Source organism: Salminus brasiliensis, chromosome 1 (genome assembly GCF_030463535.1).
Source record: "Salminus brasiliensis chromosome 1, fSalBra1.hap2, whole genome shotgun sequence".
NCBI lineage: Eukaryota > Metazoa > Chordata > Actinopteri > Characiformes > Bryconidae > Salminus > Salminus brasiliensis.
Window position 1 is genome coordinate 59,427,046 of NC_132878.1, and position 71,559 is coordinate 59,498,604.

Here is a 71,559-nt window from a genome sequence, read left to right on the forward strand (position 1 = left end):
GTAGCTCTCAAAGGACAGGCAGTCTCAGCTCATCCCTGTTTAACAACACCCCCAAAATAGTACTCAAGTATAAATGTCAGCCAATCCATTTCATTCTTCCTAGTTCTTTATACCGCTAGTTTGAAAAAACAGTGCTGACAAAAATGCTGACAAAAATTGCTTCAAGAGAACAACGTTTTTCATTTGGCATTTTTATTAAGGTTAAATACAGTGGGGAAAAAAAGTATTTAGTCAGTCATCAATTGTGCAAGTTCTCCCACTTAAAAAATTAAAGAGGCCTGTAATTGACATCATAGGTAGACCTCAACTATGAGAGACAAAATGAGAAAACAAAATTCTGAAAATCACATTGTCAGATTTTAAAAGAATTTATTTGCAAATAATGGTGGAAAATAAGTATTTGGTCACCTACAAACAAGCAATATTTCTGGCTGTCAGAGACCTGTAACTTCTTCTTTAAGAGGCTTCTCTGTCCTCCACTCATTACCTGTATTAATGGCACCTATTTGAACTCGTTAACAGTGTAAAAGACACCTGCCCACAACCTCAAACAGTCACACTCCAAACTCCACTATGGTGAAGACCAAAGACCTGTCGAAGGACACCAGAAACAAAATTGTAGACCTGCACCAGGCTGGGAAGACTGAATCTGCAATAGGCAAGCAGCTTGGTGTGAAGAAATCTACTTTGGGAGCAATAATCAGAAAATGGGAGACCTACAAGACCACTGCTAATCTCCCTCGATCAGGGGCTCAATCAAGATCTCAGCCTGTGGAGTCAAAATGATCACAAGAACGGTGAGCAAAAATCCCAGAACCACACGGGGGGACCTAGTGTGCTTTGGGGCTGTTTCTCTGCAAAGGGACTAGGACGACTGGTCCATGTACATGAAAGAATGAATGGGACCATGTATTGTGAGATTTTGAGTGCAAACCTCCTTCCATCAGCAAGGGCACTGAAGATGAAACGTGGCTGGGTCTTTCAGCATGACAATGATCCCAAGCACACTGCCAGGGCAACAAAGGAGTGGCTTCGTAAGAAGCATTTCAAGGTCCTGGAGTGGCCTAGCCAGTCTCCAGATCTCAACCCCATAGAAAACCTTTGGAGGGAGTTGAAAGTCTGTGTTGCCCACCGACAGCCCCAAAATATCACTGCTCTAGAGGAGATCTGCATGGAGGAATGGGCCAACATACCAGCAACGGTGTGTGCCAACCTTGTGAAGACTTACAGAAAACGTTTGACCTCTGTCATTGCCAACAAAGGATATATAACAAAGTATCGAGATGAACTTTTGTTATTGACCAAATACTTATTTTCCACCATTATTTGCAAATAAATTCTTTAAAAATCAGACAAGCTAATCTTGTATCATGATGAAAAATGTCAAGTTTTAAAAATGCAGTGGTTAGAGAATGCTAGGTTTTTACTTTGCAATATTATCAATGGACATTTCCCATGCTTTGCTAAAGCTCTTTGCTCTTCTACAAGCTTTACAAAGTAAAAATACTCATCCTTTGATTCCATAGCATTCTTGGAACACTCAGATAAGACAGTGGTGTCATATCGGTAGTCATGTTCTTTGTAGTGTTTCTAAATGGACGAAATGCACAGGCTATGTTTTTTTTTTTTTGGTGCTTATGCTCTTCAGTTTAGTTGTGCCAATAAAGTGCCATAATGGTGTATCAATTTATTAATAATGAGTTTTAAAAAATGTTAGTGGAACCCTAATTTTTGATTGACAAACACAAACAGCCATCAACAACAACAAACTTTTAATACTAAATATAAAAACCCACCCTACATCATGTAGAGTGTATTAGCTTAATGAGGGGCATTTCTGCACTGGAAATGCTTCCTGTTTGAAGATTGTTCCACAGTAATCCAAGATTGGACATTTGATATTCATTAGATTTTGATCACATGCCATCACAGCTTGTGTTAACCCACCGATTATTGACTTTTATTTATCTGAGGAAGACCCACATTAGGCAGTGTTTCACATCGGAGCATTAATTACTTATGGCAAATATAAAATATTCATTCAAATATTAAACATTCATTAAATGCATAATGCATCATTTAAAAATGTATCAAGTAGCAGTTCATCACAAATATTCTAAGTAAATATATTTCTAAAGTTGCTAATGGTTCCCAAAGGTGTCAGAGAGAATGGCCATGGCCGGTTTATGGCAAAAATATATTCTTTCCACTTCCGGATTATGGCCCAACAGTAGAAATTCTTCTGTAACCAATGCCATCAGTATATTTTGCAACAATTAGGTTGTGAAGGTCTTGAGAGAGCTCACTGATTTTACCCTTCATGATGTTCTTATGTGACACCTTGGTAATGAGAAATCTTTTATAGGCCATCAGTTGAAGCAGCTGATATTAATTTGCACTAAGTGGCAGGATTGCTTTCCAATTACTGATGAATTTCCGCTGGTGTCATGATTTTCCATGTTTTTTTGCACCTCTCTTTCTTCATGTGTTCAATCATTTTTCCCTGTGTCATTCCTCATTATTACACATAACTTTATTTATGGACATCTATGGTCTGATTTTTTTTGCATGTGTGGATTGAATGAGTTGTTACATCTGGTGAGAATATTGTCAATAGCACCTTTAGAAATATGTTTACATAGAAAAATGGTGATGTGTTCAATACTTCAATCACCCGCTGTAAACACACACACACACACACACACACACACACACACACACACACACAGTGTGTGTGTGTCCTAGCAATTTACTAGGATACTATTTTTTCTATCAACCATTACCAAGAGAAATACAAAAAATAAGCATTAATTAACATTAAAGAGCATTAATTGTGAAATCAATATAATAGTAATTGACTATTATAAAAATTTAAATGCATCAAATGAGTATGAAAGTAGAATGCAACTGACTTTATTCATCTTTATTTTTTTAGTATAAAGATTCTTCTGTACAATGACATTTTTTGTTATTGTTTTTATTTATTTACACAAATTAATTCCAAAATCTGGAATAAATGTTTTTCCATTAAAAAAAAAAAGAAAGTGGTTCCAGTGAAGTGTTTGGACAAAAAAACAAACAAACAAAAAAAACACACAAAAAAAAGCACCTGAATGCATTAGTGGAACTCCACAACCAGGACTCAGAACCACTGCACTGCTGCAGTTGCAGTTCACTGTAAGCACGCATAAGCACAGTATGGTACTGTGACATACAAGATTTAATCACAGGAGAATCCAGTCTAGTGAGTTCGTACTTGTACATGCAACACCCTTGTTTGTGTTCCTAGAACTGCTCAGCAGAAAGACATGCGTTTCCGGTACTGTTCCACTAGCGGCACTAGGCAACGTGGTGAGCCACTCTGTAGCAAGAAAGGGTGCTTAAGCAGGTCACTGGCACTCGCTCTCTGCAAGGGGTCCCTGGTCAACATGGAGTCCAAAAAGTCTCTCAACACTGGTGAGATCTGTTCAGGAGAGGAAAGAATGTAAGAATGTGTGAAGTAAAACCAAATTAGGCCACAGTGTTACATGTCTGAAACTGTGTTCTGAGTCTTAAAAACACTTTGAAAACAGAGAGCGGTGATGAGAAAAAATCATTCAAAGAAATTATATATATATATATATATATATATATATATATATATATATATATATATATATATATATATAAATACTGTACTGTGTATGTTGGAAAAATGGTGTATCTTTTTTTGTTCTAGTAAACCTGATTATTTCATTGGCTGTTTAGCTGATTATGATTAATCATGAGCCAATTCTTTGTTTCTGCAGTTTTTAAAATGTGCCATGGTGTTAATATTCCATGCGTCTTAGACTATTTGAGATTATGAAAGATCATTTTGGGAGGTTGCAGATTGGTCTTCACATTTTGTGTTGTAAATTTTCACACTTATTTGCAGCAATTTACAGACAAGAAGAAATACAGACAGAGAAAATGCCATTAGACAATAAATTCAATAAATAAACTGAATATGTAGCAGAAATACACACTTGATAATACAGCTTGTTTTCTATGTTTTAACATCAGCATCTAAAGCATTAGATTTTGATCTATGAATCTACTCAATGTAGATTCTTGCCTAATTGTAGCTGTTTTTACTCCTACAAGACCACCTTTAAGTGTGCTTATTGTGTGTTTTCCAGTCTTGCCTTGCTTGTGTTCCTGACAGAAGGGGCTGGTTCATCTCTCAAGCGTTTCATAGCAGCTACTGGTGTGTCACTGAAAAATGGAGGCTCCCCATCCACCATCTCCACCACCATAATTCCCAGAGACCATACATCCACCTGTGAACACAACTGCATTAATTAATTGATGCTACAGGTTCTACCATTGTTTGTTCTACCGCATAGCATGCGCTTTAAGACTATTCAAAATTTGCAAGCTAAAGTATGCTAAGAAGAATTTATATGAAAGGGGAGTCACTAGCAAGTTCCAATGCACTCTCTTCTACTTTCTGTCCTCAAGCAAGGTCAGAAAATAACTCTGGAGATAAGAGATAAGCATTATCTGTGGGTGTCAAAACACAGTGTCCAGGCTTTGATTTAATTATAGTCATGTGTTGCTAAGGACCAAGACGAAAGTGTCCTGTCTCAAAAAGTTTATTCAAAGCTGTTAATACACAGATACAAGGCATGCCCACATAATTTCTGAAATAAAGTGTATTAAAAGAAACATTTTTTCTACTCAACCATTCCAGTGCTACACAACCCATATAAGTGTTTTTTTTTTAATAATAAGTATTTTAAGTAAGTATAAGTAGAGCTGGGCAATATGACGATATTTCAATATTTTATTGTATCGTGACAAATTGTGTTATTGTGATAATATGTTTTTCTAAATATATTAAGCATATTATTAGTGCTTAATAAACACTGATCAGCTGCATGTTTCATTACAATCAGTGTAATTAGACTGGTTTAATTAGATGAAGAGCAGCAGATGTTGAGTATAAATCACTGTATTCAGTACAGGAGAGGATCTGAAAAGTAGTTTTTAAGAATCTGATGCAACTGATGTATTTAGTATTTATCACACATATCGTGATAAATATTGTGCATTATGACATTTTTTTTTTTAAATATAGTGATATAGGATTTTTTTTTACCCTATCGCCCAGACCTAAGTATTACGTTTAAGGTAAGTTCTCTACCTCTGTGCCATATGGAGTTTTGGAGATGACCTCTGGAGCCATCCAATAAGGAGTTCCAACCAATGACTTCCTCTTCGGGATGTCTTTGCTGATCTGAGCACAGAATCCAAAGTCTGACAGCTTGATCTGGAAAGAAGAGAATATGTTCTTGTTCTCCTGTGATGTTGAATAGCTTTCTTTAACATGAACCTCCAAGTACATTAAATATACAGTATGTAATATGACCAAACAGATTCAGCATTTATGAAGGAAGTGACTAAGTGTCATTTGATAACTATGCACTGGACAAGTACCATATTAAGTATTAGGTGGTGGTGATTAGGTGATTTCTTATTAACCAGAGTTTGTAAGACAACTAAGACAGCTTTAAATGTGCTTTTGTCTCCTAAGGCATTTTAAGACCAGACAGAATGTTTGTAAAATACTCAGCACTGTCAGTGATGTTTTTGCTGCATTTACTGCTGAAGATTAACCCTATCATATCACACACGACACACTGCTTTATTGTTGTCTACAATTCACTGAATTTAGAATTCTACTCAATATGCCTCTCACCACATTTTCCACAATATAAGAAATAAATATTACATTATTGTGTTGGCTTGTTTGTTTGGGAGCTCATTCAACATAATAAATAGATTAAATAATTAAACACAATATTTGTCTTTTATTAAATAAAAAAAAATTATCAATGTGGCCTGTGTAATGGTTTGGGCACAGGCCGACTCATGACTTGTAAACACTTCATTTGGCAAATATCAAAGCTATAAAACTCCTAGTAGCTAACCAGTTTCAGTTTAGTAGTTTGAGTTTTCCAATGTTTAGCAGAAGGCCTCTGGTTCTGAGATATGTGGGGTCATCTTGTTGCACAGCTTGTTTAAGGTCTGTCCACAAATTGTCTCTGGTATAGTGGTCAGGAGATGGCTATTCGAAAAGCTTCAATTAGTTTTTCTTCAGGCAGTCCATGGTGGATTTTAAGGCATGTTTTCCATCATTATCTGTACTTCAGTTAGGGTTAGGTTTTTAGAAAATTATGCACTGTAGAAACCTCAAGCTGAAAACCATTGGCAATCTTCTTACAGCCCAGACCTTACTTGTGACCATCAATTACTTTTATTGTTTTCATCTCTTCAGAGACTTCCTTAGTAGAATAATTTGATTTAGCTGACAGTTCTCAATTATTAATTATGAAATTGTTATCTCAGTTCTACATTATTAACAATGTTATGAGAGACAGAAATATAAACTGTGTAGCTATTAGATTAGCTACAAAAGTCTCATTTGTCCAAAGGTGCCCAAACCTTTGCATACAACTGTATGAATATATTAGAACTGTTCCCATACAATATTTGAGGGGAAAACTGTGCCTTATATGTGCCTCGATCTACCACTCTACCCATAAGCTAATCTGTCCCAGGTAAACACACTTACCACAAGCTAACCTTCTAGTCCCACTACAATGACTCTATAACACGATACGCTGTCTTGTTAAATACCTAGAAAATAAATAAAGGGTTGTTTCCATCCCTATGTTGGGTTTTTATCAGCTGCACTTACTCCCAGTACATGTGTAAGATATCGTTGGTCCACTGAGCCACGTTCTTGCTCTCTACAGTTTTTATCTGCTGTAATCTCACTTTACAAATAGGGCCTGTGGCTAGCAACGAGAGACTGTACATGGGTGGTCCTGTTGTGTGTGTCAGTATTTATAGCAGCAAGCCACTTACGGCATCTGGGAATTCCTCAGACAGGAAGTAGTATAGCTTCTTTAGCCTTCACTCCTAAGCTTTCTAATGAGCAGAACACTCTGAAACCCTAGAATAGCAGCCTAACAGCAAACGGCTGATGTGTTGCACTGAAACTAGCTAAGCTAGGACTCAATTAACACTCGGTTATATCAGTGTACAACATCTTTGTCCTGCAACAACCATTCTTGTTGATTTTGACTTTTCAACATAATACAAATCTGGTTGTTCTTTACATTGTGTGAAGGGTTCATGATGAATTGACCAAAATAAATGCTCCAGTTAAGTGTGAAAGTGTAAAAGTGAAAGTTAAGATGTGTTTTTCCTTCTCCTGTAAAGTTAGCCTTTTTTTTTAGATACAAGGTTTTTGTTTGACCATGACCATACGTTGATACAAGACTGTGTCTTAAATAATTTTTGTTTCTTTTATTTTGTTTCTTTTACAATCAGTGCAGAATTCTGTCAAAACACTGTAAACACTATAGAAATAAAAGAATAGAAATAAATGAATTATTTTAAATACATTATTTTTATTCTAGAATAGAAAAGGCTACACTTACTCTGCCATCCAGGGTCAGCAAAATGGAATCACTCTTGATGTCTCTGTGGATGACACCCTGTGCATGGAGATAGGCTAGAGCCTGTAACACAGCTTCACAGACTGTAGCTATCTGCTCTTCTGTCAGCCTGCATGAGAGCAGACACACACAGGCATACAGTGGTCAACAAATGGCTAGAGTGTTAGTTCCCTGCACAGAACAGTCCACTAAATCTCTTTTTAGAAATGTTTGGTCTTTCAGAGAAAACATACAAATATGAAGAGTACTGGAACTGCAACCACCCAGGACAGCTAAATGACAGGTGATTACGTGTGTTTCACAGTTACACGCTTGAAACTACTGTCATGTATAGAATGTCCCTTCATATTGTCTTAAAGTATGTTGCTCACTTCAGTCATCCATCATGTGAAGATGAATGGGAGTGAGGGGCTAAACTGATTCTGAGCAGAGGATTTCTGTGTACACGTGAATCTTGCTTTTCTGCTTAGTCCAGTTTTGCTAACCAAACCTTTCAAATGGAAGTCTTTGTACACTTTGCTTGGGGCAGGGCCATCCCACTGACAATCCACGACCTCCATTTTGCGTAGTCTTAAATAGTGAGGACGTTCAAGTTGCTATCTGATATTGTGAGAAAGAACAACTACATTCAATGTCATCTGCAAAGATTCTGTTTACAAATGATGTACTAATGAGGGCATGGAAGCAGGAAAATTAGATGTCTCAGAAGTGTTTTTAAGAATACCTAACAAGCTATTTTCTACAATTCAGCTATGAAATGAGAAGGACATATATCAGCCATAACATTAGCACCACTGTCAGATAAAGTGAAGAACAATGAGTATTTTCATCTACAGAGGCATCGGTCAATGGGTGGATATATTAGGCAGCAAGGGAACAGTAAGTTTTTGAAGGTTAAAAGCAGGACAAAGGGCTAGATGACAAAGCATCTCAAAGCATCTCCAAAACATCAGGCAGGCCTTGCGGGGTGTTCCCAAAATGCAGTGGTCACAAATGTTCCAAGAAAGGACAACTGGTGAATCGGTGACGGGTCTTTGTTAATGTTGATGTGATGTCCTGTATGCTGTATCTCACAACTTCCAGGACTTATAGAATCTGCTGCTAATATATTGGTGCCAGATGCTACAGGACAATTTCAGACGTTTTGGGAAATCCATGCCTTGAATGATCGGAACTGTTGTAGTGGCACAAGTGACTCAACATTAGACACTAGTTACTAATTTATACTAATATATATTAATATATATATACTAATGTTATGGCTAATCAGTGTATTTGGTCTTAAAACATCATGTGTTATATTTAGGCCTCTCACCTGGTTTCAGACACTATGTTGGTTAAGGCGCCACCCTGCAGGTACTCCATTATGACCCAGAGCTCCTCCTCCACCAGGGCACTCTTATACATCTCCACCACGTTCTTGTGCCTGTAGTCCCGCATAATGACCACCTAAGATGTTTAAGAATTTGGAAATTGTAAGCTATAAAATGCAGTGGGGAGTCTTAAGGCTTGTATAATTTATTCAAAACAGTACTAGTCTATTTGTCTATTGTTATGTTTTGGATGGAAACAAGAGTTACATAACTGTCTAATTATGATCAATTATCTGTGGTACCTAGGCAGACGCAGTCTAGCAAGCTCTCTTATCGGTTTGGGATTTCATAAGCAGCACTAATAGCCTAATCCAAGAAGAAATCAACTAATCATGTTTTATGCACAGTGGGTGGAACCAATTTCATCAGAAGAATCAATCTGCGTTTTCTGGGAGTTCCGAATATGCATCACTGGGTGTACGTGTGAGTGGTAACTTAACCAGGATTGTGTTTTTTTTTTTTTAATTAAAAGTGTAAATAAATGGAACCCAACAGTTTTGTACCAGTACTCTTTGCTTAAAGCTACCAGTCCTCTGAAATGTGAATAACAAATATATATATATATATATATATATATATATATATATATACAATTAATTGACAGAAATAAATTAAATAAAAGTCTTTAGACTCTGGAAGAGGTGAATGAGTTGGTTTTGAGGTGTTGGCTGGCTGGAAAGCCAACACTAGCCAAAACTGATTTTGATTTTGAAGTGTTGACATATTGGAGCATATTTGGTATTTCAGCCAATCAGATCTGTTTGCTGTGGTGACATTCCCAACCAGGAGTTTGGGTGGTTAAGAAAGCAGGAGAGAGACTCCAGCTCTTATTCAATGAGACTCTGGCAGCTGTGCCTCAACTATAGACACATATATCTGATAGAGAGCTGTCACAACTGTTCTAAAGACAGATAATATTTAAATAGTTTCATCGTATATATGCCATGCATGGTGATAGGGAAGATAGTCTATGGATAGTGTAGTGCACAACAGTACTCTATGGATTAATTCATATGTTGTTTTGCTGACGTTTACAAAAGTTTACAAAATGTTTGAATAGAATCCCAGCTTCGGTTAAACTATTAATGTAAAATTATGTGTCAGTCTGTTACACGCTTCCAGTAAAACATATACCACTTTTTAAATTTATTACAGGCTTCAATGTCTGTGTTTGATCTAGAATGGCCAGAAAAATGTCCAAATAATAATGGATCAAATTTATTATTTATTAATTTGCTAAAAGCCTTACTTCATTAAAGAGCAGCTCTCGTCTTTGCTGTTTCCTCAGATCCATCATCTTCACTGCTACCTGCTTCCCGTTGTGCTTCTCCCGTGCGATGCAGACGACACCTGTTGAGCCCTCTCCGATCTTCACAAAGTTCTCCAAGTACATGCGAGGGTCTCCTTTATCTACCACCATTTGCAGAGCAGCCTTGAACTGTGCATGAGTGATCTTGGGTTGCTCACAGATGATGGTGGCAGGCTGAGAAGCTCTCAGGCAGGGAGAGGAGGCTCCAGACAGATTGGTGGCGGGAGAACCAGTAGGGGAGGGCCGGGGCTGAGAGGGACTATTCTGTATAGGTGGTACAGAGGCTTTGATGGGAGAGACACCTATTGTACAGCTGGAGGAGCTCTGTAGGGTTGAGTGGGAGTGGGTGCCATGTCCTATTTTTGGGCTGCTGGTGCCATTGGGTTTTGACATGGCTGGAAAACCAAATAAGTTTGTCTGTAATACAAAAGACAACATGACAAGTTTAACCTCTAGCAAAGAGAAACGCAGCAGACATGTAGCTGTGACGATTAACAGAAAATCAAGCAAATAAAGAATGTTTTCTTTCCATTCTTCATCTGATTTCACAATCAAAGGACTGTAGAAACAACCCAATGTGGGATAAATGCTAACCTGTAATTAAACAGGTTCAGGTAGAACAGGCTCTTGGTCATCCACTGGTAATTCCTATAGCCATATCATATCATAACTATAACTTTTTTATTACAGAGTTGTGTCTAAATTTACTTCTATACTCCCTGCTCCTATATTTTTGGAATCTCCTTCTTTGTAACTGTAATATGGCACCATTTTGAAGCAGATCACCAACTCACTGTGAGAACTAGCCAGACTAAAATACAGGGTGGGCTTAGTTAGGGTTTGCCGGAGTTTGTTTTAACACAGTGTTCGAACTACGACACCCAAATGATAGCAATACACACAGTCAATTTCTCTCCCCTATACTGACTTCATTTTATTTAGAAAATATTTGTCACACAGTAACAAGACATTTCAAGAAAACAAAATGTGTTATAGATCATGAGGAAATAGAATACATTTGAGGTTTATTATGCTGATATTCATTGTTCAACTACAATATAATTTTGCATAGATGTTTGTGACTCTCTAAATAAATCCTACACTTTCAGCAATTACATCTACTTTATGCATATAGGTTGATGTATTTAGTATTTGGTTTATACATTTTAAAAAGTGTATGATTTCAATTAACCTCCTAAAAAGCCCATAACCTAACTGTTATTATGTAATACACAGAGGACAAAACAGTACAGGTTTTAGGCACCTACAGCTAAAACCAGATTCACATTGTGTTGAAAAGTCAGAACCAACAAAACATACTTATATAAACACTTACTGCACTGATAGGGAGTGTTTATATATGTATTTTTTGTTGGTTCTGACTTTTCAACACAATATGAATCTGGTTTTAGCTGTAAGTGCCTAAAACATTTACACAGTACTGTTTGGTCCTCTGTGTGTGATTTCAATTAACCTCTTAAAATCCCATATCTTAATCCCATAAATAAGTATAACATTGATACAAAAAGAGTGATTTTGTTTTGATTATGTTTATTAAAACATCTCCTCATGAGAGAATATTAGTATTTATAATTATCATCCAACACCTTGTTTGATAAATTAGTGATTAATGATGCTAAATCAAGTAAGCTGATTATGGAATTTAACAAATCCATGCACTGGTTCGGGGTGTCCAACCTGGAACCAAGCCTTATTCTTCAAATTAGCTCACAAGATCTCAACTACTTTCTTTACAATGAGACAATCTGTTATGTTTTATTGTATTTATGGTTCACCTGCATCTGTTCTAATGTGATCTAGACTGAGCAAAAACTCTCTGATTGCTAAGATAAATGTGTAATTTGATGCCATGTGTACATACTGTATCTTATGCCATGTGTGCTCATTTTTCGTTGTTTCACTACGGGCCTGAAGGATGAGATTTTCTTCCAATGTTCTAAAGTTGACAACAAAATCAATTGACTGGACTTTCTGTCCAAATGTTTTAGCAGTGAGTCAGTTATTTTTATTTAACTGTGTAAAGGCAAGTCTGACACCTTCAGGCAAGATCTTGTGCAGGATATACAATGTGTGAAATCAGTGCTATCTAATTCCCTAGTGGACTTGCAGCTATATGAATTCAGTCAGTGTTCAGACCCAACCTTACGGCATTTATGACATGAGGCTGAGGTTCTTATCCATTTGAATCAAGTTATGGAGTTAAGCTAATGCAGTGTTGGGAGCCTTGCCCAAGGACTCTCATAAATTGAACATGGTGTGCTTGCCCTGTTGGGGAACTAAAGCCCAGTCTGCCACAGCAGGGGGGGGTTGTTGTTAACTCCATATACAGTGTAAATTGTCAGAAAAGTTCTTTGTTGAATGAATGACTGATCTCACCTTCATGTCATAGGTGGAGTATGGTCTTCTTGGGGTGTCCGTAGAGACTGTGGGAACACCTGAGCTGGAAGTTGGAACCCTTGGAGTTGGACTGACCTTTGACCCTTGGTGTAACGTAGGAGTATTGTAAATGCAGGACACTGGTCTGGGATTAGTCTTACTGTCTCTCTTAGCCAAACCAGGCTGGTAAAGTCTTACATTCTCGCTGTGAGCATACGGCTCTGTTTGATCTACATCGTGTAAGCTTAAGATGTCCCTTGGCATGAGCCGAGGCTGCTCTGTGGACGTCGTGCTGACTTCGATAATAGACTTGGCTCTTGGTGGCACCCCATTAGGCTGCAGAGTGGCACTCTTTTTGGCACCAGGCCACAGGCTTCCGCTCTCGCTATGCACTTGCCGTGTCCTTTTGTGCCAGTCTAGCACAGGCTGTCCATTCGTCGGTTTGTTCTTGGTTAGTTCCTGATATTGATATGTGTCCCCCTCAGCCAGCTCACCCAGGCGGCCCATGGACTGGGCTCGCTTCCGTAGCGATGGGCTGGTCCTCCTGAGCGAGTTGGAGCTGGTGACAGAGAGCCGGCTCATTTCGGCAATTGCTGCAGCGATGTAATCTCCATGCCCAATAAAACTCCCCCGCACAATACTCTGTGTGAAAAAACAAACAAACTGACAAATCCTGTTTGTTCATTTAAGGGAGGAAAAGTATGATACATTACAGAGATTCCAACAAGGTTTGTAGGACTACTGGGAAATCCAGTCAAAGAAAATCCAGAAAAAAATCATATTGATAGTGTATGGACAGCAGTAGTTCATTTAAATATTTTTTGAAATCCTCACGAAAGTATGAGAAAGCAGTGTGAGGTTCTTTAAGTTTAGATGACCTTATTAAATACTGTTAAACACTGCACTGTCAAAAAATAATTGTTTTTTTTATTTTTACTGAAAAAATAGGCTTTTAATGCCTGAGTTTCATCTTAATGAACCGTGTGGCATCTTCCATTGTCCAGTCGAAAGATCAGATAATAAAGATCAGAGATGTTAGGTATATGTATTTGACAGTAAGTATTCACATAAGTGAGTTTTATTAAGGAGTACAATAGTACAGGTGATGATAATGAGCGTAATTACACAGTTATTGTCAAATTAAGCAGATGACATAAATCCTAGCCCATTATTCACAGAAGCCACTACTTTGCCTTTTCTACGGTTGTTATGTGGAATATGGCTAAGCCTAGATCTAGTGCTGTGCATACTTTATAATTGCAGTACTTGCCCATAAGGTTTTCAGTGTAACAATGGAAACAGCATTTTATTTATGCGTTATACCTATGTATGTTCATGGCTTTATCTAGAAGTAGGTAACATTACGTAATTAATCAGGTTTGCTTAATGAAATTAGGTGAACGATTATTAGATTTATATTAGTTTGCCATTAAAAATGTACAATTACAAGCTAATGAAACTCAGTACTGAAATGGCATGATACATGTTTTGTTACACATTTTAGGTCTAAAACTAGATTGTGTATAGTATATTTTGGTCCAAACAGTAAATGAGGTTGATTTGTGCTTTTTTATTAATTACTAGTCATTTCAGACTCTTAACTCATTCTCTAAAATTCTGCATTTTAACTACACCACTGGCATCTGGAGGCATGAGCTTGTTCAGGAAATGCAACAGACAAAACAAAGCTATCTAATTTCCCAATGAATGTCAGCTATGTGTGTTCAGAACAGATTTCATTTAAGCAAGGAGAAAAGAGAACCTGTCTTTCAGGCTCCCACATTCATTCCATCTAAGAAAGACGGCATTCTGCATATGCATTTTCAGTCCTAACTGCACATTTCTCTAGATTAGTGAAATACATTATTCTAAATGGATTATTCAATGTGTCATTATACAGGTGTCCAGTTGCACGCTCACACACATCCTAAAATCTCCACAGAAAACCATTACGAATAGAATAGGGCATTTTGGAGCAGCCACACATGAGCCAAAGATCACCATGCTCAGTGATGGGGATCACAGCCCAATGCTGGGATGTAAAGCCCTAGCACTGAGCAGTGGAGCAGTGGAACTCCATCTAATATCTTTGAGTTGGGTAAGAGTGGTGTTTGTGATTGATAAGTAAGAACCTGACCTAGCTGATGATCAGCTTCTCACAACATCTAATGTAAAACCTTCCTAAACTAGTTGAGAGGTGCTACTATAGAAACGGGAGAACAGACATTCTTTTAACATCCATGATTTTGGAAGAAAAGTGGGATGAGCAGGTGTCTACAAACTTTTGGATATGTAGTATTTTTATATATAAAGTTGTATATGTAAATATATATATATATATATATATATATATATATATATATATATATATATATATATATAAAACCTAATTTAATTGTATTTAATTATATTTATATATTCAAACACGTCCACACAAAAATACAATCTTTTTTGTTTTTTTGCTGTACCTTTTCTGCCTTGAGTTGCACAGGTGTGACACTGGAAGCATCCACCACAGGCTTGGGTCTCCTCAGCGTATCTATGACACTTTGCCATTGCGGTGGTAGTCCTACATAGCATCCCCTCGCAAGGTCAAAAGACGTGTGCACCCGATGCTCAAAGTTCTTAGGCGCGGAGATCTCGATCTTCCTCTTCTTCTTCTTCCTCTGGAACATTCTGAGGGTCTGGGGGAAACAGCAGTGGAGTGTTTTATGGTGGGACACCTTCATCTTCTCCAACCAAGCCATGAGAATGGACTTAATGCATTAAAAATGTCAAAACACAACCCCTGAGGACTGACAACACAATCACCACTTCCTCTTAAAAGGAGGAGGAGGAGAAAAATCTGATGAGTTCAGTAGGCTGAACGCAAAACAAACCACACCACCCAGGTAAGTCTGAGTCCACATATTCTAGGGGGTGGGGAGAACTTTAGCACACAGTCAGCAAAAGACACACCCCTTCCAGCAAAGAAACAAAACTACTGTAGATTCGCTTGAGCACTTAACTTATCACCATGCTCATCTTGCCATGCTCTCTTCCCACAGTAAATGACATGTCCTCCAGATGTAGATGTTGCTTGGGATCTCCACTACTAAAATGTTATTCAAGCAACAATGTAAATCTGGGATGCATTCCTGCTCTAGACTGTGGGTAAAAGTAAACAGCTGACTGTTCATAGCAAAGCATTAATGGATATACCCTCCAGATCCATAGAGTTGAATAATTTCTATCACTAAATTCTAGCTACATACATTCAAGCTATACATAAAAGATGAACCAAATGGAATCAGGACACATTCGATCAGTTCAATGAGGCTAGCTTTATTGAACAGAGCAGGTCGAGTGAGCACAAGTTGCCTGCCCTCATTTCACTTACCGCTGGAACAGACTGTCACTGAATGGAACAATTAGACCTGCCATGACCACAGATGGATGCCTACAAAGATAGGCATTGTCCTCTCTGTGGAAGTGTAGAATCAATCACCCACTACAGGACTGAGCTCAGTTGTAGTGCCAACCTATTTGTGCCCAAATTATTTGTTATTTTATTCACACTGGTGCACAACTAGAGCCCATTTAAACTGATTCAATTCTTATTTCCCCTGCATCTATAAAACTCCTGCATTCCTCCATTTGTGAAGCTTTAAAAAGCTGTAGAACAAATGAAACAAGTGGGGTATAAATGTTTTAATGTAGGTAAACAGGTTGAGGTAGACCATGCATTTACGTGATGGACTCGGGTAACAGATCGGATTATACTTTTTTTCTTCCAATATCCAATCTAGTTTGGCCAGTATCTGACCATTACTGATCAGATCAGCACCCCCTACAAAATATTGCATTTATTCCTCTTGAACACAGTAAGTGACAGACCTAATCAGGTACTGAGAGATGTTCAGAAAGATGTTCTCATAATGGTCCACATTATTTATCAAATCATTTGTAAAATAGCTTTACTCTGCGTGTGCACAATTGAACATGATAAGTTTAACGAGTGAACCTGCTGCTATGTAAAACCTATCAATGCTTATTTATGCTCTTATTGATCTCTCTCCTAAACAGATCATTCTCATAAACACCTAAAGAAATATCACACTATTGTTTTAGACTGGTTTACACTGGGAGCTTATGATAGACTGGGAACAACTTAAATACAAAATTTACAAAAAACATTAAATACAAAAAACAACAATAATACTTATCTAGTTTTAGAATATAGTAAACAGGAGTTTGTGTAGAATTTGTAAACAGTGCAACCTCATCTAAAATAATGCCAATCATCTGACAGCGGGAATAACATGGTGATACACTGTGTCCATATATGACTAACATCTCTAGGCTATATCCTGGTTTAAGTAGGTCAATCAATATTTACTCACAAGTGAACTTTAAACAGTGAGAAATGGACATTTGCAATAGAACTGCTATTAAGATAAGAGATTATAACAGTATAACACAAGATATTAGTTTAATGCAATTGTAGAAACAGAGAGATGTAGTTACAATGTCTTATCATAACAGAGACCATAAAACTATATGTAGTTTTCTACATATAGTTCCTTTGCAACTTTAGATGTTTGAAGTATTAAAGTGCTGCCAATTCACATGTCAGTGGTTCAACTGCATTATTGGGCTTTAGGCATTGAACAGTTCCTAAAATACAGTGTAACTGTCTAGCCATAACTACATTTGTAACCTGAATTTGCTAACTGTTTAGTAATGAGCATTATTGTCCAACATGCCATGGTAACACGGCTGCACAATATAGGCCTATTATTTTAGTATTACCATTGCAATGTGTGCATGCACAACAGTCAAATCGCAGGACATGCAATGTCAGGTGCAATGTTAAATTATATCAAACACATCATGCTTCATTTTTGCTGCTTATACTCATTTCCCATGACATATTCACCAGAGGCAGGTTATATCTGCTAATATCATTTATTTTATACAGAGTTCATTATTAATATCACAACATGTTGGATCATTGACTTCTGGTAGAGTCTAGTGAATATTCCTGCATTTTGTATATGGCAATATATATTGAAGAAAAAAGATTGCGATGCCATTGATTCCTAGATATCTTACAAAATGACATGGTAATAACAGGATGTTTGAAAAAAGTAAATTCATACAAAATTAATTTAAAAAGATCATTTTTTCATAAGCAATTGAAAAAAAAGGAAAGTTAATAGTAATATTTAAAACATTTTTATTTGAGTGATTATAGAAACACGCTCCATTCTGCAACGCATATAATGGGACCACTACACATCAATATGACATTCATGTGGCAGCAATTACTTTATAGCAATTATTTTATAGTTTCATGTAAAATCATTGACATCTAAACTGGTTTCATTTTTAAAACAATATAATTGTGTGACTTCCCACATGTTTTTCAAAATTTCCTCTTAATATATATATATATTAAATACTGAACTATAAACACACTTCTTGAGCCAGAAGCCACGCAATGTGATAAAGTGTGAAAAAAAAAAAAACATAGTAAAGGTAGTAAAAGTAAACTGACTGCAGTATAGAAAATCCAGGCCAATACATACTGCCACATGGCACCATGCAGTAAAAGCTTGAGTCACAACGAGTGACAACGAATGATGTCACAACGCTTTACCTGTGTATTTCTGTTTGGTCCCAGTTGAAATTTGAAGGGTGGACGTCCCTCACAGTGTCCCCATCATCCAGCCTTTATGTCCATTTCAATGCAACCTGATGAGAAGAGTCCACCAGATAGAGGTGTAAGGGGGAGAACTGCATGTCTGCACACTTTCTGTCATCTCTGTCTCTGACACTCTTTTCCAATGTTTAATTAAAGGGAGTGGTGGAGCGTAGCATGCACAAACAGTAGGATTTAGTGGCCCTCATCTTGGAGGATGTGCACACAGTCCATGCTAAAAGAAGGCCAAGACCTTTTTGGATAAGTTGAACAATGAAAGTTTGGTACATTGAAGTAATGTACCTAGAGCCTCAAACACTGCTGTCCGTTCACTAAAATGGAAATCAGACAGTATTAAAACAGGGATGTAAAACAGGCCAATTCCAAAACTCCAAAATAGTTACAGAACAGACTCAGACTCATTACTGGCTTATCAGTATTTACACACCTAAAATTGACATGCTATAAAAAAGCCCTGCTTGTCCTAGTCAAAGCTGCGACATTAAAAAACACAATGGCTACTTTAGGAGAATATGGTGTTGTGGATCACTGTAGACATTTTTTTGAGACCATGGCTTAATTGCCATACTCTACTAGTCCCTTATATTCATAACCATAGCTTCGCCTATACCCAGTATCCATAAAAGAGCAGCCCATCTGGACGAGTTAGGAAGCTTAAGCTGGAAAAGATAGCAGGTGCTAGGCTAAAAGCTAACTTAGCTTGGAGAGACGCTGTTCGGAGAAGCCCAGCCATGGAAAGCAACCCATTTATGGAGCCTAGCCGACAGATGGAAAAAACACTGCTCAGGGGGGTGTAGCCGATAGCCGGGTAATGCACAATTGGGCATCTCTTCATCACTCACCACACTGAGAGGACAGCTACACTAATTACAATTCTTGTTACAGGTCTAAAAACAATGCTAGGTTAGGCTATGCTATGCAGCTACTCTGTGGGCTGTCATGATGGTGTAAACCAATCAATCTAAGCAGCGTTTCTCATTTTTCACAGTTTGGTTTGTCCTTGATCAAATTTAGCTCTTTAGCTTTTCCTCAGGCTTCACTGAACAGTATATAGTACGCTCTAACACATGCTGTGACTTGACGTGTGCTGCCTCGACTGGGGGTTAGTAGGCAGATGCAAAACTCATGAATGACGCCTGACATGATCATTACTCTGACTACTTCTTCTAATGTCTCAGAGTTCAATTACTGCTTGATGCTCTCTCTGGTTGAACCGTTGTGACAAGGAGAGGTGAGCTTGCAGACAGTGCTGACACGTAATCTAGTGAAACACCCTTGCTTCAAGACCTGTCTTCTTGAAGAATTCACAACCTTGTAGCAGCCAAACAGGTTCTGTATTACATTATCTGGGCCATCTCCATCTCAGGCTTTGTTTTTTTTTGTTTTTTGTAACAGTTGTAATTCAAGTCCCATAGGACACTGAAAAGAGGGTTCTGTCCTCAAGGCCTTTAGATTATTTTTTTTGAAGACAAGTCAAGAAAACTAGGTGAGACCTGCAGGTTAGAACTTTCAAAAGAGCTCTCAACTCTGAATGATTCAGAATACGTTGCTGACATCTTATTGCACAAGGGGAAGACAAGTTATAACATAGCAGTGATGGTGAGAGCTACAAAGCAGCAAACTAAGTCTGCCTACACCAGAAGTGATGTTCTCTTAGCAAAGGAGTTTCACAAATTGAACCATTTTGATGTTATTTATAGAATCACATACAATTTCTATCATAGAGGAGAACCGTTTAACCAAAAAAAGCTCTATAACATTCCAGTGCTTGTTTTGAGTCATCATGAGTTCTATACACAATTAGCAAGATGGGCTCTAAAAAGCACTTCAGGGTTAGTACTATTTGACCTGTAACAACAGTGGAACCTATTTTTGGTAGAAACAGTTTTAAAGGTTCTATAAAGAACCACGTACAAACGATTTTCTATAACATAACCCCTTCAAGAATAAATGAATAAGGATGAATATAAGACCATGTTTACACCTGGTCCTTTATGTGTCTTGAGGATCAGGATTATATCTATATACCAGTGTAAAGATACCCAAGACTCTTTTACCCCAGTTCCAGATCCCATTACTCAAACCACTTCAGGAGATGGTATGGAGACTTGAGCCACTTGTTAAGGCAGTGTAAACGCATCTGTGTCTCCAAGATGCGTTCAACCACCTAAACACCTCCCAATACAACCAAAAATCAATAATTGTTGCCACACAACGAGCAAGTTTGCATATCCCGTCCCACACAACAATCGGATTCCAGTCTGGAATATACATGTGACAGTAAATGCATGTGGCTAAAATCTTCAGGATACATGAAGTGACCAGGTGTAAACGGTCTAAACAGTCTAAGTGTCTTTACTAAAAACCCTCAAAGAGCTCCTTTTCTAAAGGTGTAGTTCCACAGATGCTACATTATAACATGAACCTGAATCGGAATAGCTAAAATAAAGGTGCCTCGAAGGGTTTTTTGAGGGACGCCATAAAGGAACTGCATTGGATTCCCTAAAAAACACACAACCTTTTGAAAAATGACCTTCGGAATTTCACATAAAGGGTTAATAGTATAATCTTTGTAATATTTCAAGAATTTTATATTGTAATTGTAAAGTATCGAGAATTTCCCCACTGTGGGACTAATAAAGGATTATCTTATCTTATATGTGCACCCATAAATAAAAGGAGGTTCTTTATTAAATAAAAAACAAGATGTGCAATTCACATAGTGGCTTAAATGGTTAAATGGTTCTTCTCTAGGATGGGGAAACTGTTGTATATGGTTCTATGAAGCATCAAACATCAAACCTTTTGGAAGTACATAGAATGGAGAGAATGGAGGGTCTGAAATAAGAAAAAAAAAAGGTTCCTTGCACTCATACATCATGTTTCTTATAGAAACATGAACCCCTTTGCCCTCTTCCTATCAAAGACTGTAGGACCACTGTGTACAGCAGTTATTGTTAATGTAGGCTGGTACTGTCTACTACATTTACAAAAGTTCTACTCACAACCTGACTGTAGTAGTATTCTGCCTGCTTGACCAATCAAGACCTTTTGCTTCTTTAGATAACTGAACAGTACCTGTCACTAAGGATAATATGACCATGAAATCGGTCCAAACCCACAGAGGTTTACATCTTCTGCTGACTGCATCCCAACACACAAACAGTCCTTCACCTTCAGTTGCAAAAGCACTGTAGGGACTGTACATCTTGAGGTCTACTGATCCTAACGTGAGCTTGTTGAAAACAGAGTAAGTTGGAAAGTACGGCAGGCAACTTTGAATCAGGTCTAAATTAGATTTTAAACAGCAGTAGAGGAAATGTTTGTGCAAGATCATAAAACAAAGAAAGGATCATGTGCTGAGTCACTAACCTCCCCATATCTCCTGCTCTTCCTCTCGTTCTCTGCAGTCACATGGCCTTCTTGAAGCTTTCACCAGCCTACCTTTTGTCAGAGAGGTTTTTTTTGTTGTTGCTGTCAGTACCTTCCCCCCCCTCAAAGCTACCTTAACTTAACCACACACACACACAGAGAGAGAGAGAGAGAGAGAGAGAGAGAGAGAGAGAGAGAGAGAGAGAGAGAGGGGGGGGGGGGGGGGGGGGGGGTCTTACCTCTCTGTCAGGGCTGTGGGCAATCTTGGAGACCTGAAGATAAGACTCAGAAAAGGACGGCCACTTACTCACATCCAACTTCGCATTGTCTGTCTGCGTCTTGCACACTCACACACACACACACACACACACACACACACACACCACCGGTAGTTGCTTCAGTCAACATGCACTGCACAGGCCACCACATGTTCGGATGAGTTGGGCGCGTTCTTCCCTGGAGGGTGAGCTAGGGTGGTTGAAGCAGTCTCTGTTGGAGCTGATTTGCTATCAGAACAGACAGACCCCTCATGACTCTGCTGTAACCATGTCTAGTCTTAAATAGGAAAGATTTAAAGAAGGGTTTTTAGAAGCCTTGGAAGAGTCATTTTTTTAGTTTTAGTGTTTTTTAAGACCTTTCATTTGAAAGGTAGCAAAACTTGTACCTCTATGGTAACAGAAAGTCTTAAAGCATGCTAAAAGTCTGAGGTAAAGGTGACAGCACCAGAGCCTTAATGCTGTTTTACCATTACCTGATCCACCCTCACCTGCAAAAGCTTTAAAGAAACTAGGAGCAATATTACGGAGTATGATCTAGCAAACATTTTTATTACTTTTGCAAATGACTGGCTGCTTTTCTGACAGGACTTCGCTGATAATACTAATCTGCTTCTCTTCATTTAGAAACCAAAAACCCCATTTATTACTCTTAACAGTCCTTACATGAATAATCCCAAAAAATTCCAATAAGACATCTTTTTTTTCCATTTAAATCCACTGTGGCATTTATGACACACCCTGGAGCCACGTTCTGCTTGGCTTAAGCCAACGATCTGTACAGACATGTACACACACACGCACACACACACGGTACAGTCAGCATAGCAAGCCACACTACCTGAGCAGACACCGGAGAAGACCTTCCACAATAATTCACCTGAATATGTAAACCCAAGTTCAGCGTTCAGTTCACACGACCCACCTTTACATCAGACATTCACAACAATAAATAATAATAATAATAATAATAACAATAATTATTAGTATTATTATTAATCACTTACAAGTTTGATCCCAGATTCATACGGGAGCATTTCTGCTCCTCAGACTGTTGTTAGACATTCCCGAGATGGGACTTGATTTGAGGTGGGGTAAGGAGGAATGACTCCTCGGTCACACAGGGACCATATTCCACCTGCAGCTTCTCCTTGTCGCTGCTTTCGAGGGGAAACCTATTATTTAACTTGCAAATGAGGAGTGCAGGTATCAGCAAACATTAACTCGCTCAGCGTGAGATACAGCACCTGCACTAACAGCTGCCTCAAGGCTGACTGTAAAAAGTGTAGCTGCTTTCATACAGCATTTCTGGAAGAAGACACCCCACTGAAATTCTTCTTAAAACATAAAAAAAGTTTATCAAATAGGAATTTCATTAGATTTTTTAAAGGGTGATGAATAAATCAGAGATAAACACTCAGCGTTTTATTTTTCTTTGCAGGAACCTGGGGTCACAAAGTTTACGACAACAAGTATAGCCATTTTATGAACTCTCCAAAATCTTCCAGTGAAATTATATTCTAAAACTAGCATATTTGACTTGCAATGGCTGGCATTAGGGCGAAAAACAAAAATATATTGTTTCAGCGTAATTATCGCAATGTCATATAAGGCAAATGAAATTAAATGCATTATTAATATTGGTACATACTGGATCATTGACTTCTGATGAAATTTCTTGTATTTATTTTCATTTATTTCATATCTTTTCCCCCTATATGGTGGGTATTTTTATTTTTCCATTTTTTTTTTTTTTTTTAATTAAGCCCAAAACTATTTCTCATGTATCAGGCAATGCATTTATAACCATTTCATCCCATAACTTTGTATGGTAACTTCCAGAGGAATTAATTTTTCATCACTACCACTGTAAACAGAGTATTTCAAAATCACTCTGAACTGTGCAGGAATCTGGAAAATGTTCTTGACCTCCAATTACTAAATCTCACACAGCTTGAATATGGTCATGTTTTATAAATTCAGGCTTAATCATTAAAGGAATTTCATGAATTATTCTGACTTAACACATTTTGATTTCTCAAGAAACCGAGTTGATGAAAATGAGTTAATGAGAAACATTTAGCCCAGAAAGTTTCACTTACTAAATTTCCAAAGCAAGAAAACTTTCCTTTTTAATTATATCATGGTTTAATGAAGAATATTATCTTAATAAAACAAACAAACAGTCAACTTTCAACCAAAAGGCCTAAACATTAGTATAACTGTCTGGTATATATATATCTTTTTTTGCATCAAGTTTGCTAACTTACTATTAAGCATATAAATTAATACAAAAGAAACTTCTGTACTCATCAGCTGAGTTTATAAACAACGCATAAAGGGACAGAGGAGGACATTTTGTGTTAGAGCAGGAGAGAAGAACACAGACAAACAGACTGACAGGACTACATTACAGAGAAAAAGGACACTCCAAGCCATCATAGAGAACATTCTTCAAGTTGTTGATGAGGTTGGACAAAACACACTCTGTTGACTTGTCCTCTGGATTCAGTATATTGTGAAAAAAGTCTTGCCACATGGGACCTAGGGGTTCACTAAAAAGAAAGACCAACAGCTTTGTTAAACATCTTCAACAAACAATTGCTGACCTAGCTGAGAAACAAAGCAACTAATATCCCACACCTGTGATTAGATCCAGCAAACAAAATACCTGAGCTTAGATCCGAAGTCCTCCGCCAATCTCCAGCACGAATCTTTCTTAACTAGATTCAGGCTACTTCCAAACAACAACAAGTGCACTATTTCTGCAATGCCACACAGGTCAACCTGTTCAAAGCAAAAAGGTGTAAAATATCTTTAATGCCCTCCTAATCTTATATGTAGCATGAACATTTAGGAGGGAAAGCACATACAGAATTTCTAAAATGCCATGGAGGAGAGACCTGGTACCTGGTAAGGGGAAGCAGTGGGCAATATTAAGCCCTGTCTAATGTACTCCTGAGCAGACGGAAGAGCTTGCACCATCTTCACCTCAGGCTGTAGCTCAAGGTCCAATGAGCTGTGGAAGTCTGTCCCTATAACAACACTGTCTTCGCAGCTGGGAAAAGAACACAAAGTATTGGGCAGAGCATTGTCTTACTATACGAGACTCTGGTGATCTTGGGAATCAGTTTTGTAAAATTCCCTTAAATAAGCCTGCATTTTGTATCCGGGTAATACCTGAATATTCTGTTTACACTACAGTCATTAAAATGCTTTCCCAGTGTGACCAGAGAACATCTGATTTTACTTTCCCTGCATAAAAAGCACACAAACATGTGCATGATCATTCTGTAAACAGTGGTTTCTCATCAAAAATGTCCTGCTCCAGGAGACGGTGGCGGTTCTACAACATGGCGGAACAAGTTTCCAGCATTCCCGTAACGGTTTCATCAGAAAATATCCCACTAGGGAAAACTGTACATGCAAACACACGCACAGCGAGGCAGATTGAGAGAAGCCAAGATCCACAGTAATAATTAACATTTTTTTTCTGGAGACGCATTTCCCCTTGCCTGATGGAATCTGATCACAAAAGATCAGTCTCTGACCACCTCAGAAGTTGGTTTGTGTAATCCAATCTTAATTTAATGGGTCTTGAGGGTGTGTACATGTGGCTTCTTACGCGGTCAAGTGAAATCTGAATGATCTGATCACCAAAAATGTACGATTTAGTGTAATTAATTATTATTAATTATAATCTAATTATTTAGTGTAAGATTTGGTGTAGGTCAGCGTTACCTATTGCACAACATTAGTGTGTCTGGCCTCAAATCCCCGTGAACGAGTTGACACGAGTGCATCTGTTTTACCATTTCCAGCAACTGGACAGCCAAAAGTGGAACATCTCGTGGATCTAGACCCTCGTCTAGTAAGTCCTATAGTGAAATACACAAATTACAAAATTATACCAAAAATATATTAAATTAAATTATATTTAAAACATAAAATAAAAAAAAAACTGTCCTCAACACAAGGAGTATAGTAAACATGTCTCTGACAACATTATTTAAAATGAGAGAGAGAGAGAGAGACAGACATACTTGAATAGTCTCCCCCTGAGGAATCCTCCACAGTGTAAAAGAGCCATTCTCATAGAGGTAGCAGGTGCTTACAGCATGACAATGCTGTAGATTGGAAGGCAGCCTGGCTCTCAGTTGGGAGCTAATGTAGAAATCCCAGGGGACTGTAGATTCGTCCACCTGCACAAGACCAGAAGGTACCAACAATGCATGTCTCTACCTGTTCAACCTCCCAAAATGATAAATGAAATTATCAGTGCTTAAAGACATACCTTAACAAGCACATTACCACCACTTGAACAATACACATATTTGTCCTGATCACCCATCTTTCTGAGAAAGAACAACATTTCACCATCTAGATAAGAGAAATCACATCAGTTGGAAGCCTAGCGATGTTATGTTTACATACATACATAAATAAACAAAATGTTAGTCATATGCATTCAAAACATACCAAGATGCAGGTCATCATTAGCCTCCGGCAGAGGGCCGGACTTTCTGCTGAAGTTGGCAAAAGCACTCAGGTCTGTGTTTTCAAGCAGTGCCTTTCTGACAGACAGGCTATAGGGATTGACCGGCTCAGCCTCTGGTAAAACATCATATTCATTTTACATAGTAAACAGTCTGTGCTTACCAGTGGTGGATAAAGGTCAGTTTCGATGACTTTATTAATGACTGAAATAGGTATTAAATATTCAGAGACTTTTTAAGACTATGCAAGACATCATTATGCTCTATAATCCAAAAAAACAAAACAAAACAAAAACAAAACAAAAAAACAGCACAAAGCTCAATTTTCTTCTTAAAACATAATGCCAAACATTGTTAAATATTTAGTGATACATTTAGGGCAACTTTATCATGTACTAGGAACACTACCAAGTCAAACGCTGTCAGTGCCACCTTGTGGGCTAATGCTGCAGTAATAACAAAACTCACACGGAACTCAATGAACCAAACTAAACCTGGAGAAAGGAGGAACATTAAAGCCAAATAAAAGGCATATATTGATGTTAATGCAGATCACTTATGTATAAAGTTGTAAGAAGTGTCTCTTATCCCAGTAGAATGCCTCACCACGAGCAGGAGCTGACTCGGTTATGCTTGAAGCCTGAGCTTTTCCTTGTGATTCAGGTTCCACAGAATTGGGGCAGGCAAAAGATGTATAACCCCACTCATGACTGATTTCTTGAATTGGGCTGAGAAAATAAATGAGTTTATTTATTAAAAAAAAAAAAAAAAAAAACCCACGAGAAATAAACAGCCACCTGTACAACATATCTACATCAGAACAAAAATAATTTCTCAGGTAGCAGCCGTCTGTAGTGTCAGCTTAGGTTGCAGGTAATAGTAAATGGCTTTATGTGGCCTTTGTAAGATAATGATTTTATGTGGTCTTGTGTGCATCATTGACATTCACAGTATCAGAATCCTTTTACATTTACTGATGACTGGAAGAACTTTCATTAGCACTTAACAGGCGGTTGATGCACTGTATTCATGTCCTTGTAACTGTAACTCTTTACAAATAAAAAAAATAAAAATAATTCTCATTTCTCTTTAGTGCTAAAGCAGGTGAGCTTAGTCTCAGAAATGGCCCAGAACTTTAAGCCACATTTTAGAGATCTGTCTAGGTAGATAAGCTTAGTGAACCATTTCTTTTTGAGTGATTTATGTGGAAGAATTTACTTCACAGAGATCATGCAAAATCATCAATGAAGACATTTTACTTTAGGAGACTTCTTGCTACACTATGTGGCAATTTTATTTGAAATTTACAAAGATTTAATTATGGTTAGTTGTAAATTTTTGTTATATTTGCATGAACGCAATTACATGATTACAATAGCAAGTACCTTAGCTTCTTTGTCTCTGCTACGACATCAGAGTTTGGTTCTTTGAAGATTACAGAGGCAGTTTTGTTGAGGGCTTCACGGTCCTCCATTAGGTCTACTTGTGAAGGGTTTTGCCTCGTTGTTCCCGCAAATGGAGTAGAGGCCAGTTGTGCAGCTCGGACAAAATCATAGGTGTCATCTGGGCTTTTGCAAAGAGTCTTATTCCAGTGGCCATTAATGATAGCCTCCTCAGAGCAAGAGATGGAGGCATCCTATAGGGAAAACAAAAACATAAATGGAACAGTTCCAAGTGACCATAAAATACTAAATACTTAAAATTCAGAAATATTTAAAGTGACTAAACCTCACTTTATCACTGGGACCTTCTGATGCAGGTTGCCTGGCTTTCAAGATGGGCGTCGGAAGCTTCAAAGTTTTATGATTAGCTGAAAAGGACCTTAAGTCCAGAAGGAAAACACAGAAAATCTATGAAAAGGATTTTTGTGAGTGTGTGTTTTCTGTGTGTGTATTGTTGGGGGCACATACCTTGTATTTGGCCTCTCATCATATACAGCAAAAGGTTTTGATGCCTGTGATCTTTTCTGTTTGAGGACATTTCTACCTAAAGGGTAAATAAGATACTGATTCTGAACTCCGGATAACAATGTCAAGTGTACTGATTATGATGAACTTGTAATTTTCATTTTTCAGAGATTCCTTCAATAATACTGCTATTACTAAACTAAACGAAAGCACTGACTTATTATAACACAAGGAAAAATGCACAACAACAGGAACAAATGATTGACAAGTTGGCAATTAACAACTCACTTTGTCCCATGTCTTCATCATGGTTTATTAAATTGTTTCTGGAAAAAGAAGAAAAAAAGCACTTAAAATGTGTTATTCAATTACTCTACAATTAGACTACACAAATTTATCATGTGTACCTACCTCATCGCAGAGCTGCTTGACACTTCAGGCTCATTATTAATTTTTGCTGCAATAGGAAGAACAGGAGCACTTCTAATTTCAGGCATCTGTGAGGAAGGAGGCTGTAAAACAAAGAAAACATGACAAAGGCCAGGTGGCCACAATAGTAAAAACCATATACAGTTTCCAGACATCTTAAGCAAGATCTTGGTAATCACAACCCATGGAAACTATAGACTTTGAGGGATCAACATAAACCACTTACCTGATGTTGGTTTGTGCCATTTCTCTCTTGGATGAGTTTCTGTTTCTGCTCAATCTGAACCTTCAGTTCCTGCTTAACTTTGTTCAGTTGTAAGACTTTTTCTGAAGAGTTAAAAAATTAAATAATTCTAAAATAATAATAATAAATAAATAAATAATATAATATATGCATATCTCTGTGCCGTCACAAACTGTTCTGAAGCTTAACGTAATGATAACAGAATAAAATTTACAAAAACAGAAAAGTAATTTACAATAGGTCTATTGTTTTGTTTTGAGATGTTCACACAATGTAAAAGGTGGCTAGTAAATGGAATTAATAATAAAAAAACTAACGTAAAAAGAAGTAGGTTTTGACAACAGTGACAGCATACAATTGGAACTATATAAATGTATTATGAGCAAAATACCCCCTTTTACATTGGATGATCAATCACTTTATTCACTAGCAAGTGAACAAACAATTATATGCCCAAATGTTTGTAACCACTTGCTCGTCCAATGTTTCTTCTGACACCAAGCACATTAATAGATGGTGTTAAAAAACTGCTGTAAGGATTTACTTGCATTCACAAACACTGCTTGAACAGGGAGTGTGAACATTGTACTGAACAGAAATGGATGCACTCACTAATTAGTAGACCTTCAAATTATTTGAAGAAGTTAATGTGTATCTAAAAAGAAATATTGAATAATCAAATATATAATCCAACTAAAGATTTGTAGAAACACTGTTCTGTGTGTCATACCATTCAGCTTTTTGAAATAGCGCTGGGCACGCAGCTCCTCGAAGGAGAACTCTGCGTCCCCTCCGGACACAAGCTCCTTACAGTACATGCTCTGAACATTTGCAGGCTGCTCTTGATGTTGGAGAACATGTTCTTCTGGAGGTCCATTCCCTGATGATGGGACCCCTCTCTCCACAGGGTTGAAAGGGCAGCTATATATAGTATAACAGGACAAAAACATCTCATGTAATATTTCTTTTTTTTTATGGTGGTTCTCAGTCTTGTTCTGCATACTTTTTTTTCCTCCTGTCCCTCTCTCTCTTTCCATGTAGCTGTTAAAGCTACATTTTAACAGTATCATTTTGCTTTCTTTTTTGTGTATTACATGAGCTAGAAATACCTATAAACAAATAATAATAAATAACAAGATAAAGACAAAAGCTTGCATATATTTTAGAGCATTTCCTACATACAGTAGTTGATATTATGCTGAACTTGTGCCATCATTTAATAAGGCATATCATATGAAAACATGGCTACATACACAGTACTGTCACCGTGAACATTTTGTGTCGCAGTTGAAACCCGTGATAAAAGGCACATGCCTATATTATAGCTTATATATTATATTATTGATACATTTAAAAAACAGATTCTCCAAGTTTTACCTGCATATTTAGCTAAACACACGGTCAGTTAAGCTGTTCGACTACTGAACACTGACTAGGAGCGACTGCTGGGAAGGCTGATGCTAAAAACTAGGAGTTGTCACTGTGTTGACTTTAACGTGTAAGCTGAAAGGAGTCTGTACCTGAGATAACCAGCTAGCTAACCAAATCTACTCCTAGAGCCAGCTGAATAAATAATAAAGCGCTTATCGGCCAGCTTTCGCCATTCAATCGTTTTAGCTAGTGCTAGCTAGAAACTCTGTGAAGCATCAGTCTGTCTGTGATCTGACATTAGCGACTGTTTCCTTCGTTAGCCAACATCAGACTGACATTTACCGACAATTTTACCTTTAGGACAAGAAGCTACTTACTTCATCAGTGTCTGTGCACTCGACTGCTCTTTCTCCATGTTTTTTAACACACGTTCAAGCAAAGGACGACGAAATTCAGACAAGCAGAAACTTCGAGGTCCAAATTCAAAAATGATCACGTGATAATGACGCAATGACGCACGCACCGTAATGTTTGACGACGTGGTGCGATTAATATATTTATATATCTTTTTTGTTTCTGTTTTTTTATTTATTTAATTTTTTGACCGTGGAAAAAAAAACCTTTTGTGTGTGTTTTGTTTTTGTTTTTTTGTTTTTTCAAAACGCACAAACCTTTCAGTAAGATGTTCACATGGCGTCGCCCTGATGCCGGCAGCAGAGATTGACAGCGTGCTGTTGTGTTATACTTGCGCCCTCTAGAGTGTAGGACTGTAACTGCCTCTACCTCTACAGGCCTGTAGGCGCTTCGGGAATTGCAGTTGAATACGCTGGGTGTGTCAGTTGCTGTAAAAGTGATAGTGTAGGGAACAGAAATGACCATTTGTAGATCTGTAGATAGTTTTATTTAAATGTTTAACTAGTTAAATGTATTTGTGGATAAGCAAATGGTAACATTTGACTAAATTACATTAGGATATGTCATCTTAACAGTATTAACTAGTCAGAAGATCTTGATCTGAGGGTTAAGCTTGAAATCACTTTTCATTAAATCAAAGCATTATTGATCATTAAATAATTACTGAAAATGCCTAAACAGGACAGCATTCATTTATTTGCAACCATCAGTCAATCACTCATGCAGAGTTTTGAATGTTTATTTTTTTCAGCTTCAACAGAATGAGGAAGAGAGGAGGTGTGAGGAGAGACAGGTGTAAGCAGGACAGTCCGAGCAGAGTAAGGTCCTGAGTAGTAGGTAAGGTTTGGTTTGAGAATTCAAATGTTAGCAAAGCATTCATATTTTCTTAAGACAGGTGTATTGTATTTATAATGCCTCTCCAAAATAGCTGATCTTAGTATGTCCTTATTTTTTTACTTGTGCACATTTCCACTTTTTAAATGTAGTTTATAATAGTTAAATGTCCCTCGTTTTTAAAATGAATTTGACATGTGTTTTGGTCTCAGTTAGTGAGAACTGGAAACTTACAGGATAAAATATGACTAATTTTCCAGTTAAAAGATTTACATTTTCTTTTTTATTAATTAAAAAATACTATTAACACGTTTTATTTGTTTAAACTGAATTTTAATACCAGGAAATTGTGATAATCTTAACCTAAGTCACTATATTTATGCAATGTTAATGAACCTTAATATCAAATTTTATGGTAATTAACATTTTTACTCATTACCAAGACTAATAAACAGCTTTAATAGCCTAAATGACCAAATCATTTTCTTTCAGTTTAACTAATGTTGTAAAATAATAGGGAAAACACCATTGAAACACATTTTAAAGAACATGTCATTATTTTGCATGCCAGTTAAAGTAAAACAAAAAAGAAAAAATAATGCTAATTTGAAAATTAATTTGAAAATCCACAGTCCTCCTGGTCCAACAGGCTAGAACTGTGTGTGAGACACTGACATGCTTTTTTATTTGAAGCTCAATGCTTTTGGATCTTTTAAAAGATTTGGTCCACTTGCTTTCACAGGATTTGTTCTGTATTTTTCTGTTTTGCAGTACCATTGTTTAGGCAGTTGTCAGTCGGCACGTTCTGCTCATCCCCTTCTATCTCTGTCTGGGAAGCAGTTAGTCTAATGTTTGCATGTAGACTCATTCACATATAGACCAGTTGTGTTTGCAAGAAGGCAGGACTTAAATCACAGGACTTTCAATCAGTACACTAAATGTACAAGAAAACATTGTGATGAAATCAATGTGGATTTAGAAATCTAGGCCAAGGACAGTGTGTAGATCCTGAAAAGAAGACATGTCCTGGAATAAGAGGACAAATGTTACTCTATATAAAACTTAAAAACCTGTTACTGATAGTTAGAAATACTAAGAAATTGTTCATTAGCTTTTGCTTCACTCTATCAGCTCATAAGTATGAAAAAATAGATGTGGTGGCAGTGGTGTAAAAATATCAATACACTTTACTTTTGCAATATTATTAAATACTTCACAGTTTCCATGTAAAGCTGAGTGGCAGGACTGGTTCATGTAGTGGTCCAGATCCCTAGACTCAGATCCCTTTGTTCTGACTGCATAAAAGTACCTTTCCTTTAGGCATATTTTATACATATGATGGTGTGTTTGATAGTTTTCCTAAAATATTGTTTTAAAAATATCACAATATATCACCTTGCTTGCAGAATCACAATATATCGCAATATATTGAGTCTTCTGTATTGTGAGATGAATCATATCACCAGGTTCCTGTTAATATACAGCCCTAGTATCAGGTCACAATTACTGAATATCTAGCCAGGTTCTACTACTGAAGTTGACATTTAGTTTGCTTGATCCCTTGCCCCTCTGATGGCTCATTTAATAGGCCACGATCATGCTAAAATAGGCATGGAACAGCTCTAAAGATGGCATTGGGGAGGGGTAAGAGGAAATTGTTGATATTGTTTTGTTTTGTTGTCGTTTGTGAGTCTTAAATACGTAATATAAATGTGTGGCTTTTTGTGTTCACTTTCCATGCAAGATTTTGCAGATGATGAGAACAGTGTGAATGATCTTGTGATGTTGGTATTGTTGAACATTTTAAAAATTGTGTGAAGGACACTAGAAAAACTAGAAAAAATGCTCTGGGGAAATAATAATTCCAACCACTGCACAATACTTTGCCTTTATTGTGTTTCATTCAGTTTAGCATGAATAGCAAAGACATAAATGAAAGAGGGAGACAATAAAGATTGCATTGCATCTTTTGTAGCTATATAGAGTCCCCGCTTCCACAAACAAAATAATACAATGGAATATGAATGAAGTGTGCAAGACAGCGCTAATTGCTTTAAATACATGCTGAGATAAAACTGAAAAGTGTTCTTTTCATTTGTCCATCACTCATTAACAGAGGGTAGTGTTTCATATGAGAAGTCCGTTTAGAGTGAAGGCCTTATTGGTGGAAGGGGAAGGGAAGCTCAAATTCTAGGCTAGCCTGTCTAGCCCCGAACTCTACTGGAAGAATTGTAGAGACTATGCCAGTAAGTTCATTTAGCACAAACATGATGAACTCCATGCATTGTTTAACAATGTCATTAAACTGCTCAATGGTCAGCAAAGCATCAGCGTTCTCGATCAGTCTTTTAAGTGAGCTGATGAAATTAGTGTAGTATTTGTTGACGTACAGAGCAACAGCATCAACAACATCAGATCTGATCATGTCAATGAATTCCTGTGCCTTCTCAACAACCTCCTGGAGGGTGTCACTGAGCATCTTGAGAACCACGTCAAGGCTCTCCAGCTGCTTCACAGTATTCACAGTGTGGGTCACAAGGCGCCTCAGGTTGCTCTTCACAAAATCCAAAATCTGTTCTCCAGTCATGACCTCACCAGACGGCAGGGTAACCTGGACTGTGCTGATGGTATTACTGATGGAAGCAAGGTAAGCCTCCAGATTGTCAGTGATTGCCATGACAATCTGTTCGAACACCACAAAGACATTGCTTTTGATTTTTTTGCAGATCTCAGACAGAGTAGCTTCTTCCATACCAGGCAGCTTGATTTGGGTCTCCCTCAGAAATTTGATAGCAGCATTAAAAAGGCTCTGAATAGCCTGCTGATACTGAACAACTACATTTCTGAAGAGGATAGACAGCTGGCTAAGCTCAGGCGCATGATTAGAAACAGTAGTGAAGGCTTCGGTAAGAGCACTGACAACTGTTGTCTTCAGTCCTTGCAAAGCACTGGAAATGCCATATTTTTCACCAAAGTTGGAAATAGTTGAGGTGAGGGTAGAAAATCTCATTGTTAAGCACATGATCATCTCGCTAGGTGCTTCCAGGTTGTAAGTTGCCTGGATTTGTATTTTCTCCTCTCCTGTTGCTGTCATTCTCATAGTAATAATGTCAACATCATTTTCAGGTGCAGACTGCAAAACAAACAAACAAACAAACAAACAAAAAAGCACATTAGTACAAACTGTCATCAATGCAAAGAAAAGTTATAAGCTCAATCACACAGAATTGAAAAAGTTACTAACCGGATAACGGCTGTAGAGGCGTGTGTTTATCTGAGATGGGGTCTGTCCATTGAGCTGCAAACCAAGAAGGCCAGCAGTTGGCGTTGAAACGGATGCACTGACTCCATCTTTCCGAGCAGCATAACGAAGGTTCGCATCAGTGAAAGTTGGGCTGGTGATGTCCAAATTCAGAGTATGGCTAGGATCACTAAAATGGAATGAATAATAATGTATAATTACATCCCATTTAGCTCCAAACTGTATGAAATGAGTATACATGTTCAAATTCTAATTCCTTGAACTTGGAAAATATATTACCTCAGTTTAAGAACACTGTTGAAGTCCATGGTGAAATCATTATGTTCCAAGAATGCCTTGGCAGTGGCAGTGAGACCACCATTCTCCATTGCAGTACTGATGTAACCTATTGCAAATCAAACCACAAAAATTACACACAAACTCTAGAACTCAAACTAAAAGTTAGACAAATGTAAAACATCCATTTTTTCCATTTTTTCTGGAGAAACAAATACTCACTGTCCAGATCATAGCCCAAGAGCACAGCAGGAGATTTGGCTGAGGATTTGAAATCAACTTTGAAGACTGGGGCATCACCTTCCACATCTATAGCAACATTAGTGGTGTAGACAGGAGAGATCATGTCTGTGGTATAGGAAATCTTTTGATTGGCGAGAGTAATGTCCACCACTGTCTTCTCGTAGATGGTGAGCTCACCAAAGGTGCTTGGCTGAGACAGGTCAAATTCCACATCAGCAGTTAGTGAACCCATTGGAGCCAGGTCAATAGTGGCTTTGCCTGCATGTTTACCCTTTGTGTTGAGGGCCGCAATGTTGACTTCATTGTTGGAGACAAAGTTCAAAACCGTGTACACACGGTTAAGGGCTGCCTCTAATTCAAAGTTCTCATCAACATCAAACATGACTTTCAAATCTGCATGATTGACATTAATGTCACCGCTAGTCTTCAGTTTGGAACGTAGACCTTCACCATTCATGTAGATGCTTGCCTCATTGTCCAAAGCTCCCTTCACAACACCAGTTTCCAGGACTTTTCCATCAATCATGCCCTTTGTGGTAGACTCAGCAGAAATATAAGTCAAACTTCCATCTAGCTTCAAGATGTTCTCAGCATCGCCATTGCCAACAGCCTTGATAATAGGGATGTCAAATGTGTATTTGGCACTCACGGTGGATGCTGCATTTGGATGGGTTTTGGTGTCTGCATTCAACTTGTGGTTAGCTTCAAAGGTAAGGATGGGCAGGTCCACCTTCGCAAATGTGTTCACAGCTATTAGAACCGCTAGAGTGTCTGTGTTCAGAGTCATGGTGCTGTTATGGCTTCCCTTGACATGATTGTTCTCCAGTGATAAAGCAGTGGCCAGTTTCAGTCCTCTCTTTGAGGTCAGTCTGCTGCTTCCTTCAAGTTTGGCCTTCAGTGGTTCATACACAGAGGTGGAGGTTGCAGCAATGCGAATGACCAGATCATCATCTCCATGTATTCCAGCATTCGCATTTATATTGAATACGGAGGACTTAAAGGAGACCTCAGAATTTAACTTGCCCATAGCTGGAACAGTGATGAGGCCAAGATCAATGATCGGTGGAGACCTACTCTTTTGGTAGACTACTTTTGCATCTACATCAATGGCATGCCTAGTGGTAGTTAACAGGTGCTTAAGGCCAAAATGCTCATACAGGTTGAGGTCATTGATGGGTGGGATGGTAAAATCGAAAACTGGCAAAATCATTTCTGGAGTGCTGATAGGCACATTCAGGAACTCAAGGTCGGTTTCACCATTTACAGCGGCATAAACACCAGTTTCAGCTTTCTTGTTGTCTACTGTAAAGTTATAGTTATATCTGTACTGGTTGAAGCGCACTAGTGCTACTGTATTGATACGTTGCTTCTTGGTGTTGACAATAACAGAATAATCATTCTCAAGATCAATTTTGGCCGGGAGAGAGTCCTCGAAATTGGCTTTGACATTACCCTTGTTCTGGAAATCAATGACAATATCAGTAGGACGGACCATGAAGGTAAATGCATTGGATAGAGTACCACTTAGAGCTCCAACAAGTTCTGTGTCGTGTTTTGCCTCCATCTCTATTTTCATATCTCCAAGGTGAGCCCTACCAGATACAACCACCAAACTGTTCTTAATTAATGGAGAGGTAGTTTCAAGCTGGCCATTGAAGTCAATGTGGCTCAGGGCAACGGCATCAAAGTTGAATGTCTCCTTCATCTTCAGGTCAGCACTATCAAGATCTTCAGTCAAGGTGAGTTTTATACTTCTTAGATCCATAACGAAGCTTAGGTCACTCTTGTAATTGACATCTTTAGAATAATCATATTGGCTCACTTTGTTAGTGCCTACATTTTTAACTGTCACTTTGAGGGTGGTGTCTTTCTGTGTAGCAAATACTGACTGGGTCAGAGCAACCTCACTGGTATAGGAAAGCATAGCGATGTCCACTTGGTGCTTGTAAGATGTTTCAAGAGATGCTGACATTCCACCTTCCACTGCAAGGAAGGCTCTGTTGACAAGGTCTGCCTTGTATGGTGTTGTATTCGCCTTCACAGATGTCTGAGCAGTGGCTTGGGCTGAGAGGCCATAGAAGGTTACTGATGCCTGGTGTTCAATTGTAAGGGCACTATGCATGAACTTCAGAGTCTCTGCAATTATGAGACGGCTCATTCTTGGAATACCAATACGGGCTGTGGAATCTAGATTATAGTTGAGAATTGGAAATCTTGGAGATGCACCCACTGAGGTAATAAATGCTGTAAAATGATGCATTTGTTCATTGTCAGTGGAATTCTGAATTTCAGCAGAGGTCCTGAAGGTATAAATGGGGCTACTGAGTCTGATCTCACTGTAAAGCTTTCCAAAGGCAGGTATGACCACAACGTCTGGGATCTTAGGCAGCTTGATCTCAGGAATCTGAAGAGGAATGTCAAGGATGTACTCATCACTTAATTTGGGAATGGCAGGGAAGGAAATCTCTGGAATAGTCATCTCTGGCAATGTGATGGCAGAGAAGTCAGGCAGGAAGCTTGCTGTGAGCTCTCCAAAGGGGGCATTATTAGTGAGGGTCTCAATTTCAAAGTTCCTAATCAAATCAAGTAGCTCTGCAAGCCATTGCTTGATATCCTCAAAACGAATGGTGGTTGCTGGAACATTGTAGACTTCCAGAATGGTGAATTGTGGAAGTTCAAACTGTGTTGGGAGCTCCATTTCATAAAGTTGGTGAAAACTGAATTTCATGGAGGGAAGAACGAGGTCAGTGAATGGAACAGTGAAAGAAGGGAACTCAAGTTCTGCATTCTCCAAGCCAGTGACAACTCCTTCAATGATTTGCTTTAACTCAATGACAAACTGTTGATCACCAAATATGTCATTAATGGCATCTTTGACAACAGTCAGGCTCTTTAGGTAGATATCACGTACATGCTCCAAAGCCAGGAGAATTTGTCCTCTGAAGTCTTTATCTATCATTTGTCTGAATGCCTCAGCAAATACTTTGATGTTATTAAGAGCAAAACTGTCAATGAAGTCCTTTAATGTCTTCATGACGTCTGTGACTTTAACTGCTTTCAGATCTTCAAGAGAAGCAGAGATAGACGACAGAGCATAGTTAATAAATTCTCTAGCTGCTTCAAGTTTCTGAGGGAGCTCAAGTGACACAATAAGGTCGTTAAGTTTGGTTGTGCACTCACTGATTTTCTGATTTGCCTCGTCCACAAATACATTGTAATTAAATGCCTTCATTTTTTGGACAAAAGTGTCCAGGAACTTGTTGAGATCCTCAATTATGTCCTTCATCTCGGTTGTCTTCAGATAAGTGATGGCTTCATCCAGCATGTTTGGGAAAGGGATCTGAATGGATTTCAGTGTATTGTCTAAAACTTCGACTGTTTGATCAATCTTGAACTGCTTGATAAGGTCCACAACCTTGTCCAGAAATGCTTCAATCTTCCTGTCAATCTCATATTTCACAAGAAAGTCTCTCACGTTGCTGTAGATAATTTTACACTTGCCCTCGATGTCCAGTTCAGTGATCAGCTGCTTTAACATATTAGCAATCTTGCTGATTTCTTCTGTGGGTAATGTAGCCAAAAGATCCTCTGTGTACTCTTGAATATTGGTGGAGACAATGGCATTCTTCACATCCTCAACAAATCTGGCCTTATCAAATTTCGCAACCATGTCCTTCAGGTCAGTGACAATCAGCACTAATGTGTCTTTGATTGCATATTGTTCACTGTAGTCATTCAAAAAGGCAAAGATTCTGTCCTTCGTTATATCAATCTTTCTGATTAGATCTTCAATGGCCTCGATGACAACAAAGAGCATATCACTGATGTCATATTTCTCCATGAGTGCATCCAGCTTTTCTGTTAGCTTCTGAAGAACTGGAGCACCATTCTCAATCATTTCCTTCACAATTTTCTCCACTTCAGTTTGCATCGTCTGAGCAGCAGTCTTCAGTTTCAGTACAGAGTCCATCAAACCCTCAACAGTGATAGGACAGTCCTGTGCAAATGTAATCAACTTATTTTTAAGCTGGGCAGCCCTTTCTTCAAGATTCAGGTCATTTACAACATCCCTAACCTGCTGCAGAAGAGTTTGAATCTTGTCCACAAAGTCTTCTCTTTTTATATAATTTTGCAGGGCCTCAATCACGGCCACAGCTGTGTCTTTGATCTTTTCGAAAACTGCTGGAAGACTCTCAATAAATGGCAGATTGATGACATGGCTCTCTGTGTTCTTATCATATTTCAGGAAACCAGACAAGGAGATATCTTGGCTACTGATGTAGGCATTGGTGAATACTCCAGATACTTCCAGTCCAATCCTCGTAGGGTTGTTATATGCACTGACATCTTGGCTGATTTCGTTGTTGTTTACCTTGGTTTTCACTCTCACTGTAGTGGATTGCTCAGAAGGTGTCAGTACAGTGTCAACTTTGTTGTCAAAGTTCATTTCAGTAGTGTCATCATCACTGAACTCGTGTTTGGTTGAGATCCTACATTCATGGGAATGTGCAAGGGCAAGTGGCTCTGCCTTTAGAAGGATCTTGGTGTAAACCTGGGCACTCTGTTTTCCATACAGGTTCAATTCTCCATCTCCATTTGCAAGGGCGTTAAGGTTGAAGCTGAAAGGAACAGCTGTAGCCCGAAGGGTTGTGGTCAAGCGAACAGGCTGGGAATTCAAATTGGCATTGTTGCTAATTCTGACACTAAGTCCAGCAATCTCCATTTCAGTGTCATGGCTCATGTGGGCCCCCATGAATTTTCCAGTTGTACTGCACTTGGCAGTTGCAGTTAGATCTGCATATCCAATCTCGTAAGTGTGTTTTAGCTCCTCTGCACCAAGGGCAAGCTTCAGACTACCTGTAAGATCTGCTTTGTAGGGTTCAGCCTTGAACACAGCTTCATTATTTATCTGGACCAGAAGAATCTTCATGTCGTTGTTGATATTCACAGTAGCAGAGTAAGGCTCAGCCTGAACAGAGATATCATTCAGGTACTGCAAATATTCAGCAAAATTAACTTGGGATTTACAAGCTAAAGCTAAAGAAGATGTAGTCGCAGACATGGAGATGTCATTAGTAAGATCCATGTCAACAAATTCACCATTTGTCTTGACTGACAGAGAAGCCTTTGTGGAATCAAGCCGACCACTGAAAGTATTCTTCAGAATCAGGGGGCTGTTCAGGAGAGTGGTCCCACTAGTAGTCAGGCCATTGTTGTTCAGAGTCAGACTGACTTCATGGGTAGCACTGTGATCAGCCAGCTGGGCAGAAGCATTGCAGTTTACAGCCAGACCATTAACATCCAGAGTGGCAATGAACAGGGATGTGATATGGTCTTTAGAATGATCTGTTGTGGTCTCAATCTTGATGTTGACATCTCCAGCACTACCGCTTGCTTCAGCAATGTTCTGGATCTTCAGGCCCAGAGCCAATGCCTTGGTATCTGATTTTGCAGAAAACTTGGACTTCATGAAAGTGACTTCAGCAGTATGGATCAGCATGTCTTCAAAAGCATTCGTATTGGACTGAACTGACAACTCTCCATTAGCTAATGTTGCTGCAACAGAATTCTCAACCTGAAGGGCAGTTGAGTCTACCTTTAATGAAGACTGAAACCTTGCCTCTGGCCTGAATGGGAAGAGAACAAGTGACTGTGTGAAAACCGTATCACCCTGAATAGGGCCGGTCCTGAAGAATCCCTTTAAGTTGCTATCTCCAGAGATTCCTTCTGTATTGATTCCTAGTTGGCCTGTATGCTCCAGAAACGCTTCTACACCAAGGGGACTGTTGGCATCAAATTTGCTGCTTGATTTTATACTGATCTCCTTTAGTTTTATCTCTTCAACAATGTTGATGTTGGCATCAATTAGCTTGTGGTTGACAGCAGTGTTAATCTCTGCCTTTAGAATGTCACTTGATGATGCAGAAAGCAGACCTGATCCTGTAATAAAAAAGGACATATATTTAATTAAATATTCAGTTAATTTAGGTTAGCTAACTGGTAACACATGCTGAATTTAAAGACACAGTTTTATTATGCCATACCTTGGACTCCAAAGGAGAGAATGTCCACAGGGCTTGTTCCAGTTACTTTGAGTTTGGCAGAATAGCTTAGGTGTTCATCTGGATCTCTTCCAGCAGATGCAGCCGCCTCCATGTTGTAAAGGTTGCTTCTAAGCTTACCAGACACTTCTGCCATTCCGAGCACGGGCAGAGACACGGTTAGTCTCTCTGGAACAACTATTTCAGGAACTGGAACACTAACAGAGGCAAACTTTAGGCCAAGTGCAGGCACTTTCAGTTGTGGTGTGGTGAGAGCAGAAGGGAAGTCCAGATCCTTAGATGACTTGCCACCAAAAGGTATAGGAAAAGTGACTGTGTAGTAATCCTTGCCAAATTGATACTCAGCTTCAGCTTCACTGTTGAAAGAAAGTCAAGTTTACTGATTAGGAGTGTGTGACTTCTTTACTATTTCCACACTGTAACATTACAAAATCAATTACTCAGTTTGATGCATTTTTGATTCACTTACACATTCATAAACAGTGTCTCAGGCACACCAAACTCTTGTAAAGCAGGAACCCTTAAGTCTTCCACAAATGGGATCTTAGAAGCTTCAAGGTAGTTATTTGTGGCCTGGAAAAAAAACAGAAAGCAGTATGTTGCAATTATCTGGTTCCGCATGGAAAGTGTATCCCTGCAGAGTATTTAATACTAATAACACTATGCTATTTTATTTTAATTATTTACATCATTTTTAAAGCCATGTAGTAGTAGGTTTTAGCTGATTCTTTGACACCCACATCCTCCCATTTATCATCCCATTTTGTACATATGACTCTGCCGCTATGTCCTGATATAGTACACTGTATGACAAAATAGTGCAGTTTTTTACAGCCTTTAAATGTAGTTATTTATGTGATTGTCAGTGTTCATCTACACAAGGGCTAACATGCCTTGGACCTATTTCTTACAAATTTCTCTGTACTTTGCAATGCTGCTCTGTTGTTCTGTAATCCCTGCATTAAGTGCAATCTGTAAACTTTAAATGGCCAATAGAACAGGATGTAAGTGCTTATAAAACTGGCAGCTTATTGCTTATTAATTGCTCTTAAACCGAAATATATATAATGAAATAAATGCATATTTTATCTTTTCTTGTACAACCTTCATTTCATTGGTTTGCGAGTGGGAAAAGTATTATTTTTACCTCAACTGAGGAGGTTAACACATCACGAATGGTCTTGTCAGTCTGGCCAAGACGTTGATCAAAGAAGTCACTGATCTCTGCTTTGATGGTGTCAAATTCTGGTAAGATGCTCTTGGTTACAGAGTTGACATCTGACTTAATCTCAGCTTTAATTCTTTCATCACCTAAAAAAGAGAAAAAAAAGTTTCATTTACAGTTTTGTATGCTTTTTTTATAGATAACAGGGACAGTGTATCTGTTTTAAAAGATAACAGGTCTACAAAGGTGACCTTTCTCCCCACTTTAGTAATGGGGTGCTGTTCTATAGCACAGAAAATGAAATAAATGTAATAAATGAGTGTTAGGCATAATTTGGGGGTGCCACAATTAATTTAATTTAAAATGTAATCTTTTATTTATAATTGATCTATATATATATATATATATATATATATATATATATATATATATGTGTGTGTGTGTGTGTGTGTGTGTGTGTGTGTGTGTGTGCTGTCGTAAAAGATAGATATGTACCATATTTCACAGTGAGGTTTTGCACAGAAGAGGTCTCAAAGAACTTGATGTCACTTTTAAGTTCCAGTATTAGATCCTCAGCACGCTTTAGACTGGCAGCCATTTTTGCATCAGTCTGAAGAGATGGGGCGAGCAGCTGAACCTGCAGCATGGCATCGGTCATTGCCTTCATTCTGAAAGAAAAGATTTAAATTTGAGATTTTAGTCATGACATGACAAGACCTCTTCACAACACGTCACCAGAAACATTCTGTCTTTTCTCAAGGACAGAAAGGTGAAGGAGAAGTTTCAGATGGAGTGGACTTTACATTCCTTTTCCAATCTGCAATCTCTATGCCAATTGGAACTAGGTCTGTTAAACAAGATGGGCTTTTTAACTTTAACTTTTTTTACCCTAAACTGTGTGCAGCATCTACCTGTCTTTCAGCAGCACAGAACACTATTCTATGCCATAAATATACCTTCACATAATTGTACAAATGTTCATATAATTCTGCAACATACAATTACTTTGTGTACAGTCTGTGTATCAGTCTGGTATATGTTACTCATATTTAATATTTCACTCACCCAGACATATTTTGTGTAGCATACTTGGTGAAATACAGTGATTCTCAAATGATTTAAGCAAGAGGTAAGAGGAGATCAAATGTATATACGTACTTAGCCTGAGTGATCAGAGAAGCCTGTGCTACTTTGTTGTTAAAGAAGTCAATCCTGATGGAACGTGCGTCATTCGCAGTTTTTGGTTCAGCTGTATCAATTTGAAATCCGACATCAAGGTACTCAGGGATCTGGAGATCAGCAGAAACAGCATACTTCTTTCGGTTGAACGTCATCTTAGCTGTGGCCTCAGTGGGAGTTCCTGGAGTACATGTAGTTACAATCAGGACATTTTACACAAAAAGCTTGATGTATATTTCGATGCATGTTGAGCAATTAGGTTGTGTCTTACCCTCAGCTTTCACCAGGACTGTGACTTTGTCAACCATCCCCTCATGTGCATACCTAACGGTGGCAGTGTACTCAGAGACTTCACCAGTGGGATGCAGCTCAATGTCATACCTAAACAGAGAATTAGTTAGTTCAATATTTAAAAGGGGAAAAAACACAGTTATGACAAGCTAATAAAGTAGGCTTAATATTAAAGTCGTAATATTTGTGCAATGTGTGCTTACCTGCTGTTACCAGAAAGGGGGAAGTACGGGGAGGCATCATTTAACATGGCTCTTGAGAAATGAACAGAATCACAATAGTTGAGACCAGGAAAGAGAGGTCTGCAATGATCCTCACTAATACGCTGCATCATGGCAGGAACAGTCTTGATGTCATCACCAGCAACAGAAAACAGGGAGTTGCTGTACAGATAAAACAAATAGAGTGAACAGTGTTATACTTGCTCCTACTGCATGATTGTGCTCTGTTATTGCTTATTAATAATGCCATTTTGAAAAATCTGTTAAAACATCTCACGTAATACTGATGAGTTTAGATGGAGTCTCAGGGGCAGGGAGGGTCAGCTTGATCTCGTTGTGGCTCAAGGCAACCTTAGCTCTAAGGCCGCTCTCATGGTAGATGCTGGTGTGCATCTCCAGGCCAGAGTTAACGTAGTCTGGGAGGTGGGTGCCAATCTCAGTCACAAACTCAACACCAAGAGATGGCATGAAAGCAATTTCACTCTGTAAATGACATCAAATACAACAAGTTGAAGTGGGAAGTTTTGGCTAAAGTGTGAACAATATGATGAAAGAAATTAGTTAGTAAAAGATTTTTATTTGTGTACCATATCACGAGCAACTTTCAGTCCTCCTTTGACCCCAGGTGTGAAGGTACCAGAAAGGGCAACCCTCAGTGGGACACCAGGACCAGTAGGTAGGTAGAACTCATTGTCCATGAAGATGTAATGAAGGAAAAGCTCATTGTCAGCACTTGAGTACAGGCCTTTGATGAACTGAATCAAGAGGAAAAAACATAGGGCATTAGATACACTGCAATCATAATTACTATTATTAATATTACATTATTGTCGTTATTATGCATTACATATATGTACTATCCATTTAAATCCATCTGGGATGAGTATATGTTGTATTTAATGCAAAATTTGTAATGTAAATGTAATTTGTAAATGTTTAAATTTGCAGATATTGTTAGGTGTACTCACATCAGCAGGGAACATCTTTAGAAGATTTTCAACCACCTTTGACACAGAGTACGCCAATTCTTCCATATCTTTAATTTTAAGATAGCCAAGCTCAGCTCCCAGTAGCCTCAGGTAGAGCATTGCTTCAGGGGTGTCTTGGGCCTTCAGGTCCTTGATTAGCTTCTCAACATTGCGGGTAATTTGTTGGATGATATTTTGGGATGCCTAAAAATATAATAGCACATAAAATATATTTAATTCTCTCTAAAGAAACCATGTCTAGCAGAAAAAAAGAAGAAGAGGAAGAAGAAGCAGTTTGTAATTGCCCAGGTTCCGAAATACTGGAGCCAGGTAACTCACATTCTTTTGTATTTAATTTTTAGATTGACAATTAATTACTGAATAAAAAGCATTAGTCTACAGGACATTTGTGACTAAAATACAATACCTGTCTCTTTTTCCTGGCATTCCTTAATTCAGGGATGATATTCTTCAGAACCTCATTGACCTGAGAGGGCATCTTGTCAGAAGCAAAGTAAATGGTCTCCATCACGGTATCAGGAAAGAAACCATTGGGACCGAACAAGGCCTCTACAGTTGGTTCAAATCCCTTTCCCTCCACACCAACCTAAAGGTGAGAGGAAAAATTAGTCAAAAAGAAATATCAGTCAAAATTGAAATCTAATGCACATAATAGGCATATTTTTAATTAAACCATTAAAAGAAATAGCATACCTCAAACATGTCAATGTCATATCCAAAAGCATTCAGGGTCATTTCCAGAATGATTTCCCTGGGCAGTTTGTTTGCTTCTTCAAAGATCATATTTCCCTCTAGAGAGCCAATCCTGTAGTTGCGAGAAAACTTGGTGGGATCCATAACATTTCCAATCTCATTGCCTTGGAGAGCATCAAGAATCTTCTGCCTCAGCCTAAAAGAAAAGTGGGGAGATAACAGGCATTTTGTTTTACATCTGCAGGAAATTCTAGATGTAAACTTACTTAAAGGATTAGTATGTTCTACTCTATGTACAGTAAATGAGACTCTCAAATTTAAAACAAGTTCTTATGAAATATTTCATATGGTACATTTAGTACTTAGGTAATAAATATATTTTTAATATTTCTTTACTCACTCTTCAGTCTCTGGTGCAGTAGAGCTCAGAATGTTGGTAATATGAGATATGAAAAAGCTCTTAGCCTGCACATTTTCTTCAGTAGGGAGAGCTGCAGTCAACTGAGTAAGTTCAGCAGGTTGGGGATCCTTCATCAGAATGAGGTAAGCAGCGATGCGTTTCTGTACAGGAGCATCTTTGTTCAAGAGAACCTGCATGAGCACCACTCTGCCCTGTAAAGAGTAAGTAGAATGGTTAGATGGGTCAAAATCAAGAGGCACTAACTCACACTGTGCTGCGGGTATGAAGGTTGTACCTCTTCAGGAATAGGTGTCAGTCTGAAGACCTGGATGGCAGCCTGTTGAACCTCAGGGGAGGCAGCAGGCTGATTGATGCACTGGATCACAGCGGACTTCAGGGCAGGGCTGGCAGCACCCACTGCAGCAGCCATGTTACCAGTCACCTGTCCAGAATTACAGGTACTGATTTAGGATTCTGCAGAGACCTTATATATGCTTTAGTTTGTTCACTAGAGAGATTAAATAGACCAAAGAATATATACTGAACGTACCCTCAGGGTCAAATAGATATGCTCTTGGTCATCTGTGCAGTCACCAATCTCTTCAAGGACATAATCAGCCACTGCCTGGATTTCGGGAGTAACTCTTCCTTCTGCCTTATAGAGCCTGCCGTCATACAGTGAAAAATATCAGTACATAAACAAGTGCAGTAAATTGTGTGTTTTTTTTTTGTTTTTTTTTTACAAATATTATATGTACATATTTCTGTACTGATTGCGTCATGTCAAGAAAGTAGAACATTTCTCACCTTCTAACAGCATTGCTGGTAGCATAGTAAATGAGTTTGCTGGGCTTAAACCTAGCCATCTCCAGCATCTCCTTGACAAGGACGCGTGAGGGGTTGGGCACCAGTCCCATGGCATAAACTGCAGCATCAATTTCAGCTGTGCTGCTTCCCGTGCTCCTGAGCATTTTAATCATGGCACTGCTGCACTCTGGAGTACCACACTGGAACAAAGCCTGGTAGGTCAGGGAGCGAGAAACCTCCAGTGCCTTTGGCAAGGCAGCAGACAGAGTATCAGCATTTGCCTTGCGGATCATGGCCACAAGCTTCTGGGCCAAGTGGGCTCTCTTGTGTCCGTGGGAGGTCTGGGAAAGACCAGCCAGCTCCCTCAGAATGGTAAGGATAGTGTTCTCATCCTGAGTTGGGCTCATATCAACGCTGGCATCGAGGTGCAGGGGCTTCATGTTGGCTTCGTCTAACGGAGAGCCGAAAGTGAACAGTCAGAAAATGTATTCTTTCAGACATATGACAACTGATAACACATGCTCTTTCAGATAGTGCTTACTGTAATTGAAGACTCTGTCATTGTGCTCCGTCACTCCCACCAAAGACACAGTCTGTTTGCCAACATTTGTGATGCCATGTGTATCCCTATTGATGATGAAATAGATGAAACAGACAGTTTATTGACATTGCTCAAATACAAAAGTGTAAATCCCATAGAGATGTTGGATGAGCTACTCACTTGTAAGAGAAAGGTACAAGAAGGTGGTTCTCAGTGCAAACACCAGAGGTCATGTGCTTTTGCTGATTGTCAAATTTGTAGGAACAGGTCTGTTTGCTCCTGAACAGCTGAGCAAGTGGGTAGTTCTGTGGAACCGAAAAAGATCATGTTTGAACACAGCTTGAAGAATGATGTGCACATTATATTTCTTACAGTTGTTTCATGACTTACCATGCCTGTGATTAGGGCCAGAGGGCTGGTGTGGTCCTTGATTGGCCTGAAATTGTCACATCTGGACAGATCCCTTGTTAGGGTGACATCAGTGGCAATATCTCCTCTGGCATTCACAGTGTAATCAGTCTTGCACAGACCGAAAATTGTAGGCTGGTTTGGGGAACAAGGGTAAAATTTAAGCGGATTTCTAATATCTAACATCGTCTAATATCACACCAATATCATTTAACACTCCTTTCTTGAATGAGCTCAGGGAATTATAAACTGACCATTCTCTTGTTCCTCTCCTCTTCAAGCACAGGCACAGCAAGGGCAGAGATGATACCTCTCTTGATGTTCAGGATGTTAATGAGTTCATCGTCCTCAGGGAACAACTTGATGTCATTATCACCCTCCACAATGATCTTCAATGGGTTCCTGATTAATGAGACACAAACCGTTGATTAGTACCAATCTTATCTTCCCACTTGGTCTTCAATATTCAGTAGAGATTAACTCTAGTTTAAAACTGTGATAAAGTCAATGAGGATAGAATCGAGCCTAAGCTGAATCTGAGACCATCAAACAAGCCACCCCAATGTCACTTGGCTTCACTGGGAGCTGACATACTTCTCCATTTGAGCCTTGAAGTTGTCTGTGCCTGCAGCTGGCCTAAAGACTGGGTTTCCTTCGGCATCAGTGTCGATGACCTCACTTAGTGTGCATTCTTTGGTGTGCACCACATAGTGACATGTGCCAGGAACCTCAATCTCAACCTGTTAACAAAGTAGAAGTCTTTAGTCTTAAGGTTTTTCTTAGAGAATTTTAGAAGGAGTAGAGCAGAGAGATAGTAATACCTTGCAGCTAGCTTTGGGTCCATTGATGGCTCCATTTAGGCTGTTCAGGGACTCCGTTTCATAGATGTACTCATACTTGTGAAAACTCCTGTACCTTTTAGCCACTAGAGGGAGTTAAACAACACTCAGTTTCATAACTGACGAAGAATGACTATAAAACTCTCGTAGAACACAGTGAGAATGTTAGAAGTGCACATAGCAATGCATGTTTTGTGTTTATAATTATATATAAAATTGAAAATGGATTCAGGACAAAGCCATCAATTAACATAATATTTATTGCTTAAATGATACATTCTTTGGATACATTTAGGGTATATATTATATAGAAAATGTAGATTTCCCTATTGTCTTTGAATAGTTATTTGCTTAGCCTCAATAAAGAAAATGACTTACAAAGGCACTGTGCTTCCTCATCTTGAGCATCTACAAGCAGAACATGACAAACATATTTAAATAATCAATAATACAGTGAGTCAATAACATATGTCAATAAAAAATGACAAAATAGGCAATATGTGTCAGGTACATGTGTTAATGTTGAGAAATTTGCTAAATATGTTTTCCCATTTTACTTTTGTAGAGAAATTAAATAAAAAAAAAAATTCAATAAAAATATGTTAAAGGCATGTTTTGGCAACAAATCTAACTTTACCTAGAAATTTTTTATGTCAAAAATTTGCTTCTTTAGTTTTACACTGGAACTTCAAAGCTTAGCTTTGTTAATCTCATATTGTTACAGCACAAAACTTGGCGAAAGACATCAAACTCGCCTATTACTCTAAACTAGTAGTTTTTTTTGTTTGTTTGTTTTTTAGTATATTGTTGTAAATTATATCAACTGTTTACACCTATTTACCCTGGCATAAAAAATGAAATAACATAAAACCATAAAACGTCCCAGCGCTACCTACCAGTCAAGACAATGATGCTTAGGAGCAGCAAAAGGTAGAGCTTATTATCCCCCATGGTGGGTTCAGAAAAGCCCTCACCTTCAAATGGTAGTCGAGTACTCCAAAGAGACTAATGCCTGAGTGTCATCCTGGCTTTTTATACCAGAGAAGGCTTGCTGGGAGGTGAGATTAGACCCACAGACGGTACAGCCCTGCTCCAAAGTTCATACCATCCACCTCTGGGACAGGACAAAGGCAACTTGTTTCATAAAAAGAGATAGCTTTACAAAAGTTGCACCAAAGAAGCTGATACGCAAATTGCAGACAAGGCTTTTCCACTGGCTTGCATATAATGCAGACTTTGATTAATTTAAACTGTCCAATGAGCTCTAATAAGATCTATTATTGAGGATTTTTTTTATTAAACACAAAGGCAATCTTATTCACTTGTAGCATTGTTTATTTTTACCTCACATTAACACTATCAATACACATCCTTTTTGTATAAATGTTTAAAAAGCTGATGTTTTTGGTGTATTGTAGTTTGTTTCTTTCTAGTCCTCAGTTTTTCAACATTTTCTTGAGCTGAAGTTTATTTGTTGAAATTCACTATTGGACGAATTACAAACAATAAATATCAAAATCAAAAATGGGTTAAATTGTCAGTAACTTGCTTGGGAATAGCATTATGTGTGATTGGCCACAGTCTATTTTGATGTTCTGTGCCAGAAGATTGCCACTCTTGTCTGGAATCAGGTCACTATTGCAGACTGAATAAATCATTAAACTCCTGTCTGTTTCAGCTTCTCCCTTCTCTTTTAATCAACTGACCTCTTTGTAGCCCAGTTAAAAATGCCAAGTTGAACACATGGGGTTGGCTTAACAGAGAATGTGCAAAAGTGGTTGATCTTTGAAGAAAGCACAGGAAGGCCTGACTTTGTTTTGATAAGTACAGAATGCAGAGTCCATCAGGATTTAGTATCTTGGCTTGCACATCATTTACACCAGGGCTAAAAATCCCTGTCAACCATTGTCAATGGGGGTGCTAAAAGTTGTAATTTGTACCTGTGTTGTGTCAAGATTTAATGCTGAATGGACCAATAGAAATGCCTGAATGATTCTTAATGAAATATTTTTAAACTAACTTCCTAACTAACTAAGTTAAGATTTTTTTTCTGTCACCTGTAAAGTTAACATTTTGGAGATGCAAGATTTTTGCAGGGGGAAGTTTGAAGGGGGTAAGTAGCATGTAAGATTTAATTTTCGGAGGGGAATGCTAGTGAATGCTGGTGAATGTGAATTCATATTAGAGTGGTTAAAGAACTTCATGCAACATGTTACCATATTATCTTGACCTTTTTTGTGTCCAGGTAAGAAAACAGCAAAGCTCAGCAAAATGAAAGAAAGTATCTATTCTGCGCCTGTTTGTACTGCAGATTGTATGTTCCTGCACATTGCTCGCTGATAGGCAAGCTGCAGCTTATTTCAACTGATCCCACTTGTCGCTGGCCAAGGTACACCAGAGATCAATGCATGGCCACTGATCTTTTTATAATTTTTTTGGAGCAAAGGTCTTTTAATAGATCTTTTAATGGTCTTTTAAAAGTCTTGAAATGAAAATGCTTCCAAATGTAGTCCAGCAAAAATGGGCTTGAGACAAATCTCAAGGGGAACTGGTAGAGAGAGAGAGAGAGAGAGAGAGAGAGAGAGAGAGAGAGAGAGAGAGAGAGAGAGAGAGAGAAAAAAAAAGCATTTAATTTCTCTGGAAAGAAGAATTATGTTATACTATTCTGCAAAATGGCATACATTGTATGACATTATTGCATCAATATCAGTAACTAATGTGGAGTAAAAATGGCAATAAAATGACTGATCTCTTCACTCAGGGTTGTAGTGTTGCAGCAGAATTGCAGCCGTTGAGACCCTTGGTCAGACAACACCTCTTGAGCAGCATTTAGATCTGCTGGAATGTGCTCAGAAGTGTTGTCAGACCCAGGGTCCCATAGTAAACCCCAGTAAATCTGAAGTAATGGTCTTCTAAATGAAAGCCAGATTTCAGGAAAGAGTTCTCTCAACCTAGATCAAAGCCCTTCCTATGATTACCTGAAACCACCTAAAAAGATGTTTGACAGTACAATCCTGCCTATTGTGCTGTAGTGAAAGAAAAATAAACTGAAATAAGAACACTTACTTTAAAGATGTCTTAAATCCTACAGCGAGTCTGCAGTTTCAGGCACTCCAGTCTCAGGAGCTGAACCCTGAAAAAAGTCCTGTGTCAGTTAACAGGTAAACAGACCAACTAACCCACTGATCTGATCTGGTCCTAAAATGAGAGAGAGTGAAAATGAGAGAAAGAGAGATAAAATGAGAGACAGAGAGAAAATAAGACAAAGAGAGAAAGTGAGAGACATAGAGACAATGAGACAGAAAGAAAAAGGGAGACAGACACAATGAGACAGAAAGAAAATGAGACAGAGAGAAAAAATGAGACAGTGAGAAAATGAGACAGTGAGAAAATGAGAGACAGAGAGAAAATGAGAGACAGAGAGAAAATGTGACAGGGAGAAAATGAGAGACAGAGAGAAAATGAGACAGTGAGAGAAATGAGAGAGAGTGAAAATGAGAGAAAGAGAGATAAAATGAGAGACAGAGAGAAAATAAGACAAAGAGAGAAAGTGAGAGACATAGAGACAATGAGACAGAAAGAAAAAGGGAGACAGACACAATGAGACAGAAAGAAAATGAGACAGAGAAAGAAAATGTGACAGGGAGAAAATGGGACAGGGAGAAAATGAGAGACAGAGAGAAAATGAGACAGTGAGAGAAATGAGACAGTAGACAATTAGACAGTGACAAAAATCAAAGGCAGAGAGAGAAAATGAGAGACAGAGAGAAAATAAAACAGAGAGAGAAAATGAGAGACATAGAGACATGAGACAAAGAAAAAGGGAGACATAGAGACAATGAGACAGAAAGAAAATGAGAGACAGAGAAAGAAAACAAGAGAAAGAGAAAATGAGACAATGAGAAAATGAGACAGGGAGAAAATGAGAGACAGAGAGAGAAAATGAGAGACAGAGAGAGAAAGCTGTACACATGATGCACACTAAACGGACACTATAACAGCGCTCTATACAGTGATCTGGACTTTCCATTTTCACAGTGACCAGAACTCTGGTGGATAGGATACACCAGTGGAAGAGGGCACAGTTTAGGATACAGCAGCGAGAGAGTGAGGGAGTCTCAGAGAAGCACATTGAATATTCTCTCTTAGTAGATTAAGGTCACAAAGGAAATACAAAACAACCACAGGGAAAAAAAAAATGACCGAGTCAGTCTTATCATGGCTGCATATAAAAGTTCACCAAGATGATAAAGCCCTGATAAGGCCCTGACACAGAGGTGCTTACAGCCTTCTTACGTAAGGCCTCGCGGAGAAGTAGAACTCTTTCATTTCACAAGAATTCTGCTAGCTTCAGTGATCTACTCCTGATCTAATCTAAGCGTGAAGTGACTTTTTCAACTTTATTTATTTTCAGAACCTTAATACAACTACCCCCCCCCCCCAAAAAAAATATTTCTAAAAGCCATAATGACTATTATAATATATAAATATATAAATGACTGTTATATTAAAATGTTAATGCTGAAAATGTTGGGCTGCACTAGACTGACTTGTTTCAGCTGCATGTATGCCCATTGAAAATGAATGCTTTTAGTAATATCAGATCTATTAAATGAGCATCTATGTGAACTACTGAGTGTTAACATGTGTTTCATTGAGGGGAAAATGAAATTCCATTTTCCAAAATGGAAAAACAAACAATGCAGGAAAAATGAACGTCTGAACCAAAACAGTCTACCCATGGATTTGTAGTGATATTGGATGATTAATGTGTTTATGTATTGATCAAATGAGAAATGGCACCCAGGTCTGTCATGAACTGCTTACAGAAGATTACAATTACACTCATTTTCAGGACCTCTGTCTTTAATTATTGCACCACATATTTAAGTCATGAACTACTGAATTCAGTTTCATTAAGGTGCACTGATTGTTCACACACACACACACACACAAACACACATTTTGTACTGCTAATAAGGAAGAGAATTAATCTCTTTATTTCTGATTACCTGATCATTGATTAGTAATGCACGGTCTGAAAATAAAGTCAAAAAGACATACCTGACATGCACACACACACACACACATAGTACACATAGTCATATCAGACTATTATGACCACCTATTCAATACTGGCAATAACTACTCTTGGCTCAGTGGGCCTGCGAGACATTGTGGTGTTGACTGTAAAGGAAAGGGAGGATGTTTGTTAGAGAGGTTAACTGGTGCACAGTAGTGCATCAACTGCTCTGCACCACTTGCCAGAGTGGTCGTTTCCATTTGGCACCACTCTTCTGCCACTGGGAGGCAGTCATTGTGCGAGAAGTGTATTCTCTGTACACCTCTTCTACGATGGCTTTAGAACTTCCCACAAAGTTAGTGTTCTCTGAGATGCTACCACCCGTCTTCCAGTATCCGATTATCACGCCCTTTTGGACATCAGTCAAATTGCATCCTTTGCTCATGATGATTGTTTTGCAAGTTTTGCTACTACTGACTGGTGTCCTCGCTTGTTTATACATGCAGCAAACCCTGCCATGTGGCATCTGTGACGTCCTGGGATGAGTTCATTCCAAACAAGGGTTGTGACTGTGACATTGGGCGAAAGGTGGTATCATCTCGGAAAGCATTAACTACCATAACCATAGTGAAGGTGTACAGAGAATGGACTTTTCACATAATGACATAACAGGAACAGTGACTCAAGTGTTACAGAGTAATTAATCCACCACAGTGGACCATTAGTAATAGAATACATGTAACAGAGCTTGATTTCTCCGCAAGCTGTACTGTGACAATGCATTCACTAATGGAAATTTCAAAAGAGCTTAATTTTTAAAAGTGAAAAGGAAAAGAATATCACTGTCCACTGTCCCAGCAGTAAATACTCTCTCAGCTTTAAAATGTAAACATTTGAAGGTAAGAAAATTACTTTTGAACCCATGTAGCAGGGTAGGACTGCTGTACGTTATTTGACTGCAGGATGCTGTGCCATCGTAACTTTTCTTTCTGTTGCTAAATGAGTGTGCAGGTGTGTTTCTGTGTAATATTTAATACTAGTATTAATCACAATAACTTGTGAGCTAAATGTTTAATTTCTTAACTGACAATGAAAACTCAAATATATACATCCATTTTGCCATTTTTTAAATGTTTTTCTTAGTATAAAAATCAGTCCTTTACACTGCCCTGCTAGAAAAACCAGCATACACCAGCGAACCAGACCCATCTTTTTTACATTACTTTTAAAAATATATAAGATGTATATAATTTAGCAGACAGGGAATTTACTTCACGGGGGTAGACAGGACAGTTTCATGTGACAGTATCAAATTTTCCTTTGGTCTTTATTCAATGTGTGGCTTTAAAAATACAAGTGCAATGTAAAAGTAAATGAAAGTAATCAGAATACATTATTTAAATACAGTAATCTTTTGTATTACATTATAGTTACATTTTCTAACCTTTTTGTAATCAGTAATCTGTAATGGAATACATTTTGAAAGCAACCCTCCCAACCCTTGTTAAATACAAAGCTAAGATACACCAGCTTCTGACCAGGGCACTGAACACTGCTCCGTTGCGCCACAGTGATATTACTCACTTGCTATCTAATCAAATACAACATTTATGACTTAGCTTTTTGGGCCATGTTATTGATAACCTCAATTGTACCTTTCCGAGCTCATTTTGGGGGCAACATATGAACCACTAATATGCAACCATTTTCTAATTGTGAAAAGAAAGTCCCGTGCAGTTCTTTCACTTCATTTTCATAAGAGAACCATAAATGGAAGTTTGAAGCAATGACCCTTTGAACGTGCAAAGCCCAGTCTGTTCATAGCTCCATTGTTTTTTGTTTCTGAGGTTTGCAGTCCAATGGCATTAAGCTGTTAACCTCTGCCCTACGCCTGTGACATTTGATTTCAAGACCCATCACTCAGCATTTCTCTCTTATCTGACCTATCCTCAATCTGATGCCTGACACACATTAATGAGGAAACTCATTTCAGAAGTGTTTAAAGTGTTAAAGGCTAAGAAAGGTTAACTGATTGCATGATATGGTGCATACACTCCGAGGGTCCTTTCTAAATGCCAAATAAAATCATTCTTTTGAGGTTCTTTAACAAAGAATGCACAATAACAATTCAACCATTAATATGGTTCTTTGACTTGTCATGGTTTTATATAGAACCTCTGCCTTTCCTAAAGACCTCTTAAGTAAACTCTTTTTGTAGCAGATGTAGGAAAGAACTGTGTTTATTCTAGGTGTATAACAATAATCATGTAGCCAACCCAGTTTCAAGAGCGATTACATTGTGAATGATTTGAAATGGTTGAAATGCATTCATTCTACTGTTGACAATAAAATTTCAGTGCCTGCCTCTCCAGCACTCAAACACTAGTACTACTAGTAATCACAACCCCTACAATTACTGAACTAAACAAGGCCAGTTTTTAGAGTGTGGGTGTGTTTAGAGCATAAGCCCCACCCCTCTCCACCCACTATACTCTGATAGGTTACACCTAGATGCCTAGTTTCCATCACTGACAAATGTTTGGCGAATGAGAAACCCCTGGATGACACCCTTGTAAGAGGCATATGAGCAATTTGTATTTCAGGTTTCAGGTAAATGAGAATATACTGTTTCCAATTTCATTCTTCAATACTGTGTTAAATTCATTGCACCCTTAATTTATTCTCTATGCAGTTTGCACATGTTCTGTTTTTTTTTTTTTTTTTACATCAATATAATACAACAATAAGTAAAATATTCATATGATATTAATTCATGTACAAGAGAATAGCATATTAACTCCTATTAAAGGTGTATATAGTGAAGAGATCTTTCTTCATGGTCCTCCACCTTTCTTGCAAAACAAAATTTTTTCAAATCCTTTTTTTTTTTTTTTTTTTAAATCTTACCTATATGGTGTACTAAACTTTTTCAAGCTCAGGGACATAACACAGTTCTATAGTCACTGTTCCAACAGGAAACCATTACCATTATCACTACCATTATCATTACCTTAAGAATGGGGCTCTAATGGAATAAACATGGTAAAAGACCCTTTAAAGATACTTTACTTTCACATTTGTGTCCAAATGATATATCTACATGTTTTTGGGAGGTTGTCAGAGTTATCTGAGCATGTCCCCTCAGTGATAGTTGGGAGGTGGAAGATGAATAGTGATACACACAAGACATTACTTGTCTTTCAAGTATGATCAAATATGCCACCATAAGCAATTACATAAACCAGAGAATCGCCATATATATATATATATATATATATATATATATATATATATATATATATATATATATATATATATATATGAGACCACCCTAACATATATATATATATAAGAGACCACCCTACATTATCAGTTTATCTGGTTTTACTATTTATAGGCAATGTGTTTAGGAAAATTAATATTTGTGTTGTATTTCATAAACCATTGACAACATTTCCTCTAAATTCCAAATAAAAAGATTGCTATTTAGAGCATTTATTTGCAGAAATGACAACTGCTCAAAAGCAACTGCTTAAATAATGCAAAGAAATATTGTAATAATTACAATGCAAAGAAGTTATTATTCAAATTTAAACAACACAGTAGTAATATTTGAACTCATTCAGAAATCATTATGGTGAAACAACCTTGACTGCCAATCACAGCTTTTATGTCTTGACAGACTCTCCACTAGTCTTTTACTAGTCTTTACTTTTGCTGTTGGGTGACTTTATGTCATTCATAGTATATACATTCAGGTAACTCAGCTTGAAAAATGTCTGGAATAAAATGGATGCTATACACATAAAGATGTAATTAAAAATAAATAAATTAAGTGGTCTCTTAATTTTTCCAGAGCTGGATATGGACACAGTGGAGCAGAGTAATGATCTCTACTGTCTGGGGAAGGCGTTCAAATCTGACAAACCCTTTTCTTGTGCATTAGCATGTCTTGTCCACCCTGTTCATAAAACTCTGTGGTTGGCCAATACAGTCTGATAAGGTTTTCCTGAACAAAGCACTGTCTGGGTGATCTTAGCAAGACACTACATGTGCAGTTTATCAGTAAAAAGGGCTCTCTGCTTAAAGAATGCTTCTGTAACCTAATCAGTGCTCAGTCTGCTTATCAGCTAGAGTGAGTGCAGCCAATGTGTGAATGTATACTCCCTCATGTAAAAAAAACATGGAAATGAGATAAACAGCTACTGTATATACGTGACAGGTTTTTATTATTTTGTTCTATGGGTTATTCTATTGGGATGGGAACCTAAAGCATCCCAATACCCTAACCCAAAAAGACTGAAACAGGACTGTTTAATCATGAAGAATGAATATATGGCTCAGAATTCACCGCTAACAGATTAGAGAAGAGGAATGTATTACTAATGCTTTCTTTGATGTGCTGAGATGATGGGATGCACTGTTTTACTATATAGATGGACTTTGAGCCATGTGTTTGAGTTGGACCTACCCTTTGCACCAACATTGATGAGCTCACTGTGTTTTCTCAAGGAGCCCAGGTTGAAACTAAAAAAAAGGCCCATGAGCTGCTGAACAGAACCATGGAATATACTCATTTAGAGCTCTGAGTCAGACAGGTTTATGTCCTTACTAAGAAATTGGTCTAGAGCCAATACCTTTGGGATGCGGTAGAAAAAGAGATTCGCAATCTAGTGAACTGCAGGACTCATCTGATGCAGCCATGTCAACATGGACCAGAATCTCATAGAAAGCTTTTCAATGTTCTGTGGAATCCATGACAAAACAGAAAGAGACTCCATCCACTAGAATCCACCCCTAATTTATTCAGTCATGTGCATGAATCATTCACACTTTAGACTCAACTGTTTAAAGGTTGATTTTTATTGTTTTGTTTATTTGCTGTTCTGCAACAAATCTGATGACTACTGATGAAGGATTCCCCTCAGAGACTTTGCAATATCTATCCATCTGCTGTTTACCCCAACGGTTCTGAATTATGCATCATCATCGCTTTCCTTATCTTCCCCATCCTTTCACATGAACATAGAATAAAAGCTGATCCATTCACTGTTCTAGCCAAATGTAGTTTTCACTGCACTTTTACCAACATTGGTAGGTTTGTGTTATGCAACATCAACAAATGATTTTAAAAGACTGACATTCTGAACTGAAAGTAGTTATGATGGTTGCAGGATATCATTGATCATCACATCACTGGTGTTTGTGGTGTGATATGGCTGCGAACTGTTCTCAGCTTGCTGTACTGCTGTACTGTAGAGTTAACTGTGCAGCTTTTCAGCATTAATAGATGTTCATCTGAAATAGATAAATTCATCTTCTCATGTGGTTGTTTCAATCTGTATACAGACTACAGAGTTGACAGTCAGCAATATCGATGGGCCTTACTGAATACTGAATGCCTATTTTGAGCTCAATGTTTTCTGTAGAGAATCTATTCTTCCCTTCAAATACTGATACTAAGTGTTTTCTATAAAATGAAATTAAATACGTTTAATGCGTATTATTCCCAGCTAGCAGAGAACGTTATAGGACATTCAGCAATGTTTTTAAAAGGTTCCTGGAAGGTTAGCCGGTAATATTACAGAAATAATGTCCCAAGAACGTTCTGGAAGCGTGTGATGTTATAATGGTTTGCGTCACAATGTTATTAGGTTTTTTACACAACTAACATTTTGAAAATGTAAAGTAAATTTTCCATTTTTAAAAATAGCATAAATAAACTACAATACAATAAAAGCATTGATAAAACTATAACATAGACACAAAATATTTTCCAAACTAGAACTTTTTAATATTTTTTACATTTACTGATAAGAAAAGGTTGAAATAAACAACTGGCATTACTTCCATATTCCTACCAAATGTAAATAAAAAATAAAAAAGTAGCAAAAAACAAAACAATTCTAGAAAGGTTCTAGAAACTTCCATAAAACTCGACAGATTGAACATTCACCAAAATTATAACATTCGGAACGTTCACAATAAGTTCTGCTAACCAATCATTTCTAGCTGGGTTCTGAGATATAAACTTCTTTAGCTTCTCCTTCTGCTTCCGCACACAGGCACATGTGCAGGAATGAATAAGGGAAGATCTTTTAGAGATAATTTCATTATCATTCACTGTTCATCAACAGTCACATCATTTGACAGTTTAGTTGACATTTAGTTCTGCAACTTATGCAAACTCTCTGATTTTACATTTATTACATGAACTGAGGAACATCTAAACATTTACATTTACTTAGTGATAAATACAAAGAAATATACAGATAAAAACACATTTATACATCAGCAGATTAGCCGTTCTACTACTTGGCATCAAACAGAAGAAAGAGATTTCACTCTTCTAAACGGCTGCTGTGTTACAACATCATCAAGGTTGCATTTCAAATGCGCTTAACCCTCATCTTGACAGTGTTAAAACAAAACCACTTGGAAGTACTTAGATTTAGCCCTTATATTCTCAAGTAACTGGACCATGCACTCTCCCATAAGGGGCTGAAAACCTGCATTATAATTAATGTTTTATTACTCATTTTTAACATTTTAGTAAAACATAATCATTCGTACAAAACAATATCATTTATTTATATTATATTTTAGATAACAGTCATTATTTATGATTGAAATTCATTTATTTCTCTCTTTTTAGCTTAAAAAAACATTTTACACCATTTTGTGTGTGTGTGTGTGTGTGTGTCTGTGTTGGGTATGTATGTGTGTGTGTTTTGCCTTCTTGACTCCTCACTGTATGCAGTTGGGACAAACCTGTTTCTGGCTGTGCTTATTGCATACAGGTATACTGCTCTTCCCACACCTGTTGTTGACTTTGCGATCTCTGGAACTCTGAAACCTTTTTCTTTCATGGTTGGTCCTGTCTGCTTCTTTCCTGTGGCTGAGTTGTGGCTTTTGTCCCTCTACAACTTTCCATCACTTCAGTGATCAGGGTTAACAAGCTCCTTTGAAAGCTCATTGAGAAAGAGCCATTGTGCCTCTGTGATGCCACTGTAGAATTCAGAGTGCTGAGCTATGAAAAAGGTCTAGGCATTCAGGGTGGCAATGCCAAAGAGGTTGTGTTTGGCGCTTGTAGATGTACAGTGCCCTCCATATTTATTGGCACCCCTGGTTAAGATGTGTTCTTTAGCTTCTAATAAATTGAGTTTTTTTCTAAATAATATAGGACCATGATGGAAAAAAGAGTAAAAGCCAACCTATAACTCAAGTGAATTTTAAGGGGAAAAAAAAATCCCTGACTAAGAAATAATTATTCTTCATAAAATCACCTGTTCCACAATTATTGGCACCCCTAACATTTCTTAGTAAATAAATGTAATTAAAGTATTTCTGACAATTTTACAGTAGTTTACGAAGTTGATCAGAGTATGTAGGAACATTTAATTAGTAATTCACAACTTCCTGTTACCCTGGGGTATAAATATGACGTGACACAGAGGCCATTTCTCTTCAACATGGGAAAGACAAAGGAACATACCATTCAAGTAAGGCAGATGTGTGTTGACCTCCACAAGTCAGGCAATGGCTACAAGAAAATAGCCACTCACCTACACCTGTCCATATCTACTGTCAGAAGAATTATTAAGAAGTTTAAAACAACTGGAACAGTGGTAAACAAGCCTGGACGAGGACGCAAGTTTATTTTGCCACCACGCACAGTGAGGAGGATGATAGGAGAAATAAAAAGTTCTCCAAAGCTCACTGTTACAGAATTGCAACAAATGGTAGCTTCTTGGGGTCACAAAGTCATTAAAACAACCATCAGGCGCTATCTGCATGCCAACAAGCTGTTTGGGAGGCATGCACGAAAAAAACCTTTTCTCACTCACAATCATAAACGCAAACGTTTGGAGTTTGCTAAGCAGTACTGGAACTTCAATTGGGACTGTATGCTTTGGTCAGATGAAACTAAGATAGAGCTTTTTGGCAACAAATGCTCTAAGTGGGTCTGGTGTAACACAAGAGCTGAGTATGCAGAAAAGCACCTCATGCCCACTGTGAAATATGGGGGAGGATCAGTGATGCTGTGGGCCTGTTTCTCTTCCAAAGGCCCTGGGAACCTTGTTAGGGTGCATGGCATCATGAATGCTTTAAAAAACCAGGACATTTTAAAACAAAATCTGGTGGCTTCTGCCCAAAAGCTGAAGATGGGTCGTCACTGGGTCTTTCAGCAAGATAATGACCCAAAACATATGGCCAAATCTACACAGAAATGGTTCACAACACACAGAATCAAGCTCCTCCCATGGCCATCTCAGTCCCCAGACCTCAACCCCATTGAAAACCTGTGGGGTGAGCTGAAGAGGAGAGTGCAGAGGAGAGGACCCAGGTCGCTGGATGATTTAGAGAGATTGTGCAAAGAGGAATGGTCAAAGATCCCTCTATCTGTATTCTCCCATCTTGTGAAACATTATAAGAGAAGATTAGGTGCTGTTTTGTTGGCAAAAGGGGGTTGTACAAAGTATTAACATCAGGGGTGCCAATAATTGTGGCACACATGATTTGATGTTAAACAATTATTTCTTAATGTGGGATTTTTTTCCTACTGAATAAATTCACTTGAGTTATAGGTTGGATTTTACTCTTCTTTCCATCATGGTCCTATATTATTTAGAAAAAAACTCAATTTATTAGAAGCTAAAGAACACATCTTAACCAGGGGTGCAAATAATTATGGAGGGCACTGTAAGTGTGAACCATCTAGTCCATGGTATCTAGTATGTACACCTCCTTTGGTCTCATTGTAGTGTTTTCTGCCTTTCTGCTATTTTCATCCACCACTATGTTGTGATACTTTGTGCTTAGGAACACAACAGCCTGCCCTTTCTATATAACATAGCTGGCCATGGTAAGACTGCCACTGAACCCAAACACTGTACTGTAAGCCTTCTTTAGAGCATGAATGCCTGGCTTATTCTGTCTTAGAGTCCTTACAATCTAGTGCAAGCTGACAAATTTGTTTACACATGATAATAACCCATACTCTCACTCAATAGTTATGAAAGAAACACTTATAATATTAATATAATATAACTAATAATAATAATAATAATAATAATAATAATAATAATAATAATGATAATACATATAAATATCATCATCATTTATTATTATTAAATAATTATAAATTAAAAGTATAAATATTGAAATATTATAAATATTGAACAAAAATTAATGACATTAAAAACATGGGAATATCTAAAATATGAAATAATAATAACATTTTATTTCAAAGATAAAATAATTTTAGATCCACTTGGGCATCTAAGGGCTAAAGAACGAAAGAATTTCATTGGACAAGACAAAGATCTTGAGTCTTAAGAAACAACATGGTAACAAAAAGAACTGTGAAGAATGCTGGGAAACTTCACCTCCAGTGTGGAAATGGTCAACTTCTACCTCCCCAATCAAACTCAGCTAATGTGGAGGATGTTGGTGATGTCACTGACTGTAGGTCTTCTTCAGCTCTAATCAACTGCTGTTGTTTTCTTTGGCTGACTCGTTTGATCTCTGGTTGTTGGTACACCAGTGTTTTTTTTAGGACATTCCAGATCTTTGCCCTGTCCATGTCCCATGCTTGTGCAATGATTCTGATCAATTTTCCCACTCATGACACATTGCACATCGATCCAATTAGTTAACAACAGACCTCACAAGTTACCTTCAATCAACAGTACACAAACACATCCTTTACACCCTGCTGACATACGCAACCTTACAAATGTTCAGCTCAAATAATAATTTAAAAAATCAAACATGCATGTTATTCTTATTTAGTAAGGGCAATAGACATATAAAAATATAAAGCTATAAATATATGAAAAATGCATTGTACATATTATTATTGTAAATCATATAGCAGGTAGTCAAATATAAACATTCAGGTTAATATTAGATGCTGGTGGGTGGAGTGTTGTGCCTTGAGAGCGTCCAATGACAAGCAAACAAACAAATTCCTTTTTTTTTTTTTTGCACTGGGGCCCATAAGAGCCTAGTTATGCCACTGCTAGGAGAGCTCTCAAATACAATATGCTATGCTAGACTAGCTAGAACTGTAGTACAGCAGTACTTTGTACTAAAACATGAGGTTTACAGGGAGCCAGAGTGATATTACACTGTATATTATATATTTTACTGTATGTAAGATATAAGTAAGATCTGACTATCTCTTCCAGAGGTATGTATGTCAGCTGTAGACTCTTCTGACTGCCCTCGATTTGGCCACATGTATCATTTTTCTGAAAAAAAAAAAAAAAAAAAACCCATAGAATCTCTCCTCACCGCATCGATCACAGTGTGGGGCAGCTCAGCCACCAAACACGACACCCACCGACTGCAGTGCCTCATCAGGTCTGCAGAGAGAACCATCGGTGTGAAGTTGCCCTCCCTACCGGACCTGCACACGGCCAGAACCAGGAAGCGAGCAGAGAACATCGTCCGTGATCCGTCACACCCTGGACATCACCTGTTCCAGTATCTTCCCTCAGGTCGGCGTTTCAGCCAGTTGAAGATCAAGACCTCCAGGCTACAGAGAAGCTTCTTCCCACACGCCATCACACTCATGAACAGCTGAACATTACAACAATACTTTCTGTATACAGTCTACTACATTCATACATCCTATCCAGATGGGTGGAGTGTTGTGCCTTGAGAGCGTCCAATGACAAGCAAACAAACAAATTCCTTTTTTTTTTTTTTGCACTGGGGCCCATAAGAGCCTAGTTATGCCACTGCTAGGAGAGCTCTCAAATACAATATGCTATGCTAGACTAGCTAGAACTGTAGTACAGCAGTACTTTGTACTAAAACATGAGGTTTACAGGGAGCCAGAGTGATATTACACTGTATATTATATATTTTACTGTATGTAAGATATAAGTAAGATCTGACTATCTCTTCCAGAGGTATGTATGTCAGCTGTAGACTCTTCTGACTGCCCTCGATTTGGCCACATGTATCATTTTTCTGAAAAAAAAACAAAAAAAAAACCCATAGAATCTCTCCTCACCGCATCGATCACAGTGTGGGGCAGCTCAGCCACCAAACACGACACCCACCGACTGCAGTGCCTCATCAGGTCTGCAGAGAGAACCATCGGTGTGAAGTTGCCCTCCCTACCGGACCTGCACACGGCCAGAACCAGGAAGCGAGCAGAGAACATCGTCCGTGATCCGTCACACCCTGGACATCACCTGTTCCAGTATCTTCCCTCAGGTCGGCGTTTCAGCCAGTTGAAGATCAAGACCTCCAGGCTACAGAGAAGCTTCTTCCCACACGCCATCACACTCATGAACAGCTGAACATTACAACAATACTTTCTGTATACAGTCTACTACATTCATACATCCTATCCAGATGTTCTCTCACTCTCCTTTCTCTGTACTGCACTTTATTTATCTGATAGTGTCTCAGAACAATCTGTCCTACCGTCTCAACCAGTGACTCCTCTGTTCTCCATATTTATATCTATTTAATCCAGTCTGCACTGTTCTTTACTGCTGCACTTAGCACTTTACTTTAAATATACCACTCTGCACATGTTAAGTTTACAGGTGTGTCTGTGCGTGTATGTCACTGTGTGTGTGTGTTTGTGTGAAGGTTGGGTGTGTTTGTTATTTCTGTAATGTCAGTTACCGTGCACTGTGAGCTACTGTAACCAAAAACAAATTCCTTGTATGTGTAAGCATACTTGGCCAATAAAGTCCGATTCTGATTCTGATTCTGATGACTGTAACATGAATATTTATATCAATGTTTAAATCATGAATATTTTAAACATTTATATCACCATATATGATGTAAACAAAGAACTTTGTACAAAATTGTACAACAGTTTTTGTGCCTTATCATTTAGGACTATATTTCTGCTTACACCTGAACATATCAGTGTGTGTTTGTGTGTGTCAGGAGTTTCATGGGCACAAATCTATATTGCACGTGTTTTGTGCACCATAAAGATACAGTAAAGACAGCAGTGATCAGAGTTCCACTCTAATCATTTAGCATGATTATTATCGCTGGAAAGTGCTAATGTCGGTCAGCTAGCTAAGTAAATTACCTAAGTACATGGTACAAACTGTTCCCCGTAATCACACTGGAATAGTCTGGAATCCCTGAGCACATGAATTAAGAACTGATTTGAGGTCAGTGCACACATGAACAACACATTTATCAAAATATGTATTTTATACCCAATGACACAGCATATTACTACACAATGCATCTTTAACACATTTACATTTATTTGCATTTACATGGCATTGTGCAAACGTTCCTATCCAGTGCGACTTCCAAACACAGGACACATGCACTGCACATGTGGAATGCCCTCTTTTTGTGGAGCACTGTATGTTTGATAGCACATTATCTGAGCTGCAATCTTAGGATTGCAGCCTTGATTTAAGCAAAGCATGTACAAATAATTCTCAACTTTGTCCTGTTGTCCTATTGGATGGTGCAAAGAGATGATGACATGAGCTTGCAATCTGATTGGCAATGCAGATCTAAAAACAAATGCAGAAGCAAAAATCAATCACAATAAACTCAAGAACCTCCATGTGCCATTTTAATTTATTTCATAAAATAACACTAACTTTACATTTTGCTCATTTTACTATGTCTAGTAAATGTCTTTTTTGACCAGTCAACAATTCCACACAGCACCAGGAGAGCAACACTTTCACAATTCCAACCCCTAATCGAACACTCGCTCTAGAATTCATTCACATACTCCTGAAAATCTTGAATATTGTTCAATAACAAAATATTTTTGAAAGGTTTTGATATGTAGGTTATGCAGCAAACTGCTCATCAACATTTGCAGGCCAAAATGCAGTTATAAAGGATCATTGCCCCTCAGTGTGTGGTGAGCAGTTTAGATGGTAAATATTTGTAGGGACTGACTGTGCTTTTGGACTCAGTGTCAAAACATGTCCTTAAACTTACATTAGGTCTCTGGGGAGATAGTCGAGTCTGCACAGCACGATATGTTGCACTTTAAAGGTTGCCGCAGGATGCATTCATTCTGCACTTTAAGTTGTAATTTGGTGTATAAATATAGAAATTTGGTTGGGGTTGAAAAATGCATAGATGTAGTTTAACAGGTTTGTTTACAACCCTGTTAATTTGCCTCCAGAATGAAACATGAGCTGATTCGCCTTTTGCAGAAGGCTTGTAGAAAAAAAAGAAAAAGAAGCTCTGCTTTTACTGGCTGGTTTGCATCACCAAGATAGCCAACAGCCACATAGCTCAGCCTAGCCTAACCTATCTTAGAACTGTAACAAGAATACCAGATTACTGGATAGAGTTGCTGTCCCCTTAGTTTCCAGTTGGATTAGTGTGTGGTTAGCTAGCTGAAGAGATTTTTCCTCCCCTGGTGGGCCCATTGTTAGCTTTTAGTCTCTACAAATGCACATTGCACAGAATAATTATAGCAGCACTTGCAAAATGATCAAATGTTACAAATGATCCATTGCGTTTAGCCTCAAACTGCTTTCACTAGTGGGCTGGGTGTAGTTAGATTTTGAGGGTGTAAACATAATGAGCCCAGCCTGTTTAATTGGCCTGTTTTTCAGACATGTTTAACTTATGTGGGTGCTAGTTTTGCAGGAGGACAGTTTTCCGCTACAAATTTCAAAAAGGGTTAATCTACTGTCTCCTTTGGTGAGAAATCTCAAAGGTCAGGTGTTGTTGTCTGACGCAAGCTCAGGATGTTTGTCTGAGATGTATGCTTGAGATGATGCACATGAATTGACTAAAAAACATTTCAAAGGTCTGCTACGGACGCTGAATTATTCAGAAGCAAAGAGCAGCAGCCTCCAGCCCAGCTTTTGGAGATCTACCTTCCTTCCAACACTAATCATCCCCACCTGATCCATCAAATACTGCCTTCAGAAGTTTTTGTCTATATATATCTATATCTATATCTATATAACTATCTATATAACTATATAATCTAATTTAACTAGAATGGAAGCTGTAATAAGGTCCATGAATGGATATCTGATATTATTTTCTCTCTTATGAGTGAAGCCTGTATGCTTTCTACTTTATCCCTCAGCTTCCCTCAGCCTCTGTACCTCTCCAGCAGCTCCCACATTTGAGCAGCAACATGCAATGCCCTCTAGTGGAGATCACCAGAAGCTTTCTGAAGTTGCAGGACTGATCCCATGTCAGACTGATTAAAGCCCCTGCTCACATCAAGTGACCTGTGTTATTTTCACAGGAGGCAGCATCTTCTAATCTCATCCCACCATTAGTTAGCCAAAGTGCCACAAAAAAGGTTGCTCACCTCTCCAGTATGCATTTACCCAATGAAAATGTTTTAATTAACGTAATGGAAGTGGCAAAGGAAGGATGTAGAGGTTTAATTTTGCTGAACTGGGATTAGGTCTAGATGTGAATCATCATCTGGAAACAGAGCCTATAACCATCCTCTCAGGCCTACTGACCATACTTTTCTCTACCATGCTATTCAGTGAAGCCATTATTAAAGACACATTATGAATGTTCTCTCTCTTGCTCTCTCTCTCTCTCTCTCTCTCTCTCTTTCAATGTCAAGAATACTTCATATCAATAGTGATATGATATTCATGCAGAAAATACAGTAATAGAAAAATGAATACTTTTTAAACATAAGTTAAATAAATATTTATAAAATAAATAAATATTTAATGTAGTTTATTATAGTGCATATCTGCGTGCTTCCTTGAAGAGAGTGTAAGATTGTGCGCATATTTAGCTGATTATTGACTACATTCTGGTACCTCCTAAAAAAAGATTTATATATATATATATATATATATATATATATAAATTATTTTTTGAGTAGTAATTACTACTACTATTATTATACTACTGCAAATAATTATTACTTAATTATTAATATCATTTTATACTACTACTATTACTATAGTAAATAATAATAATAATAATAATAATAACAATTCGTTACAACAATTAGACTGATCTGTGTAATTTTCAGTACATATGGAGGGGTCGATGAAGTTAAAGTTGCCCTGGTTACATTCCCCTCACCCCCGCCCTGGGGAACCGTTTCCTCCAGGTTGTCTTCCTCCAGCAGTTTGGAGCTGAAGGACTGCTGCCCTCTGCTGAGCAACCAAGCAGAGCTTCAAGAGTGCAAATCCTCATTTCTTGGAACTTAGCTACACTTTCAGATGGAGGAAAACTGCTTATGATTAGCTAACCGTTACAGTTCTCCCAGTAGCCCGAGCCTACTGTGTAATACATTACAGCACCTTTACAAATAAACTGAGGTTTCCGCTTAGCTAGATCACATGGATCTGAAAACCTAGCGACACAAACTCAGAGCCTATTCCAGTCATATCGGCTCTTTCAGGGCTGGTCAGGATGGTAAGGGAACCACTTTCTTTTTCCAGTTGACTCAGAACTGCTCTTTCCATGGTCACGACAACGGAGAGTGTATGGACTGAACCAATACACCGGCGTCTGCGACCTTGTGTGTGAATCATTTTAACGGTTTTTAAAAAGCTACGTACATTTCAGTATTTACTTCACCCTCCAGCTGGATCCTTGTCCCGAGCAGAGCAGACTAGTGCACAGAAAATCGACAGCCTAGTGAAATATCTCAGTAGCCCCCCCCCCTACACATTTTTGGACGCGCCCATTGACTACCGAGCACGGAGATGTAGGGTGTCAGATACCTCCTGCTGGCCTCAGCGAAGATGGGCTTACAAGTGTTTGTTTGAGAAACGATGGAGTCGATTCTGTCCTCTGAAGAATCCCAGATACGCGTGTGTTATCAAAAAACGTCTTTTAGAAACCCTGCGATGACATCTTGAGGTGAATGGATAGTTAGCTGGCTACTTGCTTTAAAGGTCGTTGTAGTTGCAGGCTGCTGTGTGTGTACTTTTACTTGTTTTTTCCATTAGTCTAACTGAGGACACTCCTCTCCCCCAGCATAAGCCAGACGGACCAAGCCTGCTAGCTACTACTAACGGTGTCATTTTCCGGTTCTTCACGGTAAGTTGACGTTTCTTTTCAGGTCATATAAAAAAAATAAAAAAAACTCTGAAATTAGGTAGCTAGTATTTAAATGGTATGCTTTTTACCACCTGTTTACTACTATAGCGTTCAGCTTTTCCGCCAACTTTAACGCAAAGTAGTAGTAAATAGTAATTAACGACATTTTACCTCCCAGATGTGAAGCGCCCGAATAGCCCTGTAGCTCACAGACCCCCTTTGCTCAACCATAGCCTCGAACTGCTCTGCGAGTGTGTGAGTGAACCGGTGGATAGTAGGTGTGGCATGACCTTATTTATCCATTAAAGATCCAATTCCGAGAGATTTATGGGGTCAGCATAGAGATTATGGCCATAATATAAAGTCTATTCCTGCGCCTTTGAAATCTGTTCATAAAATAGGGCGGGGGTGTAAGTCATTTAAGTAATGCAGCAGGTGTGATTAACACAGTCTGTGCTCCACTCACACTGTCAGTCAATGACTGAATGGCCACTTTTAATTCTCAGTGTGAAAGTAAATTTAGCCTTTAGAAATGGTTATCATTGCAGGTCAGTGTTGTGTTGTCAGTCTTGGGACTAATTGCATCTATGCTGGGGTCACCTCTGGGGTCACAGCATGGCCCCACAACAGGAGCAGAGGTCGATTGCTCATGTTTAAGCAATTAATACCCTGCAGAGGCACGCAATCAACCCTGTGGTGCGTCTCGCTGACCCTCTGAGCTTCCGTTGGATCTGGCCTGAATGAATAAGGCAAATGAGTTTGCATTCTTCTTATTATTGAGCCTTAACAGACGCAAGACAGCACGACGAGCGATTTCAGCTGTGGGAATTCACTTACCTGGCACTGTCAATGAAAAGCGCATGAAGCAGCCTTTTGACAGCAATCTGTTCTTGGGGGGAAAAGAATACCCAGAGCTCTCTGATGGGCAAGCGCCTGAGCTGTTTGTTTAAGTGACATCTTATGGTCCGGTGGAGCGGGAGAAAGACGCTGGATTTCTGTTCTGCTGATCTTTTGACACCTGTCAGGGTGGATTTTGGTTACACTGCTTTTTGGGGATGGGGACTTAATGAGGCTCAAGCTAGACGCAAACACAGAGAGGGTAATGGAGTTGATGTTTTATGCATGATGGGTCAGAGACTGTTCAGTGCTACTGTACAGCCACCAGGAGAATTGCACCAAGCCAGCTGACGTGTTCAAACCCACACAGTATGTCACTGTGCTTCCAGTGAATGCTCATGTGGTGTTAGTGTGCCTGCGTAGGAGGACAGAAAACTCTGGAAGTAGGTTTCATAGTAGGTGAGAAGTGGGTTTATAGGGTGTTGCAGTTCCTTCAGGTATACTCCATGCTTTGTTTTTCTATAATCCGTACTTACTTACAAAGGCCTCTGATGAAGCATCTACCTATTGGCTTGTATTATGGGTTTTCTGCTTCTGTACTGCTTGGGTGGGTTTTCTGCTTTTGTACGTTCTGAATTATTGTCCATGCTAACTGATGGCTTCATTTTTTCTATGAGCGATGCTCCAG

General features: G+C 38.3%; 5 protein-coding genes across 10 annotated transcripts in view; 1 reads left to right on the forward strand and 4 right to left on the reverse strand.

Moving 5' to 3' along the window:
• Nucleotides 1-3,031: 3,031 nt before the first annotated feature.
• Nucleotides 3,032-22,967, reverse strand: pak6b (p21 protein (Cdc42/Rac)-activated kinase 6b). Of its 3 annotated transcripts, XM_072696959.1 has the most exons (10): nt 22,928-22,967; nt 18,211-18,305; nt 15,038-15,253; nt 12,570-13,211; nt 10,113-10,589; nt 8,806-8,939; nt 7,473-7,599; nt 5,168-5,293; nt 4,167-4,301; nt 3,032-3,463 (listed from the first exon to the last, which is right to left on the reverse strand). In XM_072696959.1, exons 3-10 carry the CDS (start codon nt 15,242-15,244, stop codon nt 3,296-3,298), a joined length of 2,016 nt encoding a protein of 671 aa, XP_072553060.1. In that variant the 5' UTR covers nt 15,245-15,253; nt 18,211-18,305; nt 22,928-22,967; the 3' UTR covers nt 3,032-3,295. The 3 variants fall into 3 exon arrangements, with proteins under 3 accessions (XP_072553060.1, XP_072553053.1, XP_072553046.1); XM_072696952.1 differs by lacking the exon at nt 22,928-22,967 and having other exon boundaries at nt 18,211-18,362; XM_072696945.1 differs by lacking the exons at nt 18,211-18,305; nt 22,928-22,967 and having other exon boundaries at nt 15,038-15,383.
• Nucleotides 22,968-24,187: 1,220 nt separating this feature from the next.
• bub1ba (BUB1 mitotic checkpoint serine/threonine kinase Ba) lies at nt 24,188-28,036 on the reverse strand. The gene is made up of 9 exons (XM_072696970.1): nt 27,802-28,036; nt 27,023-27,144; nt 26,400-26,531; nt 26,215-26,300; nt 25,964-26,122; nt 25,662-25,798; nt 24,831-24,978; nt 24,592-24,707; nt 24,188-24,475 (listed from the first exon to the last, which is right to left on the reverse strand). Exons 1-9 carry the CDS (start codon nt 27,888-27,890, stop codon nt 24,331-24,333), a joined length of 1,134 nt encoding a protein of 377 aa, XP_072553071.1. The 5' UTR covers nt 27,891-28,036; the 3' UTR covers nt 24,188-24,330.
• Nucleotides 28,037-28,517: 481 nt separating this feature from the next.
• LOC140550891 (mitotic checkpoint serine/threonine-protein kinase BUB1 beta-like) lies at nt 28,518-30,782 on the reverse strand. Its single transcript, XM_072674371.1, has 6 exons — nt 30,745-30,782; nt 29,727-29,917; nt 28,979-29,079; nt 28,735-28,835; nt 28,612-28,649; nt 28,518-28,522 (listed from the first exon to the last, which is right to left on the reverse strand). The coding sequence occupies exons 1-6, from the start codon at nt 30,780-30,782 to the stop codon at nt 28,518-28,520; spliced, it is 474 nt and encodes a 157-aa protein (XP_072530472.1).
• Nucleotides 30,783-33,773: 2,991 nt separating this feature from the next.
• On the reverse strand, nt 33,774-49,942 carry apobb.1 (apolipoprotein Bb, tandem duplicate 1). Its single transcript, XM_072696982.1, has 30 exons — nt 49,888-49,942; nt 49,370-49,399; nt 48,974-49,077; nt 48,747-48,892; nt 48,407-48,554; nt 48,135-48,287; nt 47,925-48,049; nt 47,745-47,830; nt 47,204-47,654; nt 46,947-47,061; nt 46,692-46,838; nt 46,397-46,608; nt 45,997-46,192; nt 45,710-45,889; nt 45,283-45,486; nt 44,902-45,069; nt 44,592-44,797; nt 44,297-44,476; nt 44,074-44,183; nt 43,782-43,983; nt 43,119-43,291; nt 42,606-42,769; nt 41,928-42,031; nt 41,441-41,814; nt 40,291-41,336; nt 37,116-40,224; nt 35,376-36,938; nt 35,157-35,262; nt 34,860-35,046; nt 33,774-34,748 (listed from the first exon to the last, which is right to left on the reverse strand). The coding sequence occupies exons 1-30, from the start codon at nt 49,940-49,942 to the stop codon at nt 33,774-33,776; spliced, it is 11,019 nt and encodes a 3,672-aa protein (XP_072553083.1).
• Nucleotides 49,943-69,683: 19,741 nt separating this feature from the next.
• The window catches only part of hpcal1 (hippocalcin-like 1), a 10,355-nt gene continuing 8,479 nt past the window's right edge, over nt 69,684-71,559 (forward strand). Inside the window, exons 1-2 of one of the 4 annotated variants that reach the window (XM_072683948.1) lie at nt 69,684-69,854; nt 69,972-70,034. The gene's annotated coding sequence lies outside the window, so the exon portion shown is untranslated. Of the gene's footprint in view, nt 70,035-71,559 lie in introns of all 4 variants that reach the window. The other 3 variants (XM_072683939.1, XM_072683959.1, XM_072683932.1) reach the window with 3 other exon arrangements.

Excerpts from the sequence above, each read along its gene's own strand:
- pak6b (XM_072696945.1), bottom strand. The coding sequence starts at position 15,316 with ATGGCTTGGTTGGAGAAGATGAAGGTGTCCCACCATAAAACACTCCAC. Across the intron at positions 7,600-8,805 it reads AACATAGTGTCTGAAACCAG|GCTGACAGAAGAGCAGATAG; the intron begins GTGAGAGGCCTA and ends GCTCTCATGCAG. Across the intron at positions 4,302-5,167 it reads AAACTCCATATGGCACAGAG|GTGGATGTATGGTCTCTGGG; the intron begins GTAGAGAACTTA and ends TTGTGTTCACAG.
- apobb.1 (XM_072696982.1), bottom strand. The coding sequence starts at position 49,942 with ATGGGGGATAATAAGCTCTACCTTTTGCTGCTCCTAAGCATCATTGTC. Across the intron at positions 46,839-46,946 it reads ATATCTATTTGACCCTGAGG|GTGACTGGTAACATGGCTGC; the intron begins GTACGTTCAGTA and ends AATTCTGGACAG. Across the intron at positions 36,939-37,115 it reads CTTGACTGAAGATCTTGATA|AACTTGTTGGAGCTCTAAGT; the intron begins GTGCTGACCTGA and ends AACACGACACAG.
- bub1ba (XM_072696970.1), bottom strand. The coding sequence starts at position 27,890 with ATGGAGGACCGTGAAGCCCTCAACAAAACTGCCTCTGTAATCTTCAAA. Across the intron at positions 25,799-25,963 it reads CTCAGGGGGAGACTATTCAA|GACTTACTAGACGAGGGTCT; the intron begins GTATGTCTGTCT and ends ATTTCACTATAG. Across the intron at positions 24,979-25,661 it reads ACACTAATGTTGTGCAATAG|CTGCGAAGACAGTGTTGTTA; the intron begins GTAACGCTGACC and ends TTCTTTTCCCAG.
- LOC140550891 (XM_072674371.1), bottom strand. The coding sequence starts at position 30,782 with ATGGAGAAAGAGCAGTCGAGTGCACAGACACTGATGAA. Across the intron at positions 29,080-29,726 it reads CTATTTCAAAAAGCTGAATG|AAAAAGTCTTACAACTGAAC; the intron begins GTATGACACACA and ends TTAACTCTTCAG. Across the intron at positions 28,650-28,734 it reads TCAAGCAGCTCTGCGATGAG|AAACAATTTAATAAACCATG; the intron begins GTAGGTACACAT and ends TTCTTTTTCCAG.